Raw genomic sequence first — 72,089 nt, forward strand, 5'->3', positions numbered from 1 at the left:
TGTGTGCACCTGTGTGTCTGTGCCTGTGTGCGTCTGTGTGCCTGTGTCTGTGCATGTGTGCCTGTGTGTCTGTGCATGTGTGCCTGTGTACATGTGTCCTTGTGCCTGTGTGTCTGTGCCTGTGTGTGCATGTGTGCCTGTGTGTCTGTGCCTGTGTGCGCATGTGTGCCTGTGTGTCTGTGAGTGTGTGTGTCTGTGACTGTGTGCACATGTGCGCATGTGTCTGTGTGTGTGTGTGTGTGTGTGCCTGTGTCTGTGCGTGTGTGTCTGTGTGCTTGTGTGTGACTTTTTTTGTGTCAGCCTTTGAGATGTATATGAAATATCCACTTCTATTAGTGATTGCTTGACATTTTGGTACTATATTCCTCTCAAAACTCTCCTAACCAATCAGAAACTAGCGTTCATAGACACATCACTATAGTGCTACATACTAATGACAACAATATCAGCTTCTCCGGCAAGTATCATTAACTCAAAGGAACATATCTTGGAGTTATAATGTTGCGTGAATCATTAACTTCTGACCCATTTAAATGGAAGACCCGTGCATTTTTGTGGGTATTTTATGTGGGATACATGTGCATAACGGACCATATCTGAAGTTCAGTCTACTTTTTTTTTTAAGTGTATTACAATTCCCATGAAATTATACAAAAATATCATTATATTATTCATTTTGCTTGGAAGCAGCCCAGACCTTATTCTTGTGAATTTAAATACTGGTGAAAAGGTCAACAAAATGGCATAATTAGAGAAATTGGAGGTTTAATAGTCAGACACAAATGTCAAAGTAACTAAAACGGTACGTATTTTATATGAAAAATGCAAGGCTAGTTTAAAAATGACTGTGTTACTGCAAAAAATAATTAAATAAGCACTCATTGCTTATTTACTTCATGAATACAATTATTCGCAAATACAGTTTCATGTGCTGCACATTGTTTTTCCCTGAAGGGATTCAGTGCATACACACTTGACCTAAATATTGTCAGTATCATGCAATCTTGATACTGTCTAGCATCTAATTTTCTTTAGAAACAAGCTACCAAAAATGTCAACAAACCAAATGAGGGTTCCTTAACTCCCACTCGCACTATCTTTGTTGATCTGTATTGGAAATACATGTGGGAATTTACAGCGTAAGATAACACAAAAATAAGAGGGAAAGCTCAAATACCGTAAGAGATACCAAATACATTTAATACAGAAAGACATATCTAGAGATGCGCGAAACCTTTTCCCAATTTCCCCCACCCCCCAAAATCCGTTTCCCACATCTCCCCACCCCCCCCTTTCAAATCCGTTTCCCACATCTCCCCACCCCCACCCCCACCCCACACCCCCTCCCCCCAAATCCGTTTTGTGGTGTAAAATCTGCGAGCGGATTCATCAAAGTCCGCCATTGAATATAATTCGTTGATGGATTTGCGGAATCCAATCCCCGGATGCTGCAGTTCGTTGACGGATTCTTGGGAATCCGCCAACGGAGTGTGGAATCCGTGGAATGGAATTCTGCAAATCTGCCCACGGGTTGCGGAGTATGGAGTGCAATGGTAATAATAATAAAAAAAATCTACAAAACGCGAGTCGCCCTTTTTGAGATTATTCACGGAAATCTGCGGAAACAAAAGGACTGGCCGATCCGCAGCGGTTTCAAATCCACCAAGAAACTTGCCCATCTCTACATACAGTATATCTCTTTCAGTACTAGATGGATGTGGAATTTACTATACAGTATGTATAAATATACAGCTCAACCCCCTTATAACGCTGTGCTTGGGGTCCAAAGAATCACATCGCGCTATAAGCGGATCGCGTTAGAAATAATGTACAATTGTATGCATTGTTCAATAAAGTATTTAAGTGTTCAATAATCGTGTTGTAAAGTATTCCTAAATACAAAATTTGGGAGCCACGCTTGCATCTCGTTATAAGCGGATTCGCGTTGTAACGGATCGCGTTATAACGGGGTTGAGCTGTATATCTTTAGAGAAAAACAGGAGAGAGCGCACGCCCCATAGTGTAAAATTGTACATTTATTTGGGAAGGAAAGGGAAGGGGAAGAAAATCACTCACAAGGGTATCTAAAATATAAGCAATTGTGATCATATATTGTCACCACAAAGCCGGAGTCTCCACGTGTAGTTCGCAGCCCAAAATATCACTTGGCAGTGCCAGGAAACAGCGATATCCGGAAGGCCAAAGATTATTGCTGTAAGTCTTCAAAATATATCTTTATTTATATAGCACCCAGAGCGCTTTACAAGAGAGAATATACAGTACAGTGAATTACAGTACAATAGGTGCAACAAATAAGATCAGACAATGGGAAAGGAAACCCCTGCCCCGGAGAGTTTACAATCTAAGTGGTATGATGGGAGACGTACAGAGACAGCAGGGGAGGGTATAAGTGCAGAAGATGGCAGTCACTATTAGGAGTGAATAGGACCTTGATGGTTGGTTACACCTGTATCCATGGTGATACTGTATGTACCTCTGTTTACCTTTCACCTCCATTCCTGTTTCCGAACACTGCGTCATTGTGTGTCTATGTGTCAGCCCTGTTGCAGGTTTAGCACCATGCAGTTCCGGCAGTGTCCAGCAGGGTGCGGGGAGGGGAGTTGCTTCCCAGGTATAAAAATTCTGTTTTCCTGCGTCTCTGATGTAGGTGCATGTTGCACCAAAACGTTGGATCACTCTCGTGCTACTCACAGGGGTGGCCCACTCCAGTCTACAAGAGCCATAAACAAGCCAGGTGTTAGAGATATCCTGGCTTCAGCACAGGTGGCTCAATCAGTGGTTGAGTCAATGACTGAGCCACCGATTGAGCCACTTGTGCTAAAACAGGGATATTCTAAAAAGCTGACTTGTTTGTAGCCCCTGAGGACAGGAGTTGGCCCCTGTGCACATATTTTTGGGGCCAAAAGTACTAAAGGAGTGGCCCCAGTCATTAAAAATTCCCCATTTCCCTTGCTTAAAGTAGAGAAGTTGTTAACACTTTGAACGGATGCTAGAAGCAAAATGAACCAAAAATGCCACGCCTATTTACTTTTTAGCGTAAAGAAAACTTGTTGTGAGCTTTTTAAATCGAAGAAAACTTTTTCGCCAACTAAAAAGGGTGAAAGTCGACAAGCTCTTAGGACTGCGAAAAATGTGCACATCTCTATTTATCGGCTATTTAGGCCTTATCTTGTTTGCCAGTGCAGACGTTCAGGCCTGTTGAATTTATGGGGGATTTTTGGTAGAAAACATCCAGAACAGCCACTTTAGACAATATCGAATTACCCCTTTAGTGTAATACAGTATGATGTTTAGTCAACATTTATGACCAAAATCATAAATTCATCGTTTAGTGCTGTATTGATTAAAATACTTGCATGTGCATTAAACTAATATGTCAGAAATAGCAGCTGTCAGAAGTAGTCCTGTGATGCCCCCTGGGTGCCACCGAATGCTTTACTATCCTACACAAAGAAATTCACTTGAGTCAACTCATGTGTGGTGTTATCAATCCCAGATTAAAGTTGACATTCTCTCACTCTCTCTTGAAACTGTAGCTGTGCTTCTTATAGTCTTTTGCTACTGACAACATCGCCTCACTGCAGAAGTATGCTGGTAACAAAATTCAGAAGCCAGCAACTTGGCATGCCCCTAAACAGGGTCTAAACAGCTCAAGGGAAGAATAGGAGGATGCTACCACAATTAAAATCTTGGTCAAGATAGAGTGGTCATCGGGAAGGGCATGAAGGGGTCAATACATTATGAGTCCTGTGGAGTTCCAGACCCATGATGTAGTGACTACGTGTTGGGGCACACAAAGGGTTACATTTATTTTTTAAGACCACATTTCAAAAAGAATAAGTAATCAAAATTAATTGAATGTTTAGCATTATGCAAACTTCAAGGCAAACTATTTTGCCGAACTAAAAAGGTTGACATTTGCAAATTTCTCCTACGTGTACAAAAACTCTGCATATCTCTAGTAGCAGGCTCTATATTAAACCTGTGTTCAGATGGAATTTGTTGCACAAAGGAATCTCAGCCAGTTTTAGAGTCCACATACTTTGGAGATGCTATTTACTCATTCACATGCACACAACAAAACGAGATTATTTGCCGTAAGGTGTACATTGTTCTTCACCCTCTGCTACAAATCAAATTCAACAGAATAACTGCTTTGTCCTAGAAATTGTGGCACAAGAAGCATTTTTAAAGCTTCAGGAGGTTTAGAAATTAGTGAGCTGTACAAACAAGTACAGATGGAATAGGCACACTAGACATGACATATTTTCTTTGCTCCATAATCTAGATCCACTGTACATCTTGTCTCTGGCCCTTTCTCTTCCTTTGATTTTACAAGGGAAATCAAAAGCTCAACACTTCAAAGGAGATTCAATGACTTAAGTAATGGATTGCTATGGTGCATTTTATACTAGATGCAATTATTGTAAAGTTAAAGGAAACATGCATTTCAATTACATTTGTTTATTTATGTATTTATTTGCAACGTTTCAGCTCTCCGCTCATTTGCAGCTTTTAGATCATCTCTTAGAAAGTTCAAAATGTATAATGTATATCCACAAGAAATATAGTTCTTTTCACAGTTCAACTCTGTCTTTTTTTAATAAAAATCTTCCAACCTTGAGATAAAAAGGAGCGTTGTACCACAGTTACTGACAATCTGTATTATTAAGAAGTTCTTTGCACGTGCCAGTTTCAGTTTATATCAATAACTAGTTTAATAAATAAAAAGTATCATGCATTTAATGAGAGAGATTTGACACATTAAAAATCTATACATAGTTTACCTTTGCAACTTGTTTTCTCAGATACCAATACTCGCAATGCAATGCCAGTGTCGGATATCCCATTAGGCCTGATATGCCGGGCCTAGGGCGTCAAATTGTGGGGGCTACATGCACGATAGGCGCTTGCCATCCGCACGTGTGCATGCGCTACCGGCACTTATCGACCGCTCGTACGCATGCGCGGCCAACATTTTTATATTGTGAATGTGTGGCCGGCAATGTGATGTCACACGGCGTCTCGTTGCCATGGCAACGGGACGGAGTGGCACTGTGGAGGAGGGTGGCACCAGATAAGTGCTTAAGGGCGGCATTTAAAAAAAATCGGACTCTGGATGTAAGAGACGTTACTGCCCTCGCTGGCGTGCTGTCTCTGGTGAATAATGTGTTAGCCGCGCCCTCTTTTTTGCGCATGGCTGATTCAAGACAATGGCTGCTTCTCCCGCTGCGCAATGTGTGTGTCCCACGGCAACAGTAAATATTTTTTTTTTTTATAACTTGAATTTTATTGATGAATATATGCTTGTTATACATAAAGAGAGACGTTCAATTAAACATTGTTCAACTTAGCATATAATAAACATTAATTTACGCATAACTGACCCACACGGTTTTTCGAGCCGTACTTAACCGTGCGTGAGGTAGTCACTCTTATTCTGAGGGGTTGGGGGATAATAATAATAGTAATAAATTATAATAAATAATAGATGAAAAAAAAAAAAGGGGAGGGAAGGGGTGTAGGATAGGAATGGGAGATCGGAGGGAATGAACAGTAAACATTTTAAGGCATCATCTTAGAAAATTAGACTTTTGAGGATATACAGTATAAACTGTATTTTATGATAGTTAGAAAATCTACCCCTTCCAACAACATTGGCATGATATTGCTGTATACCAACACACCTGTACGCTCCAAAAGACCATTCTGGGGAAACATTCTACTGTAGATTAAGAAGATTCTGACATACAAACCTTTGACAAACCTTACTTTCTTATTCTTTGTGCATGTTCCTCTGCACTACATGGTCCTAACTCATTATAATAAGCAAATGAGTGTCCCCTCCTGTATTTATGGTGTTTGGAGGGAGATAGAGGCTATTGGAGTGTGGAAGATGAGTTGGGGTCCTTGAGTCCGCACAAAAGAAATGACCTTTATGGGTTATGAAGTAAAATAGGCTTTCAGAGGTTGTAATGGTAATTTTGAGCCATGTTTACTAATGATGCTCTTCCATAAGGCATTGTCTAGCTGCTGAAAATGTTATTTACATTGGGATGACAGAGTGGCGGTATTGGCGCATGTATGAGAATATAGAAGGGCTCATTAGGAAAGAGTTTAAACCAGGGGTGCGTCAACTCCAGTAATATTGATCAATTGTATTATCATTCTCATTTATTTAAACCAAGGGTGGCCAACTCCAGTCCTCAAAGCCCCCAACAGGTCAGGTTTTTAAGATATCCCTGCTTCAGCACAGGAGCCTCAACTGAGCCTCTGATTCAGACACCTGTGCTGAAGCAGAGATATTCTGAAAACCTGACCTGTTGGTGGCCTTTGAGAACTGGAGTTAGCCACCCCTGGTTTAAATAAATGAGAATGGTAACACAATTGATGAACTCACTACAATATCATTCTCCCGCAGGAATTCAGAAACAGCTTTTCAGCACACAACGTGGAGCTAGAAATGGGCAGATCTCTCAAAATTCGAGCAGCAAATTCTTCACAGGTATTTTGAACAAAAATGGATTGGTGGGGAATGGAATGCCATCCCTATATCCATCACAAACATTAAAGACCATCCCCATATCCATCGCAAACATTAAAGGCCATCCCCATATCCATTGCAAACATTAAAGACCATCCCCATATCCATCGCAAACATTAAAGACCATCCCCATATCCTTCGCAAACATTAAAGACCATCCCCATATCCATCGCAAACATTAAAGACCATCCCACTTTCAGAAAGACTTGATTGATTCTCCACTCCCACTTTTGGAGTTTTTAAAAAGCACATTGAGCAGGGTTAGCTCTGTGTATGCACTATGAGAGACATATATTCGCAGGCGGTTTGGGCAGTAAAACATTTGGGCGAATGCTCCTGAAACCATCGTCATTTTCATTCTGTGTAAATGTCTTAACATCCGCCCACAAATGTGTAAACCTTCAATTTAAAATGTTTACATATTCGATTCGATCAGAAGTTAGTTTGTTCCTCGCTCTCTCTGTGTCTCTCTTGTCTCCCCTTTCTCTCTCTCTCTCTCTCTCTCTCTCTCTCTCTCTCTCTCTCTCTCTCTCTCTCTCTCTCTCTCACACACACACATCTCTCTCTCCTCTCTCTCTCCCCTCTTTCTCCCCTCTCTCTCCTCTCTCTCCTCTCTCTCCTCTCTCTCCTCTCTCTCCTCTCTCTTTCTCACATACAAAGGTAGGTGAATGTCACGTTGAAACCATTTTCACAGAAAATTTTGGCGAAAGATTTGCTCATCTCTACTTACAATGGGATATTCAGTTGAGGATAAATGATAAATCAGATGCACTCCTTAAGCTATTTAGGAGTCTATGTATGCAATTCAGGAACAAAAGTTGAGTGAAGTGAAGCATTTGCAGTGTTATTTGACGTCGGGTAGCCAGTACAGCGCGATACTGCAGGAGGAGATGCCGCTGCAGAGAAGGTAAGAGAGTGAGAGTCTTCGACTGAGCCTCTTATTGAGCCACCTGTGCTGAAGATGGGATATCCTGGAAACCTAACCTGTTGGGGGTGCTTGAGGGCTGGAGTTGAGACCCATGGCCTGTCATTCCTTGACAAAGGCTGCCTAGACAGCCAAAACATTGGATATTCTTTTGGCTAAGATTTGTTCTTGCAAAACCCGTAGAGCCTCAACACTAGAAAGTACTATAAGAAAGTGAGCTGGTGACTTGAGTTAGTACTTCTAACCTTCAGGGCTGGAATACATGTTGGGTCTGACACCAATACACCTTTCCTGTCACAAGGTGTCTTAGCCTTATCAATTCTAAATTGTTGGTATGAAAAACCTTTTAGGAAGTGTGGGTTGGGACTCCTTTAAATATAGTTACATAGTTACATATAGTAGTTACATAGTTACATAGTTACATAGTTACATAGTAGATGAGGTTGAAAAAATACGTACGCCCAACAAGTTCAACCTATGCGTAGTTTAGACAACAGATACTTTATCCTATATCTATACTTACTTATTGATCCAGAGGAAGGCAAACAAAAACCCAGAGTCATATCATCCAATGATATCTCATGAGGGGAAAAATAAATTCCTTCCTGACTCCAAGAATTGGCAATCGGATGAATCCCTGGGTCAACATCCTTCCCATGTACAGTAGAGGCAACTCTTATTCGAACAAAAACCAGTGGCAATTCCCCAAAAAACCCAGGAAACACCCAGGTACATTCTGAATACATGCCTTAAACTTTCCTTAAGCTAGCCCCAGCATTTCTGCATTGATTAATGGCCTATCAGATTAACAGCGGGGGTCCCTGGCAGTCCCATTCAAACTGAATAGGACTGCCAGGGATCCCTGCTGTGTTAATCCTATGGGTCGTTAGTCAATGCAGAAATACCTTAAACGTGCCTCAAACTAGCCCAGAACATACCCAGCACATACCCAGCACATACCCAGCACATACCCAGAATGTAACCCGGCTAGTTTACGGCAAATGTTAGAATAAACGTTGCCTCTACTGTATACTTTGCATTAACATATCCTTTTCCAGCACAGGCATGTCTCCCTAATTTGTTTGAGGGGATATATACACAACTGGAGATATTACTAAATTGAATCACCCCCACTCCTCTCCACCCCCCCCCCCCCACCCACCAGCTTTTTCTCCAATGTCAACACCAGCAGCATAAAGACAAAGAAAAAATCTAATCAGTAAAATAAAGATATTCTGAAAATGTATTATAACAGAACAAATAACTCTTTAGTTATATGTAGTCTCTCTCCCTCCTCCGCTCTCCCTCCTCCACTCTCCCTCCTCCGTTCTCTCCCTCCTCCTCTCTCTCCCTCCTCCTCTCTCTCCCTCCTCCTCTCTCTCCCTCCTCCTCTCTCTCCCAGAACCTAACGACATAATATAAGGTATGAACCTTAATGACATACTGTAATATAAACATCACAATATAAGCATATAACAAAGGGAAAAGGTCATGGTGGCTGTCCATATGAGAAGATATGTCAAAGTTTGAAACAATGTATAAAACAAATCCCAAGGACACAAATGATTTAAAATAAGAACAAAACATGTTACTGAGTAACTGCAATAAGCGTTCATTGATAAAGTATGTATAGCAGGAACAATAGAGACGCAAAGCTGCAGAAAGCATGTTGCAGGTTCTGAGAAGCACAGGTACTGTAGGATGAACAGCTTAACAGGGCCCCTTTTGTGACGAACTGTGGGTCAGACAATTCATGAATAAAGAATGGCTTGTTATAACTACAGAGTTATTTGTTCTGTTACAATAAGTTCTCAGAACATCTTTACTTTACTGATTGATTTTTCCTTTGTATTGATGCGGCTGTTGACATTTTCTAGGCAGTTATTTTTTAAATGTTCATCTAACCATTTTGTTACTGGGTTTATACTGTACTTCAGTATCAATATGAGGTCTGTAATATTATCTCACTGTTCATGTTGACATTTGCATAAAAAACATTTTAATAAGTGTTGACATTTGATTTCCCATCTAGCTGTCCTAACTGTTCATCTGTTCTAATGGTTCAGTGCAGTGGTTATAAAAATCACAATTACATTTTACATCTGTCGTCTATAAATTATTTTCCTCAAGTGAAAACTTCCAATTCCTATAGAGTGCATACTGTAATAAGTCTTGTGCACAATTTTAGAATCCCTAGCCAGCAGCACCAAGAAGAATGTCTGCCAAATTATTAATACCAGTGCTTTTCAATTAAATAAGTGGTGGCAACGGAATCATCGTTTGCATTCTCCAGAAACATATGTAGAGAAGGACATGTAATCTAGTTGTAACAGAAAGCACACCTGTGAGCATGTTACTTGTATATGTGACAAGGGTTAATACACACAGCTACCTAGCTAACACACTTTTCACCCCGGTAGGGTCCCTGTAATGGATAATATCTCCCTTCAATCCATCACAAATATACCTTAAAAAGCTGCCACCATCAAAAATGCATGTAAAGTTGTACTTGCAGGGTTTTTGGTCCCTGTTACTAAGAAAAATATGTAATTATCCCACAAATATCTACGATAGCAAAATGTGTCTGAAAATGCAATTACTCTCTTCAAAACGTGCAACGTTCAATTTGAGCCCAAAAGGCAATACTTATAAAATGTTAGATTGCATATACAAAAATGAGTATAGTGCAAAGTTACAGAAAATAAGGTTGCCAAAAAACATACAGTACAATATATGCAGACGTTTTTATAAAATAAAAAGGAGAAAATTGAACATTTTATTTACGTTACCGCATAATATTTATCAGATTCCTCATAGGGTCTTATGTTAAAATATGAGATTTCCCATCATAGTTTGACGCTCCCTTGGTTGAATATTTCAATTAATGTTCAAAATGCATGTTTTTTATCCTAAAACTTCTGGCATTGGAAACTGGATAAACCTACCTTCTGGGCATGTCTTTAAACCTCCCTCCCCTCATCAATCTGTAGTGACACCTTTACAACGTAAGGAGAAAAAATGCCTTTTCCTTTAAAAAAAAAAGATGTCCGAATATAGAACGTCCCATGTCTTTATACACATAGCTCCTAGAATAACGTGACTCATATCAATGGGTGAGTTTGCCACACGCAAATAGACTATTTTTTATCACGGGCTTATTCCTACATTTGAGAGAAAAGAAAAGCTGACCTTTGCACCCTGGCAATTGATTGTTCAGCACCATTTAAGTCATCTTATCGCAAATGTTACAAAGATATATTTGTAATTCTCGTGAATCTTTATCAGATCCCTGATATCTTTATATTGAGTAAAGCTACACAGACGTGCATTATCTTCCCAGCCGCACCCTCTGGCGTTGTTCAGACCCTCAAGGAATTTCTTAAGTTATATTTAAAAGGATTTTGCGTATTTCTACTGTCAGAAAGTGTTGTGACTTCATTCTTCAATCCCCCCTAGTTCAAAAACAGCCTTTGTCCTCTGATTACCTCACTTCTAGACAAACACAGAAACCCAAACCAGGTGTTTTTCCCCCAATTAAAAAAAAAACATCTATTTTTAAGCTGTACTTATAACTTTAGCTAACTGTTTGTGTGCCAGTTTATTAAAAAAATATATATATATGTTCTGACCTTAGCATGACACTAGGGGTTAAGTGCTAGTCTTGAATATTGAAGCTTGTGGGTTAGTTTTCTAAAGGTGCCACCTTCGGACACCTTTGTAAAATACCCTTTTGGCCATATTTACTAAGCTATGCTTCTCCATTAAACACCTCCAAGCACGTCTGAGGAAAATATAGGGGCTAATTCTATTAAGACTGAAGCAGACCTTTTGTCTCTACTGAAATAGCTCGATTGTCCAATATGGCCCATTCACGAGAATAAGTTGTGAGGAGTCTTCTGGTAAGGGATTTGTTAGTAAATATTACACCTTCACTTTGGGACCATACGTAAATTGTCAAGGCCCTTTATCTCCTTACACCTTCCCAGGACATACTTGTACTGTATGTACAGGACAACATTCAAAACATAGAATAACTAGAGATGGGCGAATTCGCCCAAATCCGTTTCCCATATTTTCTCGCATTTGCCCCTCCTCCCCCCAAGTTCCGTTTTGCGATGTAAAATCTGCAAACGGATTTGGTTGGTTTTAATCCACGCGGATTCATCAAAAACTGCCATTGGATACAACCCATAGACTGATTTGTAGAATCTAATCCACGGATTCAGCCACTCGTTGGCGGATCCTTTAAGAATCGACCAGTGGAATGCTGTATTCGCAGATTGGATTCTAGGGATCCATCAAAGGGTTGCGAAATCCGCGGTGTGTATTGGTAATAATAATTTAAAAATCGGCAAAACGCGAATCGCCTTCTTTTGAGATTGATCTCCTGAAATCCGCAAACCAAAGGAACTGACCAATCCGCTGCGGATCCGAATTCGCCCCCAAAATTGGCCCATCTCTAACAATAACTCAATTCACGGTTTCTTGTAATATATTTTAATAAGTAATTCCAAACAGCTTTGTAGACTGTAAATATTGCTGTCAACATGTGTTAATGGCTGGGGACTATTTTGAACTAGACCACATTTTTTCATAACATGTAATTACAATTGCATTGCTAATGAAGTCACAGTGAACCCAGCTAGTGGGTAACTCAAGAACCCAGCTACAGGTAGTTTACAGCAGGGGTAGCCAGCTCCAGTCCTCAAGGGTGACCAACAGGTCAAGATTTCAGGATATATCTAATACCGTATATACCGTTTTCTATTATATCCCTAAGGGACATGCACCGCATCTATTGTTCTGTATTTGGAGTGACAACTGTCTCTCTATTTTTTATATATATATATATATATATACATATATATATATATATATATATATGTTACACCACGCTTCTCCGTGTAAGGAGCATGCTGCTGGTGAAAAGATTGACCATTCATATGTGAGAAAGCAGAAAGTGAATCCCTGCGCTTCTCCCATTGGGCCAACAATAAATGGGGAAATAAATATACATAGTAAAACTTAAGTCTGTAAAACAAACGAGACTTTTGGTTACATCCTTTGATTAAATAATGACAAGTCTGCTAACCAACGTCAAGGTAAGTCTCAATAGCAGGTCCCTATGCTAAATACATACAATGTTCTGTGAAATATACCCTGGACGGGTTAATAAAAAAAGCATATGATCATGTAACAGTGCAGTTAAAAACTATTATAGGCTAAAGCAGTAAAATTCAGGGCATTATTGAAAACCCTGCTCTTTGATTGGTTAAAATTCCGGGCATTATCCAATCAGTAATGCCCGGAATTTTAGCAGGTTGCAAAGTGTAATTTTTAATCTCTTTATTTCCAATCAATCAGCTTTCACAACAGCTTAGATAGGGCAGGGGATTGGTCAGAATGAAGTAACAGCTCTGAGACAGGGCAGGGGATTGGTCAGGAAGTATCAGCCACGGGTTACTCCTCCCCCTCCCAAGCTGACTGAGATTTTCTGAGCAGATGCAGTTGAATTGGGGGGGAGAGAGTCTGCAATGTGTAGTAAGTGGTTGAATTTTGAGTGTGTGTGTGTGTTTGTGTGTGTGTAGCAGTGTTTATGGGTATAGCAGCATCAGTGTGTGTTGTGTTGTGCTGTTGTATGTGTGTAGCAGCAGTTTGTGTGTGTGTGTTGTGTGTGTAGAGCTGATGTGTGTGTATAGAGCTCCAGAGTGTGTCTGTCAGTGTCAGCAGCAGTGTTTATGGGTGTAGCATGTGTGTGTAGCAGCAGAGTTTGTGTGTGTAGAGCTGCTGTGGTGTGTGTGTAGAGCTGCTGTGTCTTGTGTGTAGAGGTGCTGTGTTGTGTGTGTAGAGGTGCTGTGTTGTGTGTGTAGAGCTCCCGTGTGTGTGTGTGGTGTGCTTGTGTGTGTAGAGCTGCTGTGTTGTGTGTGGTGTGTGTGTGTGTAGCAGCAGTTTGTGTGTGTGTAAATCTGCTGTGTTGTGTGTTGAGCTGCTGTGTGTGTGTAGAGGTGCTGTGTTGTGTGTGTGTGTGTGTTCACAGAGGGGGCGGCAGTGTGTGGATATAGATATCTGCAGTGTAAGAGAATATACAGTAGAGGTGGATTCATGTATTTACCATTTTATTTTAAGAATTTTTTTTATATAACTATACAAAAGTGTCTATTATTTATGAAAAAAGTCTACATTTAGCCTATAATAGTAATAATCCCCTCAGAACAGGGCATTACTGGCCAATAATGCCCTGGCTGGGTTAAAGTCCCTCGGCTTCGCCTCGGGCCTTCAACTATTCCAGCCAGGGCATTATTGGCCAGTAATGCCCTGTTCTTCTGGGATTATTACTTAAATATATACCAGTAAAGATACTTACATGTAACCAAGTAAAGTGGAAAGTGAATTTACAGGTATTTTAATGGGAGATTATATACCTTGGAGGGACTAACCTCCCACAAACTGCTCAAAGGCAGGTGGATTTCTGCAATGGATCCAAACTATTAAACATTCCATAATATTAATGTTTTTGGTCATGTTTTTTGTCTTTGACATGATTTACACTACGGAAAAAAATAAACAAAACAACACAAAAACAGACATCAACCTTTACAGAACATTTAAAAGCATTAACGTTAGACCAATAACTCCAATTAAAATGACAACAACATTGAATTATCACTTGGAATGAATTAATCTCAAACTCTGAGAAGTTTGTCTCGCGAATCACGTCTCTCTGAGAATCCAAACCTCCTTGAGCCACTTGAAAAAACGGAATCAATCTTCCAAGCTTCTGACGAACCTCTGACAGGGCAGGCAGTGCATGGATCCACCCCAGGGACGTCCACTCACTCCGCGTTGTGAAGCAGGCTGGCATCCCTGTTGGTTGTAGTCTCGAGGAAGTGACGTTTCCAAACCGGAAATCCCTCTCCGTATTATGTTTGGGTCCAAAGACTGCTCAGACGTCCCGTTTGGCTACAATGCAAGACCACAAGCAAACAAAGCGTCTCAAAATCCATGAATATTTGAATTCCATGTGTCGATTACTTCCCTTTTGTTTTTATACATCAAGTTAAGATATATGCACCGTACATAAATATGCTTTACTCGGGTTGTCAAATACTTTCAAGGTATTGTAAACATCAGCAACAGATTTCCTAAAGTGCAACTATGTTCAAAGTTAATGAGCCTGAGTTCAAATAATTCATTCAGGGGTTTGGCTTTTTTCCCAGTGAGGGATTTGCTAATTTTTTTGGCCCCGAACTGATGGAGATATTTAGAACAATAACAGATGGGCTTCAGATCATACATATTACTGAAAATAAAATGGTTTTATTCTGGGAATTCTCTGAAGGGACAATTCTGAAATTAAAATGTGTAGAAATACATTGTATTATCCATTCTTTATAACCCGGGGAGACACAGATGTACATGTACCATTTAGACAAGTCTTATATTTTAAATTTATTGCTGAAATGCCTGTCAAATTAGGCTGTGGCCCATATCCATTAAATAGTATAAAAAAAAAACATCAAAGTAGAGTTAAGGTGTAGCATTGATTAGTGAATCTGGAACTATTTGTATAATACAAAGAAGCCCCTGGGGAGCTTAAAGGGGAGATGTTATGCCTTTGGACCAAGTGGGCTAACCGATGGGCCCGTGGTTATGGGCTCCAAGTATCCAAGTGTGGCCAATGGACAGGAAGGAATTACGTCAGGGCAAGGAAATTACACTACCGACACACATAATCCGAGCAGGGCTAGTTCCGCAAGCCGGGGGATGCCCCGGCTTGCTAGCCCCACTCCCTCGGCGTGCCGCGCATCGGTGATCGGGTGCCAGCGCCACCTGCACGCGCGTCCAGGGCTCCCCGAGGGAGCCCTGGTGTCCCGCGATGTGGGGGACAGCGGCAGGGGGTTCCGGGGGACCCGGCGGACCCGGCAGCGGGAGGGAGAGCGCCCCGATCGGAGAGCGCTCTTCCGCTGCTTCGGCGCGTGCCCGGCACCCTCCGGCGCGCGCCAGGTTACTGCTGCGGCCGAGAACGGGCAAATGCTCGAATAAACTCGGCCGCAGCAGTATGTAAGGGTGCGGGAGAGCCTCTAAATAGGGGAAGGGGAAGATCTTAAAAGGGGGCCTAAAGTGACGGGAATTCCCTTCTTTTCTCCAGCTGCATACCACCCATCTTCCCTTATTTGTATGTTAATTTTATACAGGGTCGAGAAAAAGTTTGTGGACTCCAATGATATTTACTGAAATTCCATAGTTTTTCGATGATAACCTTCTTGAATCAAAACCAGTCTATTCTAAAAAATCCAATAGGGTTTATATTAACAATTCCAAGTCTTTTGAAACAAAATGATGTATGAGTTAGACAAACAATGAGTAATTAAGAGTCAGGGTATGTGCAAAAATTAAGTGAAACTCTGGTTTTATCAGCTAAATTAAAGGGGATAATTAGAATCAGGTGTTTAAATAAATAGGTATATCTTCAGGTGTTTGTTTGGGAGGCCCAACCATATATACAGATCAGAAACTGTGTGAGTTTGGTCTTCACCATACAGGTGTGCGGAAACAAATGCCACGATCAAAATAAATCTCTGAGGACCTCAGAAACGCAGTTATTGATGCTCATCAGTCTAGATAGGGTTGCAAAGCCATTTTAAAGGATTTGGGACTACACGAATCCCCTGTCAGACAGATATTCAACAAATGGATAAAGTTTAAGACCATAGTAACTCTACCTAGGAGAGGTTGTCCTATCAAAATCTCTCTAAGATCAAACCGGCAAATCACACAGGAAGTCACAAAGAACCCCAGAGTAACATCCAAGGATCTGCAGGCCACTCTCGCCTTGGCTAATGTGAGTGTCCATGACTAAACTATCAGAAAAAGACTGAACAAGAATGGTGTTCATGGAAGGATAGCAAGGAGGAAACCACTGCTCTCTAAAAAGAACATTGCTGCCTGTCTGAAGTTCACCAAAGAGCACATAGATGATCCACAAGGCTTCAGGAACAATGTTCTCTGGACAGACGAGTCAAAGGTAAAACTTTATGGCCTCAATGAGAAACGTTACGTTTGGCGACAACGAAACACTTCATTTGAACAGAAGAACCTCATCCCAACTCTCAAGAATAGAGGTGGGAGTGTGATAGTTTGGGGCTGCTTCAGGACTTGGACGGATTGCCATCATTGAGACAAACATTAATTCTGCATTGTATCAGAAGATTCTAGAGGAGAATGTCAGGCCATTCGTCCCTGAGCTGAAGCGAAAGTGGGTCATGAGTTGAAGCAGTCCTGAAAACCAATGTGAGAGACTGACCAGCAGTTACAGGAAACACTTAGTTTAAGTTATTGCTGCTCAAGGGGGTGCCACCAGGTACTGAATCTAAAGTTTCACATACTTTTTCACACATGGATATTGAATGTTGAATCATTTGTGGATAAATACATGTTGAAAAAGTATCATGTTTTTGTATAATTTGTTTAATCAGGCTATCTTTATCTATTATTAGGACTTAGATTAACAGCTAATAAAAATTTTTGAAATATGTGAAAATCCTAAGGGGTTAACAAACTTGTTTGCGCTACTGTATGTTTATGTTCATGAAATATATTTTTACAAAAATGATACTAAAGACTAGAGTGAAAGGAAAGTTACAAAAATTGAAAAACAAAAACAAGTGGCAAGCAACTTTTACTTTTTCTATGTGGTCGATTGAGGTTCAGACAAGGATTTTCCAAACTTGGTGATAAGGCTCACCTTAAAGTTGGGTTAAGGGCTTGGCTTGTGAGTACGAGGATGATGGTTGGGAGGTGCTCTACATTTGGTTAGCTTGACTAGCTTTAAGGGCTACATCCTTTATGGTTGACTTCAGGGATCCCTTTTAGCTGTGTCTGCTTCCCTGACTCAGCTGATGGAACTTCTGGGAGGAGTCAGGGTATTTTTGCAGCCAGTTAATTGCACCTACTACGGCCATGTTCTGCTATTTCTGTTGTAGTGTCTTTATTAGGATTTTGGTTTCCAGGAAAAGACAGAGAAGTTTCATTACAATGGGCTCACCTCACAAGGCAAGTCCAAATTCATATTCTTTATTCTCACACATTTGTGGGGTCCAGATTAAGTTTATAAGAACACAATTTTTTTAAACCACTTGGATACTATAGTTATACTGTATGCATGTTTCAAGAGTTCTATAAAAATTAGCGTATAGCGCTTTGAAGAAAAGAAAAAATATGGTAAGTAAAGCAGCAATGGATGTTTGTTAGTATAGGCATGAAACTAAGTGTGAACATATTTACGCACTATAAATACAGAATTTAACTTATACCTGTTATATATGCACCATTTTACTAAACTTGTAACTCCCTGGTAAAAAACATATTTGATTCTTCTGTCTCGTAATCACCCCTTGATATGTCCATTTTACTAAATTCAACTTGTAACACCTAGACAGGACAACCCTCTGTTAAAAATTACCAATTGTGTAAATGTGCCTCACATGTGCTAATTTAGCTGGTTGGGCTGAATTTAATTCAGTCAGGTGACTTGTAAGATCTATACAGCTAGGGACACACTTGGGGAGCAGCAATGCAGGGGCAAGCAGCATACATTTAAAGTAGCATTTTTTGAAGTAGCTTGCAGTGTAGAGTTGAACAGGGAGATCAACAGGAGTAAAACAAGTGGACAACGCAACACATACTGGCCCTGATTCCTGGATTTTGAACGGCACTGGAAAGGAGGACATTATCTATCCCAGGCTGCACATTTCAACACTAAACTATTGCTGCCATGCCGCCACTATTGTTTTTATTTGCTTTGACCTCACTTCTTTTTAAAATGCGCACTTCTTTTCACCAGCGTCATAATGTCTCTAACTCTATTTATATATCTCCATTTCTCCTTCCTTCACCATTTCTCAGTTCACATGAACTCCTTTCTTACCTGCGCCCTCTAACACTACACAGCTTTATCCCCTGCACTAAAACACACCCCTGTAAATCAGCCTCACACATTCTATTTCTATCCATGCTTCTCCTCCTTGCTTCTGGGGATATCTCACCCAATCCTGGTCCCTGACTTATTTCTGTATGGTGTTGTCCTCTCCTTCCAAATACAACTTCTACTCCTTCGGGTGTCAACCCCTCTAACCTCATACCCATACCCTGTCACCCTCCCTCCCTCCTCTCTCCCTTTCTCCTGTGCCCTTTGGAATGCACACCCCCTTTCTAACAAGTTCCTCTTTGTGCATGACTTCTTTTTCTCTTGATCCTATATGCTAAAACTGAGACCTGGCTCACGCAGTCTGACTCTGCTCTGGCACACATCTTTAAGTACAATTCCAAAGTGCGGGGAAACAGTTTTAGGCGAGGAGAATCTGCCTGTGCAGCCCACACAACATAAACAAACAACTTCTTCAAAATGCAGGTCTCCTCTAAGACAAAGATACAAAGTAGACTCTACTCACAAGTTCATAATGCCATTCTCCATTTAATGTGACAGCAAAGAACAGAGGAAAGACAACGTTTCAGGTCCCATATGGACTTCTGATAAAAGGTCCATTTGGGACCTGAAACATTGTCTTCCCATCTGTAAGTAACACAAGACAACATTTAAATCAGTAAAACATGTTTATCCCATCTACTGTCCATCAATTGTCCCACGGACGCACACAAAATATACATTAATATATACTTTACAAAATATAGTACCATTAGAATATTGGTGCCACAAACTTGTTGTTATCCATCTCGGTCCATTAAAAGAGAAGATGTCATTGCTGTGGCTAGCTGTGGCAGCACTTACAACGTTAGTGGCTTTGTGATAAACCCAAATAAAACTATTTATTTGCTGAACAACTTGAGTTAAATCTAAATGCACCGGAGTAGCTTATCCAATTACAGGGTAACTATGTATGCAGAACGTTGCTGTTTCTCTGCCAAACATCACTGTCAGTCTGTGAAGAAAGAAGAAGAGAAACTCTGTCAATTAAACTTGGAGGAGTTCTAAAAAAAATCTGTCGGCTTTTCTAAATAAAATCTTATCTTCATTGTCAGCCGTCTCTCTTATACTCTCCTTTGTAACCTCTCTTTTGTGGTATGCCATTTCTCTTTGTTGAACATTTCCTTAAAGCTGCAGAGCAAGCAATATCCAATGTGTGTTTTTAATATAAATCAGTTCTGTACTATGAGAAAATACTTGTAGCATTTGTTTTTTTCAAAACCACTCTGAATGTAATTTTTTTTTTTTATTCTAATGTAACAAGCATTTTGTTTCTATAGCAACCATTTACAAAGTCACATCCCCTTCCTCTTCTGAAACATGCTCGGGTACACCTCATTTTGAGCCCTGCCCTCTGTCTAGCAGTGCAACAATTGTATCTAGTGACGGCCTAGTCACATGATCTTCCCCACAGAACTTTGGTTCTCTTCTGCTGCATTGACAGCAATTTAGTAAACCACAGAGCCAAATCTTTGCCGATCGATCACAGGAGAATGGATCGATCTGCTACTTAGCTAATTACTTATCCTTGTGTGGATTGTATTGATGCACATATTAAAAGGTAAAAAAAATGGCACCTTGGACTGCTGCTTTAAATCAGCCTAGTGTATAAGAATATGCAGTTTTCCTCTTCTGATATATTTCTTTGATTTCCTATATTTAAGTTTAATTAGAAAAAGCTGCTTTGTGAGAAAGAATAGAGGTGTAATGATCGAGACTTTCTAGTTACTGATTCTTGAACTCCTATCTGAATCCAATTATGTTATCTTATAAATTAGAAGCTGAATTGCTTGATGTAAGAATTGTTTTTAAAAAAATGATGTGATCTGAAAGGAAATAGAAGACGTTGGCAAATGTGTAAACTTTGTTACAATCAACCTTTTTTTTTAGACCTTTAAATAAATTTAAAAAAAACAGTTATATACCGTAAATGACTTGGCAAACCTGTTGAGTATGTCAGCTATTTACAGTATTCTCAGTATATAACATGCTCTTCTCTTGTCTTTAAACTAGGGCAACTGAAGATATATATCTATATTTATTAAGGATAGGTACATTCACAGCTTACAAACCCCCCACAAACAAACTAAGTGGGGTTCTGATTTCCAAAACCCAACTTGTCCTAGACACTCGTGGTTTGGTATAATAACTACCTATTATCTGAATTCGGGACAGAAACGGACCAAAAAACATTTCTGATTCAAATTCAGATTCAGGTCCTCCCACTCCTGACTAGCTACTGCAACCATGTGGCTTGTTGGGGGAAGATTAGATGTTGGGTCGAGAGTAGGGATACTCCCCTTCAGATACTTTCCCTAACCTCTCTCCCTGATGTGAACCCGAACCTTCTCTGGTGAAACTGTAAGGATAGCACGGTTTACTGTTGCTCTTTCTGAGACTTCCTGTATGGTGCTGGCCACACCTCCTCGGACACTAGGATCCAATCAGCAGGGGAGGCGGACTGGCAGTACACAAAGGATGCTTCAGAACTGCAGATAACCCCTGCAGATGTACTGTACATATGTATCTGCTTATAGAAGAAACTGCTTTTTACAAGTAATTAGTCAACACAAACTCTAAAAATATACACTACATATATTGGGGAATATACAGAGTCAAGGTGAGTTATAATACAACTAAATTAAATTACAGTAGATATTTTTTTGTAAACTTCTACATAAAATAATCACAGTTGGTGTTTTTTACCTAACTTTTATATCTTCACAACATTTGTCAGCCACTGACCAGGATTTCGCACATTCATAAACTAGCGAGAATGGTTTCATTTAGCTCTATCAATAATTAATCATTTTTTTGTATTACAGGGATATGGAGAAGTGGTTCCAGTCCTGTGCTGAATTGAATAATACTGAAAACTGAACCCTGATCTACGGTATAATATTTGTTTGTATTTGTGTTTGAAGAGGATGTGTTTGATATCTTGAAGTTGATGGGGATCAATACGTTTTTGGAGAGGAGTTATTGCAGTGTAATCACCGCAAAGAGGATAGATTAGAGGATTACTTAAGGCAGACGTTCTCAACTCCAGTCCTCAAGACCCCTCAACACTTCAGGTTTTAAGGATATCTCAGCTTCAGCACATGTGGCTCAATCAGCTCAAATGCTGAGCCACTGATTGAGCCACCTGTACTGAAGCTGGGCTATTCTTAAAACTTGATAAGGGATTTATTTTGTCTCCGATATCTGTGGGGGGGGGGGGGGTATGAGCTTAAATCGTTAATTATGAGCTCTCGACAAGCATGGTCTGATCATGATATTTCATTGATTTGATCAGATGTTATTTTAGGGACCAGGGCAACGCTTACGAATATAAAGTTCATCTTGAGAAGGATTTGTGGGGTGCTGAATAGAATGTTAGTCTTTTCAAGAGGAGTTTACTGTAGTTCTTTCATCTGTTACCTAGGTTCATATTTCAAAGGCATCTGTGAAGGGCAGAACTGTCTCGGTTTCCTATTTGTGATTGAGTTGCTTGGTTCTGGGGAGATTGTCAAGGCAGGGGCTCATCACCACATTAAAGTCTCCTACTAGTATTATTGTACCCCTGGAAACATTATCTAGGATAGTGAAGAACCTTTCGACAAAAATTGGAACTGGTTTCGTAGGGAGGATAGATGCTATGGTGATGACCGAGCAAAACATTGTAGCCCCTAGTATCTAGTTAATACCTTCTCTCTCTATCTATTTTAGAGTTTCCTAGGCTGAACGGGATGTTTCTGTTTATTAGGATAGCTACTCCGCACTTTTTCACTGGAGCTGAGGCATGGTGTACTTGTGGGAAATTTTTATCAAAGATTATCAGCTGAGAGGAAGCTTTAAAATGAGTGTCCTGGAGTAAAATTAAGTCATCCTTGGCCTTTTTGTATTCAAGCAATTCTAATCTTCTTTTTTGCACTGTTACGCCCTTTAGATTGTGTGTTTTTATTATTAGGGCCATAAGCGTGTGGTGGGAGGGAGGTTACTGTTCATTCATTTTTTGCCATGTCCATGGGCTTGCGCCTCGGTAATTAAGGTGTAACTATATTCTTATTTATCTGCTCTCTCATTATTTCGGGGTGGGATTGGGTTAGGGGTATATAAACAAAGTAACCCGGGTAGAGTTAACCTGGAGATTTTCCAACATCTCGGGGTTACATTGTCCTCAAGTGTGAACTGAGGGGTAGGGGGAATTGAGGACATAATGTTGGGGTGTTTGTAACTTGGTCGACGCATGAGCTTTAGTCATACGAAGGAAAGGTCCACACCCAAGTTATACATCTTTAGAAATGGTTTGTATTGCATATGCATTAACGATCTGTCGGTGAGCAATTCTGATAAACAGTATTACAAATTAAAGTATATTCCTTAACTCAACTTTATCAACTACAACATGTTTTAAAACTTTCAACAATTCACCATAGTGCGTTTGTTCTCTCCCCCACTCCTTGGGTTAGTCTGCACCACTTCAGGAGGCACATAGATAATATTACATCCGTACATCGGAAAATAGTGTCTCTACATCTCCTCAAACCTCTCTCTATGGGTCAGCAGTCTTTCAAGGCTCTCCTGTCTCTGGGGGGGCATGTGTCACTCATCACACACTCAACATCTCATGGGGAAATGAGCTCAGGAATCTTCATCTGTGGTTGATTGGACTCCCAGCGGGGACTTCATGGTCCCAGTTGTTTGCCATTCTGTCTGAGCTTTCGGTCTGACGCAGCAACCCCGGGCCATTGTCGGTAGTCTAATCTCCAGTTGGTCCAGAAACTCAGCTAGGTCTTCTGGAGATTTAAGAAAATAGCTTTGTTGACAATCAGCTTGTCAGCGATGTCATACACATTTCTCTCTCAGGGTCACAGAGAATAATCTGATCTCTCCTCTTCTATACACTTCTCTTCTATATACTGTCAGTGTACAGTATAGAGTATGTAGCCAGCCGCATTGCACACTGACACAGGACATAACCTGACACGGAGTACAAGTGGGAGGGGCGAGGGGGTGACACATGAGGAGGAGCTGACACATAGAGAGACAGGGGAGGCAGTTGGGTTGACAAGGGGGAGAGTTGGGGGACAAGGGGGCCCGTTGGGGGTGACAGGAAGGGGTGAATGGGAGGGGACATCTGGGGTGACAGGGGTGGCAGTTGGGGTGAAAGGGGAGGCAGTTTCCCCACTAGGGAAAAAAAAACATTTTTAGGAGGGGCATCTGCTCCTTTAATAAAGCAGTGTTGCAAAATACAACTTGCCTTCAAGCAAAGGCCTTTTCTTTCTTCTTGGTAATGTGCAAGAGAATTTGCCAATATGCATTGCAGCTTATACCGGAGGCATTTTCTTCACTGCCCAATTTGTTATTTATATATAAATATAAAAAAGCCCATCATCCTAACATCCCACTTAAACAATCAATGCATTCACCAGTGTTGCAAGCAAGAGAATTACCGCGGTTCTGAGGACTTCTCTTAAGAGGTATTATAGTACTTTCTTATTTCTAACTGTTTTAATCAATCAATATTCAGCACAAATATGTTTTTAGATACATTTGGAGGATTGATTGTTACTTCTTATTTCAGTGCAAGCAACTAAGTGTTATTTTAACCCTTAATAGATTATGACCTTGATAATGTTGTATCTGGTAGGAAATTTGGAAGAATATCTGCAATCGTGTTCACAGATTGCTTTTACAATGTTCCTTTTCCAATTCATTTTTGACATTCAAGGCTGGTAAATCCTCTTGAACATAGCTAATGGATCTTTTCTACTTGAGTGAGATGCTTTTTTGATAGCCCTACAAATCGCATGGCATCTTGTTTTATCTTTTGGTGCAGAAAGTAAACAGGAGCTATCTGGATTATGAATCTTGGGATGTTTAATCTCTCACTTCTCTAGGCGTGAAAATGGCAGAATATTTGTGAAAAATATTATAAATTCTAAACTGACATACAGTTTAAAAATATATTGCTACGCAACATAAACATTTCAGATCTAAGATCATCTTAACACCCATTGCATCTGTAAAAGGTTTGAACATAATCAAATATTTGTCAAATACTGTAATACATCATGTCTACTTTATTCTACAGCATTGAATGTAAAATCATGGAGAATATAGTTATTTTAGGTTTTAATGATTTCAAACTTGCTTTGCAAACCATTTTGCGAAAAATATCAGCATTTTTATTGTTTCACAAACTTTTTCAGGTAAGAATATCAGATTTTTTTTTGTTGGAACCCCCCCCCCCCCCCAGTTAATTGTGCCTGTTTGTGAACTTCTGTAAAATAACCACACATCTTTTCATTTCTGTCCACCTTTTAAAAAGAGACTGGGGGGCAGGGGCGGGCTTGTCCAGGGGGCAGGGGGAAATTGTCCCCTGGGACAGTCAGATTTGGAATAAATGGGCCTGTTGCAGGGAGGAGAGATGCAGGGTTTCTGTGCAGCTCAATGCAAATTCTGTCCAAATTCTGGCACTGCAAAGCTCACGTAGAAGCTCCTCTCCAAGGCCGGCTACTCTCTGCAGCGTGCTAGTAATGGTATGTATGTGTATATGCAGGGCCGTCGACAGGGAGCGAGAGCCGGCACCAGTGTCTCAGACAGGGAGCGAGAGCCGGCACCAGTGTCTCAGACAGGGAGCGAGAGCCGGCACCAGTGTCTCAGACAGGGAGCGAGAGCCGGCACCAGTGTCTCAGACAGGGAGCGAGAGCCGGCACCAGTGTCTCAGACAGGGAGCGAGAGCCGGCACCAGTGTCTCAGACAGGGAGCGAGAGCCGGCACCAGTGTCTCAGACAGGGAGCGAGAGCCGGCACCAGTGTCTCAGGCCCAACAACTCCGGGGGAAACATCTGACAAACCAGAAGCATAGGAGAAAGGCAACGAAGTTGCTCATCCCTCCACCTCTCTGTGATAGGCTGAGCAGCCAGTATGGCTGAACATTGCTTCCCCTGCAAAACCCTGATGAAGTGCTAAGACTTTTCACGAAACGTGTTGGACACCAGATAATGCAGCCACAGCGAAATGGAAAAGAGCACCAAAACTGAGAAAGTGAGTTTGATGCAAGAGAGAACCGATAGGTCAGAGAGCGCAGGAATTGGCTAGAGCGACAATCCAAGATGCCACATGGAGATCCCCAGATCTCATATTACTCAGAATCTAAAAGACACCCCGAAGGCTACCAGCTTATTGAACTACATGACCGAGCTGAGACATTGTAAGTGCATAAGGTTACTTTGTTTGCTTTCATTTCTAAAATATATTACACCATGAGGCTGCCTGCTACTAGAGTAGAAAGCAGCAAGGCAGGGGCAGGACTCCACACTTCAGCTGTTTCCTCTCTGCTTCAACCTCTGTGGCTTTGGGCAAGAAATAAATAAACAGCAGTCTCACTCCCCAAGGGCAGTGGAGCAGGAGCTGGACCAAATAATCAAGCAAAGCACAAGCTGCAGGACCCCCACCAAATCCCCCAGTTTCCTGGTGACAGCGACGCTTCCGGAAGTGACGTCATCCCCACTGATATGAATGAGGGAGGAGTGAGGCTGGTGTGCACCACCTGTGTTGGTTCTTGGACCCAGGGTGGTCTTAATCCTTAAGACAGAGCGTCCTATGTGAGTGCATTGTCATTATTTTTTGTTTGTTTTAGTAAATTATATATCTGTTCTATGGTCTGTTTCTCTCTTATTTCTATGAGTGGAGGTTCTGAGGTCACATACAACACTGGATTTCTGACCCCCATCCCACACCTGCAATACCGAGGCTCCAGTCACCACCTTAAGAGGTTTAACCTCTTCATCACATTATTCTAATGCATAGCATGTGAGAGTGATGATTTTGCCTTTTTCTACCTCTCTATTTTGAAGATTTTTTTGCTGTGTTGCCCTATTTTTTCCCCGTTTTTTATTCTTACATATACCTGGGAGTATTTGTGCTCCGTATCCTGCAAACACAAAAGAAAGTGCTTTGGCGCTAAAATCCCTTGAAAATGGGGATGCAACAAATAAATAGAAATAAAGCTAAATAAAAAGTATAACAGAACACAATATATATATACAGGGCAGCCAGGAACACTAGTAGAACAACACCAGTGAAAGCACAAAGAACATATACAGACCAGCGCCCATAAGAGTCCAATAAGTCCCAAATAAAGTCCAACAAATGAAGGGGGAGAGAATCCAGATGGTCCAATCACTAGAAGATCTCCAATCCAGGGGTCCGTAGCATAGGGACAAAGACAAAAAAGAAAATCATAGTGTAATTCGTAATATTAAAATTAGACAAACAACACAAAACACATAACAAGAGACATAACACACAAGCTGAAAATAAAATAACTATTTATTAAAACAAATGAGCCTGCTGCAGTGGGTCATCAAGGGGTTAAAACCCAAAACCCTACTTATAGCAGGACCGGAGTAATTGCGCGTGTGTAACCAAGCAGAAACAGATGCCGGTAGCAGTGAGGGTCCTCGTGGGCTCCCCGATGTGTAATATGCGTCCCGTTTCCCTCTGGCTTCAGAAGACTCTCCAAAATGGATGCAGGGGAAGGGGAAAGCACACACAACTGCACACGTCCAATGCAGCCTCTCTCGCGATAACACAATGACGCTGTATCCTGCTTCCCTGGTCTCACACGTTGTCACAATCAGCTCTTCTCCAAGGCGCCGTGACCTCTGACCCTATGCGTTTCGTGACTGACTTCCAAATAAAAAAATAGAAACATCATCTTGGTGAGTGCTGCAGATTTTTCTCTTTTCTATATTGTTTTTGGCTGGTTTGGGATCACAGACATTCTGCTGGCACCCCACATTTTATAGCCCTTATATATCATTTGTGCTTTTGAAGTGCACCAGGCAGCATTGTATTTTTTGCGTGTGTGTATGTGTGTGTGTGTGTGTGTGTGTGTGTGTGTGTGTGTGTGTGTGTGTGTGTGTGTGTGTGTGTGTGTGTGTGTATGTATGTATGTATATATATATATATATATATATATATATATATATATATATATATATATATATATATATATATAATACTGAGTTAAGTTATGGTGAGTAAAAAAAGTGACAAAAACCCTCCACAGGAAAGCAAATATGCAAATATAACTGTATGCTCATCTGCATGTCTTAGGCAGGTCTGCAACCCCGCCTTTCCCCATTATCACCCAGCATGCAGCACTTTCACTGCAGCAAGGGATTCTGGGAAATGACATGCAAATGAGCACACAGTGTCACTTTTTGCCTTAATAACCATTTTTAACATGGTTCCCTATAGGCTTAAGCTTGCTGCATGGTCACAGCTTTGAGCACAGCCAGGGTTAAGGTGCATACCCAGAAAACCACCCACAGACAGCCGTTTCGACCTTGATGGGTCTCATCAGTGTGGGGTTGATTTTACTGGGAATGCAAGAGAGGCTATGGGATAGGCTAAACCATAATACTGAGTTAAGTTATGGTGAGTAAAAAAAGTGACAAAAACCCTCCACAGGAAAGCAAATATGCAAATATAACTGTATGCTCATCTGCATGTCTTAGGCAGGTCAGCAACCCCGCCTTTCCCCATTATCACCCAGCATACAGCACTTCCACTGCAGCAATGGATTCTGGGAAATGACAATCAAATGAGCACATATATATATATATATATATATATATATATATATATATATATATATTTATATATATATATATATGTATATATATATATATATATATATATATATATATATATATAGTGCAGAATAAATGAGTTCTTCAGTATTCGGTGATAACTTTTTTATTGGACTAACAATTTATGTCATAGGACAAGCTTTCGAGAATTATCCTCTCTTCTTCAGGTCCAGAAGAAAGGATAACTCTCGAAAGCTTGTCCTATGACATAAATTGTTAGTCCAATAAAAAAGGTATCACCGAATACTGAAGAACTCATTTATTCTGCACTATCGCAACTGGACTAACACGGCTATTTTCTGCTTTATATATATATATATATATATAGGTAACAGAGCAGATGGCACACAAATACAGATGAGGACAGGTGCTTAGTCCCATATGAATGAATACAATCAAAGGCTCCTTATCAGGCAGACCAGAGAATCCAGGGAATCCAAAGCAGGCACAGCAAGGAAGAGACAGCACACTTGTTAGCAAAAAGAATTGTATTAGTGAAGCAGGCACAAAACACCAACGTTTTTAGGACCGAAACGTTGGTGTTTTGTGCCTGCTTCACTAATACAATTCTTTTTGCTAACAAGTGTGCTGTCTCTTCCTTGCTGTGCCTGCTTTGGATTCCCTGGATTCTCTGGTCTGCCTGGTAAGGAGCCTTTGATTTTATATATATATATATATATATATATATATATATATATACTATATACATTTGATGTGTGCATGTATGCATGCATAGTATGTGTGGTGCTGCATATATAGATATGTAATAAGGACATGCATTGTGCATGTACATGCATGCTGCTGCACTTTAATATATATATATATATATATATATATATATATATATATATATATATATATACAGTGCTCGACAAACCCGGTCGCCAACTCGCCAGCTGCGATCGGATATTGGCTCGTGGCCAGTAACCTTTCCCCTGCTCTGCAAAAAAAAAAATCCCCTGTTCGGAAAAAAAAAAAAATTTGAAAAAAAAAAAATCGTAGCTGATTGGCTGTGACGCGGGATGGAGTTGCCAGGACTTCAAACCGCCCTTTCTGCATGGGTAAGTAATGGGGGGGGGGGGTTGAGTGCGTGCGTGCATGCGCGTCTGCTGCTGCTCCTCCTCCTCCTCCTCATATCCTGCTGTAACATTCTGTCAGCTCCTATAATTTACAATTTACTGATCCGGTCATGGAGGAGTTTGGACAGATGCTTCAGGTGGGGGGAATTTAATGCACTTTAAATATTTATATACAGTATACACTGATACATCCTTCCCCCTCTCTCCGGTGCTCCCGCTGCCCGCGCGGGTCGGAACATACTGCAAAAGCCGGGGTGTTTCCTTCCCCCCCACCCCTCCGGTGTTCCCTCTGCCCGCGCGGGTCTCAACATACTGTAAAAGCCGGGGTGTTTCTCGTCCCCCCCCCCCCATCCTGTGTTCCCGCTGCCCGCGTGGGTCACATGCTGAAGTAACCGGGGTGTTTCTCTCCCCCCCCCCCCCCCCATCCTGTGTTCCCGCTGCCCGCGCGGGTAACATGCTGAAGTAACCGGGGTGTTTCTCTCCCCCCCCCATCCTGTGTTCCCGCTGCCCGCGCGGGTCACATACTGTAGTGGCCGGGGTGTTTCTCGCCCCCCCCCCCCATCCTGTGTTCCCACTGCCCGCGCGGGTCACATGCTGAAGTAACCGGGGTGTTTCTCGCCCCCCCCCCCCATCCTGTGTTCCCGCTGCCCGCGCGGGTCACATGCTGAAGTAACCGGGGTGTTTCTCTCCCCCCCCCCATCCTGTGTTCCCGCTGCCCGCGCGGGTCACATACTGTAGTGGCCGGGGTGTTTCTCCCCCCCCCCCCCCCATCCTGTGGTCCCGCTGCCCGCGCGGGTCACATACTGTAGTGGCCGGGGTGTTTCTCTCCCCCCCCCCCATCCTGTGTTCCCGCTGCCCGCGCGGGTCACATGCTGAAGTAACCGGGGTGTTTCTCTCCCCCCCCCCCCATCCTGTGTTCCCGCTGCCCGCGCGGGTCACATGCTGTAGTGGCCGGGGTGTTTCTCCCCCCCCCCCCCCCATCCTGTGTTCCCGCTGCCCGCGCGGGTCTGAAGATACTGCAGTTGCCGGTGTTTCTCTCCCCTCGGTGCTCCCGCTGCTCGCGCGGGGCGGGAGGAAGTAGCGGGGTGTTTTCCCCCCCCTCTCTCTCTCCCCTCCGGCGCAGGTCCCTTCCTGTGTGTGTGTGTATGGGTATGAGAGAGAGATTGAGTGTGTGTGTGTGTGTGTGTGTATGAGAGAGAGATTGAGAGTGTGTGTGTGTGTGTGTGTGTGTGTGTGTGTGTGTGTGTGTGTGTGTGTGTGTGTGTGTGTGTGATTATGTGTGTGTGTGATTATGTGTGTGTGTGTGTGTGTGTGTGTGTATGGGTATGAGAGAGAGAGAGAGAGTGTGTGTGTGTGTGTGTGTGTGTGTGTGTGTGTGTGTGTGTGTGTGTGTGTGTGTGTGTGTGTGTGTGTGTGTGTGAGTGTTTGTGTGTGTGTATGGGAGAGAGAGAATGTGTGTGCAGGACACCAGAGGTAACCCCCCAGTCAGTCACCCCCGCCTCCACCAGTCAGTCACCCCCCACCCAGTCAGTCACCCCACCCAGTCACCCCACCCCCCCACACAGTCACCCAATCAGTCACCCCACCCCCCACCCAGTCAGTCAGTCAAAAGTCCCCCAGTCAGTCAGTGTCAGTCATCCCACCCCCCCACCCAGTCACCCAGTCAGTCATCCCATCCCCTCACCCAGTCACCAAGTCACCAAGTCAGTCATCCCACCCCCCCAACCAGTCACCAAGTCAGTCAAAAGTCACCCAGTCAGTCAAAGTCAGTCATCCCACCCCCCCCCCCAGTCAGTTACCCCCCCAGGTCAGTCAGTTGCCTCCCCCCCGTCTGTCAGTTACCCCCCGTCTCTCCCCCTTCTCTGTCTCTCCCCCCCTCTCTGTCTCTCCCCCCCTCTCTGTCTCTCCCCCCCTCTCTGTCTCTCTCTCCCCCCTCTCTGTCTCTCTCTCCCCCCTCTCTGTCTCTCTCTCCCCCCTCTCTGTCTCTCTCCCCTCTCTTTCTCTCTCCCCTCTCTTTTTCTCTCCCCTCTCTGTCTCTCTCCCCTCTCTGTCTCTCCCCTCTCTTTCTCTCTGTCTCTCCCCTCTCTGTCTCTCTGTCTCTCCCCTTTCTGTCTCTCCCCTCTCTGTCTCTCTGTCTCTCCCCTCTCTGTCTCTCTGTCTCTCCCCTCTCTGTCTCTATGTCTCTCCCCTCTCTGTCTCTCTGTCTCTCCCCTCTCTGTCTCTCCCCTCTCTTCCCTCTCTGTCTCTCCCCTTTCTGTCTCTCTGTCTCTCCCCTCTCTGTCTCTCCCCTCTCTGTCTCTCGGTCTCTCCCCTCTCTGTCTCTCCCATCTCTGTCTCTCTCCCTTCTCTGTCTCTCTCCCCTCTCTCTCTGTCCTCTCTGTCTCTCTCCCCTCTCTGTCTCTCCGTCTCTCTCCCCTCTCTGTCTCTCTGTCTCTCCCCCCTCTGTCTCTCTGTCTCTCTCCCCTCTCTGTCTCTCCCCTCTCTCTCTGTCTCACACACTCTCTGTCTCACACTCTCGATCTGGATATCTTATTTACCCTGTATATCTTAACTGCCCTATACTACACCGAAATAACCTATACTGCTTTCTTCCAGATCTGACTCAAGCTTCACCCGGGAGACATCGGAATCCCCCCAACCCAGAAGACAGGTAAGGAACACCTCCCCTCCAATGTATAACATTGCGGGAATGAGGGTACATGGACATTGAGGGACTGCGGATCAGGTAAGATCCCAGGCGGGATTGCTGCTTTAAATATTGTGAAGCGGGGACGTCCAGATACTGGTTAAGGGGTTCAGGAAACTAGTCATTCACATCTGGCTTTTTTTTCTAGATCTGACATTTATTCACACAAACACACACACACATACTCAATCTCTCTCTCCCATACACACACACACACGTAACAAGGACCAATTGTAGTATAATGTAATACAATAAATAAACTTATGTCAAAAACGAATGTTCTTACTAGGAATTTATTCAATTTATTTTATTTATGTATTTTTTTAAAAGCGGGGGCGGGACTAGGGGCGGGGTTGTGGGCGGGACTAGGGGCGGGACTAGGTGGCGAGTAGATTTTTTGGTTCGGCGAGTAGATTTTTGGGTGATTTGTCAAGCACTGTATATATATATATATATATATATATATATATATATTACATGCAGCTCAACCCCCTTATAACGCTGTGCTTGGGGTCCAAAGAATCACATCGCGCTATAAGCGGATCGCGTTAGAAATAATGTACAATTGTATGCATTGTACAACAAAGTATTTAAGACACCAATAATCGTGTTGTAAAGTATTCATGAATATGAAAATTGGGAGCTACCCTTGCACCGTGTTATAGACGGATTCGCGTTGTGACGGATCGCGTTATAACGGGATTGAGCTGTATTTTTATATATATATATATATATAAAAATACATACAATATACAATATATATACATATGATGTGTGCATGTATGCATGCATAGTATGTGTGGTGCTGCATATATGATATGTAATAGGGACATGCATAGTGCATGTTCATGCATGCTGGTGCACTTTAATATATATATATATATATATATATATATATATATATATATATATGGACAAAAAAAGTCTCTATGACTATGTGGTTATTTTTAGATACATTTTTATTTTTAGATACATTTTTATTTAATGCATTTGTGTGTCATAATATTAATATAACTAATATTGAACTAGTTTGGTCTTTTACAATTGAATATTCATGTATTTTAATGCATTGTAATTGTAGAATAGGTATATAATCATTTTTGATATTTTTACTCTATTTTTAGTTTTTTTTATATATTTTTTTTATATATTCTTTTATATATTTTACAATGATTTTTACAAGTTAGAAGTCACCAGGTCTATAAATAAAATAAAGATTGTTATAGATATTGTTTCTAGCCTGTGCAATAAGCACAAATATTGTAACACATTGTAGACCTAATTGTTTTAATTGTTTTAAGTTGTTTTGTAGTGCAGAATTACTAATTATCATCTGTATGTTTACTAAGATAGAGTGCAATATATTAGCATTTGTGGTTTAGCACTGTTTATAGTACTGATGAGTCTAGATCAACCCTTATATATTTACAAGACCAACCCAGATAGCAAGGAGTTAATGCAATTTATTTTATACCAATTTGGGGTACTTAAATAGTTATCACCTTTAGCCACGATCGTAATTAGGGGTGGGACATCTTGCTTCACCAGTAACCAATCACATTTGGGACCGTCTAGTACATAAACAGTGCTATTCTTGTTCATGGACAATCCCTTTGATAAAGTTGCATTTGTTGCGACGAAACGCATCAGGGGCGTCACCCACGACATTACGTCATCACGTGGTGTGCTCCTTTACGGCCGGGGAGCACATGCAGTGAATTTAAGGCCCTAACTCTGATACCAACATCATTTGGAGGATTTCAAGTGCAACCAGAGGGACAGCGCTGACTGAGTGATCCTATCCAGCGGATTTTGGATGCCCTGCTGCAGTTTGGACATGCCTGGTGGTGATTATATATCAGAAATTGCCTTATATTGTTTTTAACCTTGTGAGTGTTTTTAATCCCTCCATCCACCCTTCCCCTACATTAAATGTTACAGTGTTACACTATGGGGCGTGCGCTCTCTGTTTTGTTTTATATATATATATATATATATATATATATATATATATATATATATATATACTGTATATATACATACTGTATGTTAATAAATCTATGAATATGTTCCTGACTGAAAGAAAAACTAAGTTGATTATATGGCTCTGTAGGGTATTGACAAGACCTGTTAAGGCTGCTAAAGTAAGCTTGATGGATTATATACATACACAGCAGAGTGTATCAAATGAGGCCATTCAAATAAATATTACTTCAGTAATGATTTACAGAATAATAATGTAACAGGCTTCAAAAGATAAAAAAAAAATAGAAGGAAAATTATATCTTGCTCTCTACACAGCCAGCTTTAAAGAACTCCAGTCCATTTGAAAAAAATACCCAAGAAAACGTGTTTTTCCCTTAAATAAAATACATGGCATTTAACTCTGAAGCATGAAAGATTCAAATATCTTTTTAAACAATTTGTACTGCGCATTGTGGTAATTTATGCAACGCCAGGTTTCCAAGGGACAGCAAACACTGGGGCTAGAAAAAGTCTAGTTTGGACATGAGATATGCCCAGTGTCTGGTAACACTGTCCGCCTATATGTTTGCTTTGCGTTTCTTTCCCGAATTACTTCTTCTATACTGTATGTGTAAACTATGTGTAATTTATTCACTATAGGAATGCCTCAAAGTATTGTAAATGTCTGTTATTCGGGTCCATGGCCAGTGTTACCTAACCGTGCCCATGTGCCCCATGTCTCGAAAGGGCACTGTCTGCCATGCTAATATTTGAGGGCTGTGTGCAGCCCTGGATGATTAAATTAGACCTGTGTGCCCAGATGTCCTTTGTCCCAAAGCAGACTCCCTCACACCTTCCTAATTGACCCTGGGGTATAACTGCTGTGTACTAGCCTTCATTGTGTGTTCTTTTCTGATTACTGTTCGGCGTAGACGTTGTGGGAGTCTCCCTGTGTATCCTGTGTGGATATGTTTATCCCACATGGAGTGTCCCTGGAGTGTCCTGAGCCCGTGGTGTCCTATCTGCATCCTGCTGTAAGTAAGCTTTGAGCGCAACTCTGCTTGCCGAAAAGGACACAGTGAGTAGTTTTTTTCAGTCAGAGAAAGCCTGTTCAACCCTACGGACCAGGAACCCTGTATAAGACCGGGAAACATCTTTCTGGCCTTGTGCCCGGCTAGCCGACTCTATCACAGATTACAGAACCAGCCGGTTCCCGCTTCAGAGGCGTTTGAGCAACCCAACATTTTATTTTCTCCAGCCGGAGAACACAGGGGCTATTCCCACTTTCCCAAAGGCCAGGAAAGCCTCTTCCCACTTTCCCAGAGGCCCACTTTCCCAAGGGCCAGAACAAACTATGACTTTCCCAGACGCTGGATAAGTCATCCCTTGTTCAGGCCCTTTTCAGTCCATGAGCTGATTTTTTCCCCATTTGTGCCCTGGCTTTGGGACCCCCCCCCCCCCCCCCGCCTGTTTTCAAGGAATCTTGATTTACTTGGCCCTAGTGGCAAACTCCATCCCAGTGCCTGGGGACAAAAGGTCTTTTGTGGAAATTTTGCAGTGGGTGTCCTTGCTGTACTTTTCCCCCGGGATACCTCACATAGACCCCCCGGGTACCTTTCCTGATTCCCCACAGAAAGTTACATTTGTATATATCTATGTTGTGTGTTTTATTCACTGCTAAATAAACCTGTGTTTATTAAACTCCTGTGTTTTTGTCTGGTGAGCCAAACGAACCTGGTTGTCTGATCAACCCCTGATTCTCTTGATGATTTTTATTAGGATTGACCATTCTTGATTCAGATGGGCAGTGTCCGCCAAGCTGTGGCTATCACCTAACTTTAGTCATTCGCGTGCCTAGTTTATTTGATAACTAATAATAAAATGTATTTAAAATAAAACACATTCTGTCTACTTCCAATGTAGCCTAATAAATAGGCATTTCTATGTGTATACTGTAAGATCACAGAGAAGAAAGAGGCACATTTAAAAGTAAATGCATTCACATTATAACTCAATTAGATCCAGGCTGACTTTTGCTGTAGCCGGAGCTTAAAAAACAAAAAGGTGACAGCCTCAGCTTCCCCCAGCAACGGGTTCATTACTTCCAAATTGGTCAACCCTGCTCAGCAAGCATTCCCTGCAGAAACCAAATGAAGGGGTAAATCCATAGAGCTCAGTTAAATTTTGGCTACTAAAGTGACTTTACCTAAATAGGTAACACCTGTAAGTTTCCCTGGGTTTAACGGATATCTACAAAGCTAAGTATATGCAAAACTAACGTCCGTTAGTGATCTCATTAGCACAGGCTAAACGACATGTGAAGTTAGCACTGACATGGCGTTAAACCTCTCACCCAAAGGCGGCGTTACTTCCATGCAGACCCTGAGTAGGTGTTTAATTAAAGTAAAATAAGATAAGACAGGAGAGGAAAAGAGCCCTGTAAATTGCAATATGATAGTTAAATCATACTTACCTGTGGTCTTACACTTATCCAGACCCCGGAACAGACTTATTCCAGGGTCTGGAGGTGAGTTATGCCACCTTTAGCTCTGACCTAACTAACATCCCTGCGGTAACTATAACGGAGCTCTGTGGATATGCGCTGTTAGGGAGAACACCTCATGCATATCATTAGCACTAACGTCCGGTTTAACAAGGCAAGGGCTCATTACAGCTGAAAACAGCACTTAGCGCATCGTTACTGTGCTTTGCAGATCCCCGTTAGCACTTAACAATACGTTAACATCTTGTTAAGTCATTAACGAAGCTCTGTGGATCTACCCCAAAGCCTGGCTGCCCCTGCATGGGTGATCGCTAGGCAGACGTTCGCAAACCATGTGAAATTTAGCTTAACACCACATCAAGTAATTTAACAGTTTTGTGGGTCTGACCCTCTGAGATTTTTTTTAATTAAATTATGTAATTACAATTCTGGGATTAAGAGCATCTTAATTTATTCATTCATTTCCCCATCTCTCAATGCTTCATTCAATGTCATAAATGATCAGTTGTAAGAATATTATATATACATTAAATAATTGTTCTTTTTGCTTGCCATTTTTGAAAGGAAAGAAATGTAGTTGGTTTCAGTAATGGGCATTGTTTAAATCAGGGGTGGCAAACTCGAGTTCTGAAGGGCCACCAACAGGTCAGGTTTTTAGGTTATCCCTGCTTCAGCACAGGTGGCACTATTAGTGGCTTATTCAGAATGACCGAGTCACCGATTTTGAAACAGGGGATATCCCTAATACAGTACCTGGCCTGTTGGTGGCCCTTAAGGGCTGAAGTTGGCCACCCCTATATTATGTACAGTACTCATCATACACAGTATGAATTGAAATATTAAAGTTTACAGCTAAAATGTTAACATAAAATTCTCCATGGATAAATATTTAAAAAAAAAATAGTTTTAAATCTAGTTTTAAAAACAGGTGAGTTTTATCTGAAGTCCAATACTGATCTCCTCCAATAATTGTATGCACCTGGTTAGCTTTTTGGAGTTGAAGTGTGAATTACTTTTCTCTAATGCACATCATCCAGATCACCCTATTAATTACGTCTCATTTTCAAACTCAAATCCACTCTATTACCAGACACAAAGATTGTGCAGTTTAGCGTTTTTTTTCTCTAACGTAAAAAGCTTCATTTTCTGCAACATTTGTTTTATGCAATTGGCACAGTTCAGAAAAGATATATATTATGATCCAGCGTGTGGTTTTATTCTTTGCTAAATGGCTCACTAAAACGACATATTACTACTAATGTACTTATTATCATGCCATTTAAAAAAATGACTCATGATACTATCGGTGACCGACAGCATTTGTTTATTATTTTTCGCCTGCACTGAAACGGTGTCTTTTATATACTTTATGGAACCTATGTATTAAATGAGCAATACAAGCGGGCGATTTGTTTAGCGTTTTTCTTTTTTTTTTTTTACATAGGATAGAAGCAGGGGGTCTCCGAGCTGAACCCTATTCATTTCAGCTCCGGGGACCCCCTGCGTTCGGAGATACTTACCTCCGAAGGGTGTGCGGGTATCTCATGCAAGTTTAATGCTCCCTGTCATGTGGGCCAATAGGAAGCCGCACCGGATGACATCCCGGCTTCCCATTGGCCCGCAGGGGACAGGGAGTGTTGAAACCCCACCATTACGTTATCCCTGCTAACCGAGTGGAGTGGCTACCAGCACCCTCTACGGAGGTAAATATCTCCAAAAGTAGGGGGGCCCCAAAGCTGACATTAATGAGGTACAGCTCCGGAGACACCCTGCTTCAATCCTATGTTTTAAAAAAATCGCTAAAAAATCGCCCATTTGAATTGAATCTTTAATATCACATTTGCATTTTTATTGTGTGTTAAAATGTTAGTGCTAAAATCTAGTACAAACTGTCATAAAATGTGTGTTGTATTCAGGAAGGCTTCATGCATGTAATGCATAGTTTGTTGTTTGAAATTAATGTTGAAAATCTGATTGGTACAATTTCAATTAAAACAAAATGATGTGTATTTTTGATTTATAACTAGTGTTCGTAAATATGAATTATTCATGTAAGATTATTTACAATAGCCACCCTGGAAAAATAATATATTTTGTTCGCCTATGTAATGAAACATCTTGTGCTGTGTCAAATACATTCTTGCTTGATAAATAGCAACCTACAGTAATTCTGCGCTAACAATATGAAAATACTTTTTAGGGTTTATGCCAAGTTTAAGTTTTATTGTACTTTTTCCTTTTTGGGGGGCTCACAGAAACCTTTTATTTAGTACATACCATTTACATCTGTATGCCTAGCACAGTCCATTTATGGGCACCAAAATAAGTTGTAGATAGGGTGTTTTACTTTAACCTTACTGTCTCCGGCACTAGGACAAACTACGACCATGGTGGCTCCGGCACTGGAGGTACCACTTTTCTATGACTCCACAGGGAATCCCCCTCCATCAGCTGTCTGTCTCCTGCTCTGCTTCTCTATAGCTGGGCTCACTCGCTGATCAGCTCTGGGGGGACACGTGTTGGACACGTGCAGGTCCCTCTGAGCCGGAGGTGCTGGACACATCCTCATTTCCTCAGCTCCATGCAGATCTCATCTGTCATGGCTATCCCCGGCACTTAAGGCTCACTCCCCTTCATAGTCTCCTTGGTGGCTTAGTATAGTCATATGTCCATGGAGAGGACCTGCTAGGGGGCAGTGTTATATATACTTTATTTCTGTATATATAAATACAATTAAAAAATATATAAGTAGAAACAGACTACTATGTGACAAAGGTGATAGATGTTTAATTGAATGCACATATCTTTTACAGTAATTAACAGTAGACTTCCCCATTAGTAATTGAGTTTATATAGAAGAAGCTATTGGCAGAATAATATGCATCCCTTTATATTCTAAGGCTGAGTCCATGGTGACTCAGCCCGTGCAGAGGTGCGCTGAACCTGAGGGAAAGCGGGTGCTTTCCCTGGCCTTGGTTAGCGCGCCGTCCGGGGGCGTGTCGGGGGCGGGCCAGTGATGTCACGTAGCTGGTTCACCCTCATTGGGCGAACCGCTCACGTGACCGGCCATGCGCTCCCATACGCGCGAAAATGTAAAATTTTCATAAGGCCTGGGACATAAAACAGTGCAGAGGCGCGCTGAGGCTCAGGGAAAGCGATGCTTTCCCTGGCCTTACACAGAGCGCCGTCCGTGGGCGTGTCGGGGGCGAGCCAGTGACGTCACAGAGCTGGTTCGCCCTCATTGGGCGAACCACTCACGTGACCGGCCCTGCGCTCCGGCGAGCGCCAAATTTCAAAACGCCATCAGACACACGCTTCCCCAGGCCTGCAGAAGCATAAGCGAGCCCCTGCTAAAGCCGCTCTCATTGCGGCTGCAGGGGCTCACTGTCGAGCAGCAGCGCACCTCAGCACGGGTCAGCTCATAAGCGCTGACCATGCCTGAGGCCTAAGGCTGGTCATCGCTGTAGTAATAGAATGAGGCAGTCGAGAACAGAACAACTTAGGCATATGGGTCAAGGAACAGGTTTATACAACAAGTGACTGATGTGCGTGTGTTAGTTATTGGTGTGGGGGTATTATGTGTACTGGGGGTTATTATGTGTATTCGGGGTTAGTATGTGTATTGGGCAGATGGAGTGGTTATTATGTATAGTGGGGGGGCTAAGTGTTTTTTGGAAAGGGGGGTTATTGAGTGCGGGAGGGAGAGGTGGGGTTATGGGAGATAGAGGGGGGCTGTGGGGGAGAGAGAGTTGGGGATGTGGAGGGGGAGAGAGAGGTGGGGTGTGGGGGGCAGGTGGCGGTATGGGTGGAGAGAAAGGTTGGAATGTGGGGAGAGAGAGAGGTGAGGGTGTGGGGAGGGAGAAGAGAGAGGGGGGTCTCGCAAGGCTGGGGGGAAGGGGCAGCCATGGCCCAGCAGACACTAGTCCGTGACCCAGGGAAAGCTGCGGCCCTGAGCACCTCTTTATTTTATACAAAAAGAGCACAGGCAATAATAATAATATATATTGTAAAAAATATATAAGTTAGATTATACCTGCTAATGATGTTTTTTTGGGGAGCGCAGATATATGCAAAAGAAAGAAACATACAAAAATAGTTTTTTTTCTATTTTTACATGTTTCTTTCTTTCTTTTGCATATATCTGCGCTCCCCAAAAAAACTTGGACCTCTGAGAAAGGATTGAGAAAGCAATCCACTAAAGGGTTCTGCGAATCACGTTTTTTGATAGCATGGCACTATCTTTATGCAAATTATTTGCATGTATATAAGTCTTTCTCCCTGATTATCACAAATATCAAGGTATTTTTATTGTTTCTTATTTTAAGAAATTACACTTATTGGTTTAAGCGCCACTTAAGATACCACTGTTTCTATTTTCACCTGCTAATTATACAATGTTTCCCTTAAATGCACTATAGTTCATTAGCAAGTAATGCAGACACTTATCAGATTTTAATTTGATATAAAATTAATTTGATATATGCATTTGTTAAGTTTAAGCATATAAAACATTATCATATTGCTTTAGTGAGAGATATAAAAATATATAGAATTGCACTTTCTTTGTATTGCAGTGTTCAGGCACTGTCTCAAAATGAGGTTTAACAATGCACCATAATGGCCAACTGGATGGACAAACTCATTTGGATAGTCTGGAGCAGAGATAGACAACTCCAGTCCCCAAGAGCTACCACGGGTCAGGTTTTTAGGATATCCCTGCTTCAGCAGAGGTGACTCAATCAGCGGCTCAGAGCCACCTGTGCTGAAGCAGGGATATCATAAAAACCTGACATGTTGGTAGCTCTTGGGGACTGGAGTTGGCTGCCCCTTGTCAGGAGAATGTAATAAAGTTTGCCCCTCCCATTACCATAAGCACAAATATAGTCTACTTAATGGTCAATTGATACTTTGATATACAGTTTGAAACGCAATTCTCAGGAGCTTACTTAATAATGCTAGAGTAGAGCCCTTCTGTGTCATTGGACATGATTAGGTTAAAAAGTAAGGAATAATTGTAGACCATGTCCCACCATCCTAAGAAAAGAAGAAGCATAAACCCATAGCACATTAAAGCTGCAGGACAAGCAATATCTTACATGTGTGTTTTTATTAATAAATCAGTTCTGTACAATGAGAAAATACTTGGAACATTTAAAAATATAAAAAAAAACTCTGAATAATATTTTGAATGTATTATAATGTAACAAGCATATTTTTTTCTATAGCTACCATTTACTAAGTCACATCCCTTTCCTCTTCTGAAACAGGCTCTGGCACACCCCTTTTTGAGCCCTGCCCTCTCTCTAGCAGTGCACCAATTGTATCTAGTGACAGCCTGGTCACATGATCTTCCCAACAGAACTTTGCATCTATGGTCCTCTTCTGCTGCACTGACAGCCATTTAGTGAACCCCCGAGCCGAATCTTTGCTGTTCGATCACCGGAGAATGGATCGATCGACAATCTAGCTAATTACTTATCATTGTGAGGATTGTATTGATGTACATATTAAATGGGGGGGTGTAGTGAAGTAAAATGTAAAATAAGTGACTTTACACTCTCTGGGAATTTCCATTCTAAGAAATACAGTAGGTGAATAGTGTAGTAGCATGTCTAATTATCATGCTATTTATTCAGTGTGCAACTTAATCTTATTCTTAATCAGAAAAATCCTGTGACTCTCCTTTGCTGCCAATGAAAGTACATAATTGAAAAAAAAGGCATAAGGGGCAATGGAATGAATTAGAGCTAATACTATACAACAGAAAATATAAATTCACTGTCCCTCGTCACCGTTTTGTTGTGTCATTTATTGCAAGAAGCACAAAATAGGTCAACGAAACGGGAATGTACTGTTGTAATTTGAAAGAATAATTAGTAGTATAAAGGACACAGGACCTTACCCTTACTGTAAGGTTGGAGCAAAGGAGATTTCAACAGCAAAAAAGGAAAGGGTTCTTTACAGTAAGGGCAGTTACAATGTGGAATTCCTTAGCCATGGAGACTGTGATGGCAGATACAATAAATCTGTTCAAAAAAAGGTTGGACATATTTTTGGAAGGGAAATGTATACAGGGATATACCAAATAAGTATACATGGGAAGGATGTTGATCCAGGGAATAATCTGATTGCCAATTCTTGGAGTCAGGAAGGAATTTATTTTTCCCCTTATGAGATATCATTTGATGATGTGTCACTGGGGTTTTTTGTTTGCCTTTCTCTGGATCAATATACAGTAAGTACGGATATAGGATAAAGTATCTGTCGTCTAAATTCAGCATAGGTTGAACTTGATGGACGCATGTCTTTTTTCAACCTCATCTACTATGTAACTAGTGAGTACGTATATTGGAAACACACAGAAGTAGTACGCCTTGCTCAAAAGAGTTATTCATTGGTAGAAAGACCTGCAGACAGTCAAAGCCGGCCTTCACATTCACATATCTTATAGACAGCACAAGTCAGGGTTTCAGGATGGATCAAGAGAGATCAGATTTCATGTTGCCTATTGTACTGGTAATTTGGCCAACGTGAGATATCATATAGACAGATTACTCCACTCACCCCATCACATATACAGCCCATATGGATCAGTGAGTCTGATAAGTTAATTTTAAGGACTCAAGTTTTAGGTTTAAAGAAAAAAAACACAAGAAAAACACCACTGACTGATCATTTGGCACATTTTTACTATTATTATTACTATTATTATCATTTATTTGTAAAGCGCCAACATGTTCTGCCACGCGGTAGAATAAGGGTACAGCGTTATGCATATTACAAAAACAGTTACATACAGTACAAATGAGGACGAACAAGCACAAACAGATACAGAGAGGAAATAAGTGTATTACTCATGAGACCAAAAAGAAGCAGAGGATTGGCAGGTCATCAGACTCGAAGAAAAATCACTAACAACTCACCGGGATACAAAAATTAAAAAAGGTTATTAACCTACATTATAAAAACAAGGAACATGGTGGGGATAAAACAAGGGGATTCTCCTCCCACGCGTTTCACGCTAAAAAAGCGCTTTCTCAAGGAATATTCTGTTACCCGATTGGAAGAACACACGGCAGCTTTGCAGGACTCAACACACAGGACATAGTACACTCTGCTTGAAGGAAATTGTGTTTAATTGTGAGCTGTTCCACGTCTCACCGGGACCATAGAGGGATGGAGAGAGAACTTCAATCGAGTGGGGCTTTAGCGGTAAATCATACTTTCCTCATTACAGTAGCTTCTATTCCCGCCAGTTGTTCAAGTAGAGCTTGTGGCGCATCCGTATACAAACCCCAAAAAGTCTGTATTCTCCTATCAATCACTGAGTTGTTCCGTCAAGCTATTCAGTACACCTGCATTTACAAGCTGCTGATATTATATACATCTTCATACTATGGGATTATTAGTGATTCACTCATATCTTTCAAGGCTGTCTTTTAGAGCTTTTTCACTGTTTATTACCATCAGGAAGAAAAACTATTCAATGGTTCTGTTTGTTGACCATCTTTAGCTACCCTAAAATGTTTCATTTGCTTGTCTAACAGTTGTATTTACTTAGCATATCAACTTACAGTGTTCTGTCTTCATGTCTATACTAAGAGACCTAAAGCACATGTTAAAATTGTTTCCGATAGTGTATTAGATTGTATTCAAATGGTTAATTGCAGTGTCTGATTTACATGTATATGGAAGTGTTCAGGAACCAAACTCAGACATTTACTCTTCTCTACTGAGTGAGGAAGCAGGACATCTGGGTGAGAAGGATAGGTTGACTAAAGTATTCTGCTGGACAGGGAGTGAACAGATGATACCTTAGTGTCTAAACTCACATGCACTGTGATTTGTATGTCTTGCTGGAGTTGATGTCTTGCTGTTCAATGTGTGCGGTAGCAAGTGAAAAAATGCCCGATTTAGACCGGAGTCCTTAACCAGAACTAATCAACCCTACAAACACAAGTACTGTATATGTATTGACATATATTTACCAAATGGTGCTACTCAATAAGACACATGCAGGTGATTGATTGTGTTTAATAGAATAGCACTGCTCAGTGAACATGGGCCATTATGTCTACATTTAAATAAACTCTATTAAACACTCATGTTTCTAAAACCATAATGTAATTCTAAAACACATTCACTGAAACAGAAGCATGCGCGGAAAACAATATTTTTCTTGAGTACCTAGTTCTTTTATACAAGTTATATAAACAAAATAAGAATGCTGATCATATTTGTGGTTTCTGCAAGATACATTTTTATTACAGGCTATCAGTGCCTTGCCATTTTGGAGCCAGTGTATCATTTGTGCAATTCTGTTTAGTTTTCTTGATTTACAAATTGGCTGGCATACACAGAATATATAAAACATTGAATTTCCAATAATGAGGGGAAATGCAATGATTACACATTTTGCTACATTGCCTCATGGCTTTGTTAGAAGTATCCAAATGTGAATTTGCTTTCCTATTTCTACACAGATATCTTATAAATTGGACCAACATACGATAGCTTTTTAAACCAAATCAAATATACAGTAATGGTGTCCTCTTTTGACATCACTAAGATTTTTAAACTGATTTAAACAGCAGGGCCCCATTATCCAATTAGCAAAAGGTGCATTTCCCCAGGGCCCACTATTGTCATGGGCCAATCTAGGGCTGCTGTCCTGTGCCCATTGAGTCAAGAGGCCCGTGCCTCCTGCCGGAGACATTAACATGTACTGCATTGCTAGATCCCCAGAGGTGCCTAACTCAGAGGGGGCTTTATGAAGGCTGGTTCCTTTTGACAGGCACCTTTGTGGGCCCCATCTGGAAGGCCTCCGTCACAGGCCTCTAGCAGGACCCCTCCATTCTCGGAGTCTACAGGCAGGCACACTTGGCTCCCACAGTGAACCTCTCTGCCTCCTTCAAACAGAATGGGACTGCCAGGGATCCCTGCTGTTTTAATCCGATGGGCCATTAGTCTCTCTGCAGAAATCTCACAGAAATCTTGCAGCATTACTGGGAGATTGCCCCAGATTTTCCAAGGCAAGTGTTCGGATACTCGTGGCTGCATCTGTAGGTGGAGTCAAAGTATTAAAGTGCCTTTTCTGAATTATCTTGTAGTATTTTCTTGTATATGCATATATATATATATATATATATATATATATATATATATATATATATTTGTGTGTGTGTATAGGTATCTGTACTGTGTTAGCCAAGCTTTATAATCAAAAACAGATAGTCAATACCATTCTATGGCTAACGAAATGCTTTTCTTTGTGCGAGCTTTCGAGATACACTGATCTCTTCTTCGGGCGGGGCTACAATTGATTCAGTGAAAAAAACTTTCTTGAAACAAAGCATCTGTGGGTGAAGGCTATACTTCCCCCCTGTGCAGTATGCGATTTATGACCTGAGGTGTTAAATGGTATGTGTGTGTGTATGTGTAGATGTGTGTGTATGTGTAGGTGTGTGTGTGTGTGTGTGTGTGTGTGTGTGTGTGTGTGTGTGTGTGTTTATTTATTGTATTTATAAAATGTTTTACCAGGAAGTAATAAATTGAGAGTTACCTCTATTTTTTCAAGTATGTCCTGGGCAGTGTGTGTGTGTGTGTATATATATATATATATATATATATATATATATACAGTGTTCGACAAACCTATACATTTGCTCGCCCCGGGCGAGTGGATTTAACCCCCGGGCGAGTAAATATTGGCCCAAGCAGCACACGTTTGGTACTATGTGGCGAGTAGATTTTTTTGTGTGGCGAGTAGATTTTTTGGGGATTTGTCAACCACTGTATATATATATGTAACGGGTTTTCCCCCACCCACTCGCAGATAATACTGTGGAGGTGTAGGAACATACAAGGTTACTCAGGTGTGGTGCATTACCTGTTGGCTCACAGGAGGGCTGAGCTTCCGCCACGGGGAACCTGGGGTAATTGTACTAGGGTGATCACTTACAGCATCTTCTCTCTACATGCATGTTATACATCTCTGGGTGCAACGCCTCCACCTGGGAGGGATCCCAACGGAGTGGGAGGAGACCCTCACAGGAAACAATCACACAAAGCAAACAATATAAAACAGGACTGGCTTTACTGCATAGCAAAACATATATCATCACCACGTTCATGCGCCTTGGCGGACGCTAACCACACTGCGCCATGGCGGACGCTAACCATACTGCGCCACGGCGGACGCTAACCATACTAGACGTCACGGCGGACGCTACCACCTCTGGCGTCACGGCGGACGCTAACCTCCCACAGAGTGATCCCACCCCGTGTCCAGTAACCCCCACCCAAATGTCTCGCAACCCCAAAGTCAAATACCACTGTGCATGTGTATGTGTGACTGCGCAGCCACTATGTCTGGTGATAGGCCTGGTTGGTGCACGTGAGTTGCAGGTTACCTGCCCGGGCTCCAGCCACGGGTACCGCGATATCACTGGAGATCCGCCCGATCCGACGTTGTCCTCCACACCGCGTTGGGTGAATCCCAGCGCGGATAATATCACCTTAGTCCCAGGGTTTTTGGTGGTGTTCTGAGCCCAGAACCCACCTCGCAGGGCCGCACGGCTTCAGCACTGTGTCCCTGACTAAGCTACCAATAAATGGGGCAGTGTCCCTATCTAGGGCCTGTCCCTATACTCCACAAGCTACTAGGTGGCTCAGGACCTAACTGGGACCTTGGGGGCTGCTGGCCTAATGCAGAGGGTCACTGACCCCTGCATCCACCTCTTACCCCTAGCTGGTCCGGATCCTGACTGCCTGCAAAACCCCGCGAAATGTATCTATATCCCTCTGGGGAAATCTGCAGCCCTATTGGCTCCCAGGAGTCAGGTGTCTCTGCTCCTATGCACCCTGGGGGCTGGCAGACTCATCTCGCGCATGCGCGAGCTATCTGGGCCTCCCGCGCTGGGCTATGTCACTGCGCATGCGCAACAGCCCTAACATGGCGGCGCCCTGCTCACCGGCCGCCGGGGACCCCAGCAACGCGATCGCGGCCTTGGCAACCGGCCCGATCGCGTCCCCGGCAATCGCCCGACCGCGCCATAGCAACCACCCGATCGCGTCATGACAACCGGCCGCACGCCCACACCGCGCGCTCGCAACGAGGAAGGAGGGGGTGAGTGCGCGAGGGGGACCTGGCTACATCTATATACATACATGCATACACCATTCTGTCAGGGATGGTAGCAGAAGCAGCATGACCATATGTGTGGTAGGCATTGCACAGTATAATGTACATAGGTCAGATTATGCAATAATGTTATAAATAACTAATCATTTCACAATGCAACTGAGATACTGCACCCTTCCTCAAACACACACCCGTTTAGATTTATTTAGGAACGTATGTGATTTACAGTAAATTATAAAGAAAGAAGGAAACCAATATAAATCAAATTCAGGAAAAACAGACTCCACATAACACAACCTATTGGAAGATTCCATTACATTCATGCAACCAAAAAAATCAGTTAGAACACCTTCAAGGAGATCTTGTTAACACTAGAAATGAACCATATATTTTAAATGCCTATAAAATGTGCTGTTACGTGGCTATGTGCTTAAACTTTAAGATCCAATCAATGTTACTATAAGTGCAGTGTTATGAAGTGTACTGAGAGTGCACTGTTTAGAAGAGGATTACAAAGGTAAAACATGTACAGTACCACCATCAAAGGTTTAAAAAATGACCTTGCACTGGACCACTGTGAGTTCAATGTGCAGAGCAAAATTCTGTGAGTGATAACTTCATGTCTCCATACCTTAAAAATTCTAAATGTCCTTCAAGGTTGTCAGCATTATTCTAAATAACAACCCCAGCTGCTACTGCCGACACACTTATATTTTGTTCCCCCGAGAGAACTTCATGCATCCCATAATCCTAGCACAGGGAATGCATCTACATTTAACTAAGCATTCAGTTTAATTTAATTGCAATATTATGGGATGACTAATTGGGCCTATGGATGGTGATTATGGAAAATGATGTGCTAAATATATATTTTTTAAATAGTCACTTTTCTATGACCTTAAATATTCACTGTGAACTACGTAGTTCTCACTAGAGGTGTGCAAAACGTTTTCCTCAGGTCCTCCCAAAACACTCCTCTATACAACATGTGGAGACATATTGTAACTAAGAACATGCTTGAGATACCTGGAAAATATTCAGTAGTAACTTAAATAATTTGAATCATCTCCTCCTTAAATCCCTCTCCTGGTTTCCCATCATATTTTGAATCACCTACAAAGTTCTCCCTCTTACCTTTAAGGCTCGCCACTTATCTGCTCCTTCCTACATGTAACTGGTTCCCCCATTTGTCCAGCGACACCCCCTCTTCTTACCTCCGCTGCCGCGGGTCACTCGACAGACCCGCCGGCACTTCTGGAGGGTGGGGGCCGAGCAGGGAGCACTCCGGTGCTCCGGAGGTCCCCGGCGGCTCCCGAGCAGGGCGCCTCCATGTTGCGCAACTTCGCGCATGCGCAGTGAGTCCCCGCATGCGGCGGCCAGCCAGGGATATTGCGCATGCGCAGTGATAGCGTGCGAACCCTAGCCTACCAGGGACAGGCTCTTGGAAGGAACTACAAGTCCCATGAGCCTCAGGAGCGCCCCACGTGATGCCAGGGAGCCAATAGGGCTGTAGTATCTCCCTGCTCAGGGATAGATACATTTCGCGGGCTTGGAGCACGCTAGGCAGTCAGGACCAGGACAAGCTAGGGGAAGGAGGTGAGTGCAGGGGTCAGTTCCTAGTTCCCAGTTAGGTCCTGAGCCACTGTGTAGCTTGTGGTGCCATAGGGACAGGCCCTAGATAGGGACACTGCCCCATTAGCTATTTGGATAGTCAGGGACACAGCACTGAAGCCGTGCAGCCCTGCGAGGTGGGTTCTGGGCTCAGAACGCCACCAAAGACACTGAGACTAAGGTGATATTATCCACACCGGAATTCACCCAACGCGGTGCGGAGGACGACGTCGGATCGGGCAGAATCCCTGTCGTAGTCTGCGGAACCCGGGGTGGGAGCCCCTGGCAGGTATCATATCTTCAAGTGCACTAACACTGTACAGCAATGCAAGAAGCACGCCTAAAGGATGGAGGTATCACTTGGGGACACTTACGTGGAGAGTGGCCAAGGGTCTTGTATAGTGCGATTGGACACGGTGTGGGGATACACGGTGGTGGGAGCGGGGTGTATGTTATACCTTACCCAAATGCAACATTGTACAAATGTACAGTAGAGTATAAGTTATGCGCATCTATGCAGTAAAGCCTGTCCTGTTTTACAACTGTGTGTTTGCCGTGATTGTTTCCTGTGAGGGCATCCTCCCACTCCGTTGGGATCCCTCCCAGGTGGAGGCGTTGCACCACGAGATTGTCATATGTATGTACCCCAGGCTCCCCAAGCGGAGGCTTAGGCTCTGAGAGCCACACAGGTATACAATGCAGTAGTAGCATCTGTATTCACAGGGAATACCCGTTACATACACATCAGCTTTGATCTCTCACTGTGCCCCTGCTCGTCTCCTGCGCTCCACCCGTAACTGTCTCCTCTCCTCCCCTACAGCTCCTGTCCCCCTCTACTGCTCTCTCTCGCCGAAAACCCTTTTCCCTCACTGTGGATCTCCCTCACACTCAGTACATGCCAAGCACCTTCTCTCCCTACCTTCAAGACAAAACGTAAAACTTGCCTAATAAATGAAGCATTCCATTAGCCTGGACTCATGGCTATTGTCCCACAGTCACTCCTGCCAAGCACTGCCATCTACAGCACTTATCCCTCACCTGCTGTCCCTGTAAATTTCCCAACATACCACTTAGATTGTAAGCTCTTCGGGGCAGGGATTTCCTTTCCCATTGTCTGATGTTGATGTGCTTATTGTATTATTATTCCCTCGACTGTATGTCTATGTAAAGCGCTGACTACACTGTGGGCGCTATATGAATAAAGATATACATACATACGTATATTTGCATATTCAGATAAGCTTATTTTGCAGGTGTCTCTCTGGTGTATTAACAGGTATGTCTCCATGTGTTGTGAAGAGGAGTATTTTGGGAAGTATATAAGTCAATGAGTACTCTCTTTTTCTCTCTGCAGGAATCAAATTTAGTGGGAAAAATGTAGAAACTGCATTTTGGATAGTTTCGCAAATTTCTTGTTTCCACCATATTCTAAAAAGATCTTGATTTCACACCGTCTCCACGATTAGAGATGTATGAACTTGTGATTGTTACGTCAAAGTTTAAAATCAGTGTAAATGTAGATGCAAATCAATAGGTGGAAACAGGGGTGCTCAACTCCAGTCCTCAAGAGCCCCCAATAGGTCAGGTTTTTAGGATATCCCAGCTTCAGCATAGGTGGCTGAATCGGTCCCTGCTTCAGCAACCGGTGGCTCAATCAGTGGCTCAGTCTTTGACTGAGCCATTGATTGAGCCACCGGTACTGAAGCAGGAATATCCTCAACGCCTTACTGGTTGGGGGGTCTTGAGGACTGGAGTTGAGAACCTCTGGGTTAAACCAATACACATGGTAAACATAACACTGTGCAGCTGCTTTAATAACCGTCTCTCTGCAATATTATATCCAAGAGTTTTCAACATCCTGTCTGTTCCTTTGTCTTTTTCCACCATGGTAGACGTCATTGACACCTCTTTGTTTGATTGGGTTAAGGAACTGCAAACGTGGTAAAATTTTCCTTTAACATTGTTTTTATTTTAGAAATGTTATCTAACAAAACATTGCAAACAGACCCTAATACCCAGGCAACCAGATTCCCTGCTCCCATTCATGTGTCCCGCCCTTTATTGGTCGTCCTCGTCTTTCCCCTATATTGTATTGTATTGTATTGTATGTCTTTATTTATATAGCGCCATTAATGTACATAGCGTTCACAGTAGTAATACATGTGGTAATCGAACAAATAACAGATAATATAAATAACAGATCATGGGAATAAGTGCTTTAGACAAACATAACATTAAGGAAGAGGAGTCCCTGCCCCGAGGAGCTTACAATCTAATTGGTAGGTAGGGAGAACGTACAGAGACAGTAGGAGGGAGTTCTGGTAAGTGCGTCTGCAGGGGGCCAAGCTTTATGTATCATGTGTTCAGAATGTTCACAGTGCTATTCGTATGCTTCTTTAAGCAAGTGTGTCTTAAGGTGGGTCTTAAAGGTGGATAGAGAGGGTGCTAGTCGGGTACTGAGGGGAAGGGCATTCCAGAGGTGTGGGCAGTCAGTGAAAAAGGTTTAAGGCGGGAGAGGGCTTTAGATAAAAAGGGGGTAGAAAGAAGACATCCTTGAGCAGAACGCAAGAGTCGGGGTGGTGCATAGCGAGAAATTAGGGCTGAGATGTAAGGAGGGGCAGAAGAGTGTAAAGCTTTAAAAGTGAGGAGAAGAATGAAGTGTGAGATGCGGGATTTGATTGGAAGCCAGGAGAGCGATTTCAGGAGGGGAGATGCTGAGACAGATCTAGGAAAGTGTAGAGTGATTCTGGCAGCAGTATTTAAGATAGATTGTAGGGGAGACAGGTGAGAGGCAGGAAGGCCGGACAGCAGGAGGTTACAGTAATCAAGACGGGAGAGAATGAGGGCCTGAGTCAGAGTTTTAGCAGTCGAGCAACAGAGGAAAGGGCGTATCTTTGTTATATTGCGGAGGAAAGAGCGACAAGTTTTAGAAATGTTTTCATTAGGTAGGTCCCAGTTCTAGCTGGGATGGGTGTCCTCCCTAAGTTCCTACACGCGCTCTAGTACTGAGTTTCTTGGCGAGTAACGCGTTAAAACTAAATTCAACATAAATAAGGGGTTTCATCCTGAAAACTATGTGGGCAGTTCAAGATATTCTCACTTGGAACAGCATACAGTATGTGAGGGATTCGTCCCTGTGTGTGGTGGTAACATTATTCTGTACTTCATGGGCCCAACAGACTGTGCAGGTATGCAATATTTTGAATGGCAAGGTTCAGATGGACCGATCTTATAAATCCCACTATACCTTTTAATTGTTCGTTGCTATTTAAAGTACAGCAGGTCAATAAACGTATGCCCATTTCTTACAAGTTGGGTGTTTCTGATTTTTTTTTAAGTAAATAATAAGATGTGTTTATGAATGTAATTGTAGCACTCCCTGCTCTTAAATAAAGGTTAAGCCCGTCATTACCCTACCTGTCAATAATAGGATGTATTAATGTATGTACAGTTTATTGTACCAATCCAGTATCTGTGTACTGTGCCCATATTGGGCTGATATTATATTCTGTAGCCTGGTTCCAACACTTCAGGAACGAGAGGTTAACTGTATGTTGAAAGTACAGTCCATTGTGTCAAAGATTGGTATACAAGTATCTGCCTTAACAGAAAGGAGATGCTGGCAAGATAAGGTGAGTGGCTTGGGACATTGTCGAGCGAGACAGGGCTGTGGATCCACATATGGATCCCGCAGGGGAACCATTGTTCGGCCCAGACACTGAATCACCAATCCCTTGGGGGGAGTATTGGGAGGACAAGGGTAACCGTTGTCGGGACTGTGCTCTGTAGGCATGATTCCCATTGGTCCATTCAAATGCCCAGCTCGACTTAAGCCCACCCCTGTGGGCTGTCTTGAAATCCAGTAACCTTCCCTCACTATGGATTGCTCCAACTCAGGCAAGCCCTCGCTCGCTGATTCGACCTCAATAACAATCGGCTCTGGGATTGGTCAGGCCTCCGGCTTCCATGTTGGTGGATGGAGACCAAAGGATATGTATGTATGTATGTATGTATGTCTTTATTTGTATAGCGCCATAAAATGTACATAGCGCTTCACAGTAGTAATACATGTCATATAAATAGCAAATATAAATAACACATCATGGGAATAAGTGCTTCAGACATACTGTAAAAGTAACATTAAGGAAGGAGTCCCTGCTCCGAGGAGCTTACAATCTAATTGATATATCAATTGGAACCCGGCTTTAGTTCCAGAAACTTTCTGTGGAAAATTCAGAGAGCTGAAGTGGACCGAGGGTATTCTAGAGACTTGCTGAGGAGCGTGGAGGGAAACAACGGCGGGGGAATTTAAAACTTCTGACTAGTGGCGAAAACGGCAGTGCTGCCCCTACCATCCAGGACAGCATCACAAGTTGGGTACTCGGGGTAAACTTCTAGAAGTATGTCCCTGCGCCTTGGGCTCTAGCCTGTTCCACCAGTTATCCCAGTTGGGAAATTTTGTGTGGGTCTTATGTACTGGAAGTTTGTGGAATCTTGTTTCCGATAAATTCACTTTTGCTCAACTCTACAGATCTGTCTAGTGTATTGATCACTGGTGCAATTGTTCTGGTCTCCTATGACAATCTGTTTAACTGTCTCTGACTTACTTCACTCTCTCTTCTAATGTTTCCTGAATTAGGCAACAGAGAGCATTGGCAACTTATCCTGATTTATGCTCTTCCCTTGTGGGGTACTCAACACAGGGATAGCTTAATCTACTTCACTCCCCTGGGGATGCTCACCACAGGGACCTTCTACTTTCTTCTTTCCCTTGGGACTGCGCACAACAGGGATATATTGGCCCTCATCAGTCCCTTGGGAATGTTAACCTACAGGGACTGGCCTTAAGGCTCACTTCTGCTGTTAGAGTAGTCCCAGAATTACAGATTGGACAACTCCTAGGGGACACAGGTCTTCCTGTTCAGAGGAGTCTGTTACTTCTTTTCATATAGGTAACCTAAATTCCCTATCTATAAAAGAACAAAGGGCGGCCTACCCTATGCTACATATTTAGACTTCTATATACATGCGTCCTCTCTGCTATCTCTCCTCCAGAGTTCTGAGGCTGGAATCCTCCTGCTCCCCTATTTATCATCTCTCAAAAAGGGGTGGAGCTAATCTTCTGCTTATTTTTTTGAAAACACTTTATCTAGATAAACACAGGCCTAGCACCTTAAAGCAATCTGCTGAGCTAGTTTGGGCTAAAATAATGGCAGCTTGAATGTTCTGCATCCTGCGGGACAAAGAGTAGCCGTGACTGAACTGCGTTAATTTCAGCTCCAGGGATACCATGCTTCCCCTAGGGGGTGCCCGTAGCAGATCCAGCTGGGCTATGTGGGGCTATTAAAATGGTGTATTTAAAGCTCCCGCAACATGTAGGCCAATAAGAAACCATGTAGTCATCCCTTATGGCTTCCTATTGGCCCTCATGACTAGGACATTTAAAACTGCGGAGCTGCTACTTGCACTCCCTACGGAGGTATGTACAGACAACCCCGGTTTAAGGACACTCACTTTAAGTCCACTCGCGAGTAAGTACATATCGTTCAATAGGCAAACAGCAGCTCGTGCATGCACCTGTCAGCACGTCCTGAACAGCAATACCGTCTCCCAACATGTACGGAAGCTGTGCGCAAGCGGGGAGACTATAGAGCCTGTTACAAATGTGTTATTTACATCAGTTCTGCACGTATATGACGATTGCAGTACAGTACATGCATCGATAAGTGGAGAAAAGGTAGTGCTTCACTTTAAGTACATTTTCGCTTTACATACATGCTCCGGTCCCATTGCGTACGTTAATGCGGGGTATGCCTGTATCTCTGGAAGCAGGGGGTCCCCGGAGCTGAAATCAAAGCGGTTCAGCTCCGAAGAACCCCTGCTTAAAAACTATTTTTTTTTTTAACTAAATCAGGGGTTCCCAGGTGTGCTGCTTTAAAGACTACTGGAATTCCTCAAATTAATCCTTTGACTTGCTAAAAAAAAAATGTATTCAGAAAAAGCTCTGTACTGTAACTTTCTGGCCAGGCACCAGTGATAAAATATGGCCCATTAAAAACACACAAAAGCATTATGGTTTTAAACAAATCATTCCAAGTTAGGTTTCACAGGTTGTGTGATTGCATTTGTTACAAGAAGAGATGCAATTAATTGATGGGACGATTTGCACACTAACACAAGATGACATATGGTTTCGGAGGATTAGCAGTTTAACAGAAGCTTTTAAAAATTCTGCAGTAGAAATAAATACTGTTGACAGGATTCAACATCCCATTTCAATGCAAATTTAATCACCCCACCCCCATCACTCCTATACTCATAAATACTATTATGAGGCTGTTCTGTGCGCCAAGAGAGCAATAACTCATGTTAAGGTATCAATGCAGCAAAACTGCTTCGGTGTAATAATTTGTATCTTATTATCAGAAGTAAATTTATACTGTGTCTCTAAGCTACAAATCCAACAGGAACAAAATATTGGGGTTTTTTTTTTTTTTTTTGCAGGTTGTGGTATCTTTAGAAATATAAACTGTTTTCCAGGTGCAGAAGGATATATAATATATGGCCATGAACATTCTATGTATTTAAACACTGCTTACAAACTTTAGCAATTACAGGATATCGTTCTGCAGGAAAATGTAATTTCAACTTAATGCAAAACCAATTTTATCATAGTCAGCCATATGTTCATCGTAAATTTTGTTTCTTTTTCAAATAAAAAGACCATAATAATAGGATAACCTTAATCCGCACCCAGGTGAATCTACCAACATGAAATTCATACCCTACCGAGTCTGTGCACTTCTATTTAAATAGCTATAGGCATGCTGTTTGCATGGCTGTGCTGTGGAACAGCAGAATCTTGTCAATAAATCGGTTGGAAATGTATGCAAAATAATAAGAAAATTAGGATACAGATTTTTGTGAATATTTTACCCAGCTCGTGTGTCTCAAAATAACATGGCTGGTTTAGTAGAGTACATCTAATTTAGCACTCTTTCTTGGGTCCCAAGGGTTTATCCATTGCAAAATTTAAAACAGTGATTATTTGATTTAAAAAATCGGATAGGTTATGTGTGAAGCAGTTTTCCAAATTGTAGTAAGTCAATTTAGCCTGTATTAAGACTATAGTTATTTAGTTTTACTCTTCTTATTTGTAAACATTTATAGGACAGTGGAAATATACTGTAGAAAGGGAAGATAAAAACAAACATTACAAGTACAGATGTAGGAATCATTCAGGGCTAGAGTGGACCAGAAACACGCAGGAATGGAGTTCTGGCACTTAAATTAACAGTGGGAACTGACTACTAGTAGTTTTGTACTGTATAGGCATCAGGATGACATCCCATGAAGAGAATTGAGGGGGAAGACAGTATGTCTTGCTCCTCCAGTTGTAGTAACTGGCGACTGTATTAGAGTGCACGATCTATATACCGTATACATACATACATACTGTACTAGCTGATCGTTTTTTGACCTGTGAGTTCTATGCTCCCAATAATGGGCAGTATTCACTAAAGTGTAATACCCATTGTCACTCTTAGACTACAGTGGAAACTTAGCGATGGGGGGGGGGTTAGCAATAATGGTAAGAATTGTGCTTGTTTGAAAAAAAATATTGGCGCCTGACGAGTCCCAGGTTCATGACTTTGGGGACAGTGCATTTAAAAAGGTGCCAACATGCAGTGCGGTACAGACATGGTGGGTGGTATAGCTATCAGTCAATACAGTGCCTTTTGAAGTCGCACCTCACAATACCTTACTTCTGCTAAAAGGAACCACTACCTGTCCGGCCTTTACTAGCTACAGTACCATCCCATCTTGTGTTGTATCTTTCCTTGTGTTTGGTCCCTTTCATAACCTTAAACGTTTTCTTCTTGTTTTCCTCTTTGTAACTGTGAGGCGCTTTGCATTGGGAGAAGAGCACTATATAAATAAAGTTGTTGTTGTTGTTATTATTATTACCTTCAAGGCAGTGGAGTGCGCTGCAGCAGTAGAGTGCCCCACATATAGGTGGAGTGATGCAAATGGAGAGCAGTGCACATTATTTCCTGTAAGAAATGGCCAGGAAAGAAGTTTTACCCCTGGCAAGAAAATACTCCCTCCTGGCTGAAAGCTGGAGGTTTGCTGCCACAGGATCATCTAATTGTGATCAAGTGCCTTTTAGTGCTCATTGATAAATTGGGTGTTATACAAGAGAGTGAGGTGTGGTTGCCTGAGATATCAGTAGCAAAGACTTGGGGACAAGAAAGGGAATCTGATGAGCACGTTTAACTAATACAAACAAAGGTTCCAGAGCTTAATAGTCAACATGCTCTTAATTTTGGGGTTGCAGAATGAGACTTTCAGGGTGTTTTAGCCTGTGAGGTAACCCCGTTAGGTATGCATCTCCCATTATCAATGAAGTAAAAACATTGCCAGTAAATACAGACGTTTGACTAAAAGAGGTTGAGAGGGATTAAATAAGCCGCTCCAGAGATTCTTCAAATAGGGACTACAAGTCTTTTGCATTTTCATTGTTGTGTTAGTAGCAGTCATTGTGTAGTTTCCAATTTAAACATGTGGATATTATTTTAGGGTCTTAGAAGAATTATACTGTAGGTGTTTGTCATGGTATATTTATAATGAACAGATTTGTTCAAAGCTTAACTGGTGAATGATGTATGTTGGCCTCTGGCTGTCGATTAGTACTCCTTAGAGACCTGCATCCTTTCTTTCAGCCACCAGCTCAAGTCACAAAGAAATACAGGGCCAACGGGACTCAAAAAAGCTTCATTGTAAGTGGCAGTCTGCCTGTAAATATAGACATAGATGTCTGTTGCGGAATTATTCCGCCTGCTAAAGAGTCACTGGGAAAAAGCAATGAAATTACTTAGATACAGTATCTGTTTGTTGGGCCAGCAGGGAGCGAGTTATGTTCTCACTTATTATTAACTTCTCAGTGGCTTGCACAAAAGTTTAGCTTCCCTGTAGCTAATGAGAAGGCTGTAGGTCCATCTACGGTTATTACCTTTTTAGGGAAATAATTTGATTACGTTTTAATGAGGTTTACAGTAGGTTACCAGTAGAGAAAATTGCTGACTTGCATTCTTTGGTAAGATTAGAATGATCTGTTAATAGGGTTAACTCAAAACAATTACAATCCTTATTAGGCCATTTGATTCTCTCGTGCAGGGTTATGCCTATGGGAAGGATTTCTGATAGCCATTTGGGGAGTGCAGTGACTGGAAAAGCATCATGTTGTATCATCACATTTGATTGTCTAAGGACTGGAGTTTAAAGATGACCTAAACGTTTAGGATCATTCTCTGCTTAATGATAATGGGCCCTAATGTTGTTGAGAAGTTGGTTTCCAATTGTGAACTGGAATTATCAACTGAAGCTGCTGGACCAGTGGATTTTGGGGCCTTCTTCGAGGGTGAAAATATATGTGCCTGTCTTCTTCAGATTCAATACTGGTTCATCAGCACTGAAAATACCTTAAGATCGTTGTCGTGTGAAAATACAAATCCTGACACAGGTTTCTTTGCAGTTCCAATATATTTATTCTTGAGACAGTTTACAATACCAGGTCGCAGATAGTATAGGCTGTTAGATGTTTCTCTCCTGCACCAGGGTTCTATTCCTCAAGCATGGCTTTACTAACTACAAATTAACCTTTTCATTTTAGGCTTGTTTGTATGAGGAAACATTTGTTATAACGAAGCATATATTTATTTTTGAAGGTCGTTTATCCGCTGACTATGTTCCGGACCTCACATTCTCACTCCGTGTAAACCCACTAGCACCAAGCAAATATGTTTAATTTTGCACTGTGCGAATCCCTGTCTAAGCATTCTCAGGGTGAATTCAAAATTAACCCCTTAAATGGCTTTCACAGTGAAGCTGGACTTTGAACCCCAAAAATCTACCTACAAATGATCATTGGTGTTCAGGATCTTGGCCTGATTTGCGGATATAGCAACAAGGCTTTAAGAAGCTTTGCAGTTATCATGAAGTTTTCCAAAAATGTTTTATAGTGAGGCAATTTGTAGGAGATGTGGAAAAAGAAGAATGTCCTCCAGCACACAGACTCAAGCGTAATTTCCAAGTATAGAAGAGATACAAGGAAAAACAGTATAGTAATAGACAGATTTCTGTCATTCACCAATTAGTGAGACAAGTGTAATCACAAATAAGCCTCTATTTTAACTCCGTCAATATAATTATTGCCCAAATAAGAGTCAATAATTTATGCCAAAACAAACTCAGATTATTCAAGGCAGAAGGTAAGTCTAGTATAGATGACTCACACCTGATATGGTGACTTCTAGGGATTTCCTCATGTAATGTCCAGATGGCAGCAGATGAAATAATGCCGATGTTTCTCAATTGGAATTTAAGGATATTCTTCAAATCCCAAGGAAAACCCTTCCAAAGTGAAAGAGAAATGACGTGGCATAATAACGTTTTCATTAGAAGACTGGTATAAAAACAAATGTGCACTCACAAACGCCTTCCTCCAGAGAGGGATTAACTACTATCTCGCGACACACAACAGCTCTATTTATTGGTAAAAGGCTTGCCCCTGTTCACAGTTACTTAACCCTTTGGGTGCCCCAAGACATAGCCACCAACATCATGGGGTGTGGCACTCCAGGGGTTACGTAATGCCCGCGAAGTGCTAATTTTCTAGGGAAGATCCAGTCCTACATTCTTATGAAGTGCAGGACGCATTCTGCACTGTAGGGAAATGGACAGAACTCCTCCTTTTCCACTTCAAGGTTAAAGGATGCCGCGGCCACGTAACGCGTTTTGCCAGAGGTGCCATGGCCCTCTGGTGCCGCGATCCCTCCGGCACCTTAAAGGTTAAGGGACATAAAAAAGGTAGTTATGCTAATTACAACAGAAGATCAATTACTCCTCAAGTATGAAGTTATTTGTTGTTTTTGAAGATGTTTGATGTTCAGCCTCCGAGCCTTGTCTCGTCTTTGCTGTGGTATTTTTTGTAGTTTTAAGAGTAAGTGAGCTCATGAGCGAACTAAGTCTTAATAAAACCTATTTTTAAAGCTATTTAATAGATATATGTATATAAGTAACTAAAAATATATATTTGTATTTCCCTACATTACCAGTAATCATCTGGACACTACAGTTCCTCAATGGGAAACATTGCTGACTAATGAAGCATCAATGGAGCGACATCAGATGTTGCAAGACTTAGCTGTCCTCAGTGTCACCATGTCCCAGTGCGGCTACACTGTGGCTACAGTTCTCGTGGCCCCGAAGACAGTAAGCTGCTTAGGAGGATTAACTGTGCGGGGTTCTATGCTTCTGAATGCAACCCGGCAGCATTAATCCATTTGGGCTATATGCAGGGGGAGAAATACCGATACTCACCTTTCAGATGAGCTGTGTCAGCGGTCTGCAGCCATGTCTCTGTCTCTGTCTGGATCTGTGTCCACACAACGCTGAAAGTAAGATGATGATGTAGATGACCAAATATGGCCATGTAGCCCCTGCTCATGATGTAGAGACCCATATAAGGGCATCTACGTCATCCGAGGGGAAGGAATTACATCCCTCATCTCTTACCTTCAGCGCTGCAGGGAGACAGCTACAGACGTAGAGACGGCTGCAGGTGCAGAGATGGCTGCAGATGGTGAGACGGCAGTGCAGCTCATCTATAAGGTTAGTACCAGTATTTTCTCCCTGCGGATGGCCATTCAAGTGAAAAGCATGGACCCCCCAAAGAGTTAATCCTTCCGAGCCGCAAACCTTGCTGTTCTATTAGGAAGGGCCGCGATCGGGCCCTGGTTTTCCGAATGATCTTCTGCGGCCACAAGAACAGTGTCTGGCTACATCTTATGTTCACACATATAAATGCGCTAATAAATATTTGCATTTGCTCTTTACAGCAAGAAAAACTCGGGGGACGATTTTGATACCTTTATGGCACACAAAAGTGGTGCATGTTTGTAGTTTCAAATATGAGATCATTTACATACATGCATCATCCAAACTCCGCCTCTAACTCCAACCACTAACATCATTTTATTCTGTGTCAAAAAGACATTGACACAAAGACACAGCACAACAATTGATTTGATTTATTGGTGCACGGAGACACACTAACATGAAATGCTTCTATGTGTCTATTTTACATCCAAATCACTTACAGGGATGGTTTATACATAGCCCCCTCTTCAGTTATTTCAATTATTTACAGTGCAAGTCTGGCAATCATAATAATGAATGGTTTGTTCTTGTCTAGCGCTGCTAGTTTACGTAGCGCTTCACAGAGACATTTTGCAGACACAGTCCCTGCCCATGGAGCTTACAATCTATTTATTTTGGTGTCTGAGGCACAGGGAGATAAAGTGACTTGCCCACGGAGCTGACACCGGGAATTGAACCATTGAACTAGGATCCCCTGCTAGTCAGTGTCTTTACTGACTGAGCCACTCCTCACTCATTCATCTCTATCGCCAATAAAATTAATTCTGTTGCAGAAGGTTTGCAGGAAAAATACTAAAATTGTAGCTAACCAGTTTATCACATTTCCCCTGTAAGGGAATCAAAATTAAACTAGTGCATTTTTCCTCTGCAACTGTAATATGCTATCAATTGCCAGTATTGCAGTTGCACTCTTTACCTCTCCTCATTATGCAAGATATATTACTCAGTAAAGTAAGAGCCTGATTGGGAACAGACTATGTTTATTGTCATACCTCCAGTGAATGTCATCCATAATCATAAACACCAGCACACTAAAAGTGTCCTTTGTGACAGATGCATGAGCGGCAAAAGGAAAAACAAGCTAATAATAAAAAAAAATCCCTAATGCAGCTTAAAATGTGTTTTGTTTAAAATATTGTGAAGCATTGACATTGATTTCTTATTGCAAGCAAAGCAGCCACAAATGTTATTACACGAAATAAAAGGTCTCTAGTAAGTGTGAGTACTTAATGCTTGAAGAAATATACCTAAGTATATTTAAATGTAAATGTTAAAGGTAAAAAATAATGCATGGCGGTTACAACTTGTTATTGTTATAAGCGCAATTAGAGAATGAATAAAGTAGAATTTAGAAAGCAAAAAAACAAAACCTTAAGTATAAATAATAGTTGATTATTGTTAATAATGTTAACTGTGCACAAATGCTGCTGAGGATCATATATATAACAAAGAATAGTAGCGCCAATAGATATGAAAAATAATAAATAGTTGGAGATATAATAATAAAATTATATAAATCTGTATGATATCAAAAGAAAAAATAAAAGTATATATATGAATGAAAAGTTAATACTAATCCACTCCTTGATGAATGTCCAGTCCAGAAATACGCTTGAATGGGTTTTTGGGGCAGCTTCCAGAGGGAGAACAAATTCCAAAGAAATCTAAAACACAAAAAGAGAAAGCGTGCAGCCCATAGCATAAAAACGTATCCTTCCCCCACTTGAGGAAGGCAGGTCACACATAGGAGAGGCTGCATATTGGGCCTACTCTATTCCTCTTCCCCTTGGGGGAGAGTGAGTGTGTACCTTGCCTCTGCCTCCGCTAGGGAGGTGGGGAAGGGTTAGGACGGCTGCGGATGCCCTTGGCCTGTAGTGGCGGTCCAGGAACCATCTTCAGTGATAGCTGACCTGACAGACTGTATCCGGCAGAACACTGCTGTGTAACTCTTACTGCAGAGCGTAGTAATAAACCCGTTCCTGTTTTGCAATATACCTCTTGCCTGGTGCGTGACCTTACTGGGGGGAGAGGTAATAAGTTCTGCCGTGGAAGATCACCTTCAGTTCCTGGAGTCCACGGCAGATGGAGGCGCTGCACTGCTAAGGAGATATGTGGGGTATGAACCCCAGAAGCCTGTTCCTGTGTCCCCACCAAAATTATCCTTCAAGTTTTCATTATATATAATGCATTAAGACGTGTTTGCCTCTACTTGCATGTGTCTTTTACGCCAGAGAAAACTTGAAGGATAATTTTGAAGGATAACTTGAAGGATAATTTGATATATATATATATATACAGTGTTCGACAAACCTATACATTTGCACGCCCCGGGCGAGTGGATTTAACATCGTGGCGAGCTCCTATTGGCCCAAGCAGCACATGTGTGGTACTTGGTGGCGAGAAGATTTTTTTGTTCGGCGAGTAGATTTTTTGGTGATTTGTCGACCACTGTATATATATATATATATATATATATATATATATATATATATATATATATATATATATATATACATGTAGAGGTATCAGTACCGTGTTAGCCGAGCTTCAATAATCAAAAAATAAATAGATGATACCGTTCTGTAGCTAACGAAATGCTTTTATTTGTGCGAGCTTTCGAGATACACTGATCTCTTCTTCCGGCGATATATACTGTTTAAAGTATAGCTTTTGCTTGCTTCATTCATTGTAACATCGCCGGAAGAAGAGATCAGTGTATCTCGAAAGCTCGCACAAATAAAAGCATTTCGTTAGCCACAGAACGGTATCATCTATTTATTTTTTTATTTTATATATATATATATATATATATATATATATATATAACCAGTGCTCGACAAACCCGGTCGCCAACTCGCCAGCTGCGATCGGATATTGGCTCGTGGCCAGTAACCTTTCCCCTGCTCTGCAAAAAAAAAAAATCCCCTGTTCGGAAAAAAAAAAAAATTTGAAAAAAAAAAAATCGTAGCTGATTGGCTGTGACGCGGGATGGAGTTGCCAGGACTTCAAACCGCCCTTTCTGCATGGGTAAGTAATGGGGGGGGGGGGGTTGAGTGCGTGCGTGCATGCGCGTCTGCTGCTGCTCCTCCTCCTCCTCCTCATATCCTGCTGTAACATTCTGTCAGCTCCTATAATTTACAATTTACTGATCCGGTCATGGAGGAGTTTGGACAGATGCTTCAGGTGGGGGGAATTTAATGCACTTTAAATATTTATATACAGTATACACTGATACATCCTTCCCCCTCTCTCCGGTGCTCCCGCTGCCCGCGCGGGTCGGAACATACTGCAAAAGCCGGGGTGTTTCCTTCCCCCCCACCCCTCCGGTGTTCCCTCTGCCCGCGCGGGTCTCAACATACTGTAAAAGCCGGGGTGTTTCTCGTCCCCCCCCCCCCATCCTGTGTTCCCGCTGCCCGCGTGGGTCACATGCTGAAGTAACCGGGGTGTTTCTCTCCCCCCCCCCCCCCCCATCCTGTGTTCCCGCTGCCCGCGCGGGTAACATGCTGAAGTAACCGGGGTGTTTCTCTCCCCCCCCCATCCTGTGTTCCCGCTGCCCGCGCGGGTCACATACTGTAGTGGCCGGGGTGTTTCTCGCCCCCCCCCCCCATCCTGTGTTCCCACTGCCCGCGCGGGTCACATGCTGAAGTAACCGGGGTGTTTCTCGCCCCCCCCCCCCATCCTGTGTTCCCGCTGCCCGCGCGGGTCACATGCTGAAGTAACCGGGGTGTTTCTCTCCCCCCCCCCCATCCTGTGTTCCCGCTGCCCGCGCGGGTCACATACTGTAGTGGCCGGGGTGTTTCTCCCCCCCCCCCCCCATCCTGTGGTCCCGCTGCCCGCGCGGGTCACATACTGTAGTGGCCGGGGTGTTTCTCTCCCCCCCCCCCCATCCTGTGTTCCCGCTGCCCGCGCGGGTCACATGCTGAAGTAACCGGGGTGTTTCTCTCCCCCCCCCCCCCATCCTGTGTTCCCGCTGCCCGCGCGGGTCACATGCTGTAGTGGCCGGGGTGTTTCTCCCCCCCCCCCCCCCATCCTGTGTTCCCGCTGCCCGCGCGGGTCTGAAGATACTGCAGTTGCCGGTGTTTCTCTCCCCTCGGTGCTCCCGCTGCTCGCGCGGGGCGGGAGGAAGTAGCGGGGTGTTTTCCCCCCCCTCTCTCTCTCCCCTCCGGCGCAGGTCCCTTCCTGTGTGTGTGTGTATGGGTATGAGAGAGAGATTGAGTGTGTGTGTGTGTGTGTGTGTATGAGAGAGAGATTGAGAGTGTGTGTGTGTGTGTGTGTGTGTGTGTGTGTGTGTGTGTGTGTGTGTGTGTGTGTGTGTGATTATGTGTGTGTGTGATTATGTGTGTGTGTGTGTGTGTGTGTGTGTATGGGTATGAGAGAGAGAGAGAGAGTGTGTGTGTGTGTGTGTGTGTGTGTGTGTGTGTGTGTGTGTGTGTGTGTGTGTGTGTGTGTGTGTGTGTGTGTGTGTGTGTGTGTGTGTGTGTGTGTGAGTGTTTGTGTGTGTGTATGGGAGAGAGAGAATGTGTGTGCAGGACACCAGAGGTAACCCCCCAGTCAGTCACCCCCGCCTCCACCAGTCAGTCACCCCCCACCCAGTCAGTCACCCCACCCAGTCACCCCACCCCCCCACACAGTCACCCAATCAGTCACCCCACCCCCCACCCAGTCAGTCAGTCAAAAGTCCCCCAGTCAGTCAGTGTCAGTCATCCCACCCCCCCACCCAGTCACCCAGTCAGTCATCCCATCCCCTCACCCAGTCACCAAGTCACCAAGTCAGTCATCCCACCCCCCCAACCAGTCACCAAGTCAGTCAAAAGTCACCCAGTCAGTCAAAGTCAGTCATCCCACCCCCCCCCCCAGTCAGTTACCCCCCCAGGTCAGTCAGTTGCCTCCCCCCCGTCTGTCAGTTACCCCCCGTCTCTCCCCCTTCTCTGTCTCTCCCCCCCTCTCTGTCTCTCCCCCCCTCTCTGTCTCTCCCCCCCTCTCTGTCTCTCTCTCCCCCCTCTCTGTCTCTCTCTCCCCCCTCTCTGTCTCTCTCTCCCCCCTCTCTGTCTCTCTCCCCTCTCTTTCTCTCTCCCCTCTCTTTTTCTCTCCCCTCTCTGTCTCTCTCCCCTCTCTGTCTCTCCCCTCTCTTTCTCTCTGTCTCTCCCCTCTCTGTCTCTCCCCTCTCTGTCTTTCTGTCTCTCCCCTCTCTGTCTCTCTGTCTCTCCCCTCTCTGTCTCTCTGTCTCTCCCCTCTCTGTCTCTATGTCTCTCCCCTCTCTGTCTCTCTGTCTCTCCCCTCTCTGTCTCTCCCCTCTCTTCCCTCTCTGTCTCTCCCCTTTCTGTCTCTCTGTCTCTCCCCTCTCTGTCTCTCCCCTCTCTGTCTCTCGGTCTCTCCCCTCTCTGTCTCTCCCATCTCTGTCTCTCTCCCTTCTCTGTCTCTCTCCCCTCTCTCTCTGTCCTCTCTGTCTCTCTCCCCTCTCTGTCTCTCCGTCTCTCTCCCCTCTCTGTCTCTCTGTCTCTCCCCCCTCTGTCTCTCTGTCTCTCTCCCCTCTCTGTCTCTCCCCTCTCTCTCTGTCTCACACACTCTCTGTCTCACACTCTCGATCTGGATATCTTATTTACCCTGTATATCTTAACTGCCCTATACTACACCGAAATAACCTATACTGCTTTCTTCCAGATCTGACTCAAGCTTCACCCGGGAGACATCGGAATCCCCCCAACCCAGAAGACAGGTAAGGAACACCTCCCCTCCAATGTATAACATTGCGGGAATGAGGGTACATGGACATTGAGGGACTGCGGATCAGGTAAGATCCCAGGCGGGATTGCTGCTTTAAATATTGTGAAGCGGGGACGTCCAGATACTGGTTAAGGGGTTCAGGAAACTAGTCATTCACATCTGGCTTTTTTTTCTAGATCTGACATTTATTCACACAAACACACACACACATACTCAATCTCTCTCTCCCATACACACACACACACGTAACAAGGACCAATTGTAGTATAATGTAATACAATAAATAAACTTATGTCAAAAACGAATGTTCTTACTAGGAATTTATTCAATTTATTTTATTTATGTATTTTTTTAAAAGCGGGGGCGGGACTAGGGGCGGGGTTGTGGGCGGGACTAGGGGCGGGACTAGGTGGCGAGTAGATTTTTTGGTTCGGCGAGTAGATTTTTGGGTGATTTGTCAAGCACTGTATATAACTATTCTTTATACATAGCTTTCCAAGATTCTAAAAGAGATGACAGCCACCCTTTGATTTTATTTTGCCTGCAAATGTCCAGCTAATTCTACTTCTAGCCACATTCCTATGATTTTATAGCTATTTTGGTAGTTGTTATGCAAAATATAGTTTGGAATAGAATGGAAGCTCTGGGTAGCCAATTAAGTGTAAACTTTTATAAAATGCATGCAGAATAGTTTGCCGATTGCCAAAGTTCACCCTCTTTAGTATACATTACATTGTAACATTTTCAGTCCTCTCTAAATATTGTGTAATGCAAGATCTGTCACTGTTTCCCTTTCCTCGCTCATTACTCTTGTTTATGATCCATTAATATCTTTATGGCCAAATCCATTTAGCAGAGCTCTTTTATTTATTATGTCGTCCGAATTCTTCACCATCCTGGATTTCTGTATACCGTACGTCAGTAGGATTGCAACTAGGATCAAAATTGATGCAGTTCTGCAAATACGTGAATGTTTAATCAATCGGAATATTCATAATGAGCATTAAGAAAACATGAAACGATAACTGCACCATAAACAAGTTAGACATGTTATTGGGCTTAGCTGCAGATTCTTTATGGATATTAACAAATATGCATTATATTATGAAAATGACATGGCTTTGGGGGTTAGTTGTTTTGTGGACATATACAGATAAAGCAAGACTTACTATTCTTGTGGTCGCGGATAAAAATGCGGATAACGGGGGCCCGATGAGGGCCACAAGAACAGTAAGTTTTGCGGCCTGGAAGGGTTACTGCTGTGGGGGACCATGCTTCTGAATTGGACCCTGCAGTGTTAATGCTTCACTTGTTGGTCATCTGCTAGGACAGAAACCTTTTAGATGTGTTGCGCCGATGTCTCTTTCTCCATCTGTAGCTGTCCTGTCAGCCCCTTGATGATGTAGATGACCAAATATGGTTATATAGCCCCCCCCTCATGATGTAGAGACCCATATAAGGGCATCTACATCATCCAGGGAGAAGGAAATACAATACAGCCCTTGCATCTCGCACCTTCAGCGCTGTGGGGAGACGGTTGCAGACGGCTGTGTAGCTCATCTCAAAAGTGAGTACCGGTATTCTCTCCCAACAGATGGCCAAAATGATCAACTCTGCGGGATCCCATTCAGAAGCATGGACCCCTCCAGAGTCAATCTTCCTGGGCAGCTTACTGTCCTCTGGGCCACAAGAACTGTATCCGCTGTGCAGCTGCACCGGCACAGTGAAAAACGTGGCACCAAGAATAGTAAGTCTTGCAACATCTGTATATATTTGTTGGAGCTGTTTTGTGGAACCCACAAAAGACAGGAGATCAAAATAAGTCAAAACTGGCAGTGTAATGTTACGCGAAAGTAAATAATTGGAGAGGCACATAGGGAAGAACTCAAAGAAAACAGCCAAGTTTAAAATGCTCATTTAATTCTCTTGGGGCCATGGTGTAAGTTCAAAAATCATCCTTGTTTCAAACTGAAGTAATAGCATGCCCCTATCACTCCCCCTCCCCTAAGGGAGAGCGTGTGCCTGCAGGATGGGCATACACTGTATGGATGCAAGGCCATGCTTGAATTGTTTTAAATGTCTCGCTACTGGTTGTAATTTCAAGTCACCTGTATCCAATAAAGCCTTCCTGATGGACGATCTATGGAGACAAATTCACTCTTTGAGCATCCGTGTACTGTAGTTTTTCCTATATAATAAAGGCCGCACAGGCACCAGAAACAATACACTACAAAGCTGCTCTCACAGTTCATGAAGTCCTTTATTCTTATAGCCTTGCCACTGTGTGGGTGTGCAAATGTCTTGCCTAAGAGCATATGTTGACAGTTCATGCACACATGGCATTTATACACTCCTGGTGTCCTAGTCAGCCAGTTGGTGGGATTACTGTATTTTATCACTGAGTCAGACTGCGTCAAAGCATCTCAAATTTTACGCCCTCTTCTCTAACAGAATAAAGGTGGATTAAAAAAATTCTTGCCTATTTTTTTGTCGTTAGCAAGTATATGCCAGTGCTTAAGCATACTTGTCTTGATCATCCCTGAAGCAGTACTATAAGTACTAGTTACATTAAAGTGGTCTGTAGCCTACGATTTCATAGCAGGTGCAAGAAGCTGGCCACTGGGGATTAGTTTTGCCTTCTTGAGGGCAGCATCAATCTCCCACCTGTCATACCCTCTATCCAGAAAATGTTTACCAATTCCAAGTAACGCTTCATCACACGCCTCCTGGTTGCTGGTAATTCTCCGTACTCTCAGGAACTGAGAGTAGGGTAACCCTCTCTTCAGTGGTATGGGATGAGGACTGATAGCCAAAAGTAAAGTGTTTTTGTCCATCTTCTTCTGATGAATCCTAGTCAATAGTGAATCCGCACCCTTGTACACAGCAGTGTCTAGAAAGGTGGCCTCGCTTGAGCTGTAGTTCATGGTAAAGTGGATATTTGACGGAATTTTGTTTATAAAGTCCAAGAACAGTAATAGGTCTCCTTCCGAAACACCCCACACCATAAACACATCATCGATATATCTCATAGATTTGATAATTTGATGAGATAGAGGGGATCAATTTAAATATGCGTCTGCTCGTACTGGTCCATGAATAAATTGGTGTACGATGGGGCCATAGTAGACCCCATCGCCGTACCCATAAATAGTAAATAAAACTTTTTCTCAAATTTAAAAAAGTTTTTATGTAATACAATATCAAATCAGTAGAAGCAGAAGCTCTGACGGGGGTCCAGTAAAATCACTATATTTGCTAAAATGTTCCTTGATGGCCTCCATTCCTTCTACATGAGTGATATTAGTATAGAGGCTGGAGACGTCCATCGTCACAAGCAGGGTGTCTTTGAGATCCACAGTCAAATCCTTAAGCCTATTGATGAAATCTGTAGTATCCTTGATGTAGCTAGACATCTTCACCACCATAGGCTGCAGGTAAAGGTCTACATACTGAGTCAGGGGTAGGCATAATGATCCCCTTGCAAAAGATGATGGGCCTTCAGGTGGTAAAGTGATCGATTTATGCATCTTTGGTAGTATGTACATAACCGGCGTAATCGGGAATTTTTGTCTGAGAACTTTCCCAGTATCTTCGGTGATCCATCTATTTTTGATGCCTAATTTAATCACAGAATCAACCTCCAGTATATATGTGGGGGTTGGGTCACCACTCAACAGCTTATACTGTTGGTCAACACCTACTGTAATTGCTTTAAAACTTCCGTTCCGTATTGCTCATAGTCCATTACCACAATACCTCCCCCTTTGTCCGCAGATCTAATAATTATGCTCGAATTATCACGTAGTGACTTAAAAGCCTGCTCTTCACCCTTAGTTAGATTAGTGTAACTCCACTTATTGTGACTAACCTGCCTTCTAGTGTCAGTCTCAACTAGACTGATGAAGGTGGAGATGTTGGGATTATACACCTGTGGATCAAATGTACTAACCTGCCGGAACGGATGTGTAGTTTGGTCACCACTAGTCAAGATTTGTGTATTTTCACAGCTCCTGCCAAAATAATCCTTCAGACGAAGCCGGCGGTTGAGATGATACAGATCTACTTCCCAATCAAAGGGGTCCAAAGTATGCGTCGGCATGAAGGGCAGGCCTTGCCCAAGACACTATTTTCTGCTGATGAAACTACTTGTGCTGAGTTATTGTAGATCACTTATTCTGTTGCCGTCCCATCTGGTTGCCCTTGTTTTTGGACTCTCTGGGTAGAAATCTTGTCCCCCCTACCGCCTCCCCTGATCGGTCGCCAGCGGCGTGGTCAGGAAGCGGAGGCTTCCGGTGTGGAGCAGTGCCTTGGCCTAAAAAATTGTCCGTAGAGGTTGCATCCTGACTGCATGATCGGTGTCGCTGGTGTTGTATGCACTGCCTGCGATCGCCTATCTGGATCTTGAGAAATTCCTTCATGGTGCTTGTCTTCCCGGAGCGGGATCTCCTATTCCCAACAACCATTTGTAGATCCGACGCTACTTGTAGTCCGTAGTAACTTGTTTCAGTTTATCACATTTATATTTAATCAGGCTCTCACTGTACGTGTCAACTGCTATCTGCTACAGTATATTCCTCTTTCTAAATACTTTGACAGTTAAGTGACCAATCGAATAGTTAAGTTGGGAAGATTAAGAATTTCTCTTCTCTACCTGTGATGGCTCAACTTCTGCAGCAGCACCCAGGGATTCTAGATAAAGCAAAGTAACTGGATTTTATATAAAATAAATAAGTAGGGATCTACAAAAGAGGGGAGCATATATATTTTAGCCACCATTAAAAGGAATACATTATTATCGGAGCAGAATATACAGTATCTGTGAGGTATACATTAAGTAAAAAGCATAAGATCTGCCTCACGTTCTGTAAATGCGTACAGTACTCATGATGTGGAGAATTCAGATGCTGACATTGAAAGTTCCTGACAATATGTTTCTCTGAGTTATCCGTCTTTTTTCAATCAATGACTGGACGTACCATTTCTGGACAATGAACACTGTATTAAACGGTACTCAGTCGAAGAGTTGGAGACAAACGAGATGTAACTGGAGATCAAAGAAATGTAAGATAAAGGGACTGCAGGGGATATGGCTCTAATATGAAGACACGCTTTTTTGATAAAGTGTAAATTAGAAAGATAAATCTAGACTTACAAGTCATTAATATTTCAGCTCATACTCTTTGATGAACAGTTCTTTCTTTTGGGTAATTCTCACCCAAGAAACAGCAGTACCAGTTTGATGGAGTGAAGGACTTCCATTTATTTTGTAGCAAGGTATTATTACACAAGTAATTCTTTTGGTCCTACGGGTACTTTGTGAATCAGTTTTTTTTTATATTTTTCTAGGTTTTTTACATCTACAGTATATGTTGAAACTCTGCCCTCTTATGTACAAGACACAACTGATGTTCTCCTTCAGTTAGTCAATTTCAGTTGTATCATCGTTCCTATTAATAGTTTTTTGTGATATACCATTGAGGCTTTCCAATCTCTACACTAGTATCAATCAGAGCGATGACTTTAGAGCAGTAGATTAC

Source organism: Ascaphus truei, chromosome 16 (assembly GCF_040206685.1).
Source record: "Ascaphus truei isolate aAscTru1 chromosome 16, aAscTru1.hap1, whole genome shotgun sequence".
Classification (NCBI taxonomy): domain Eukaryota; kingdom Metazoa; phylum Chordata; class Amphibia; order Anura; family Ascaphidae; genus Ascaphus; species Ascaphus truei.